A 72,089-nucleotide genomic window follows, 5' to 3' on the forward strand; every position below is an offset into this window, starting at 1 on the left:
CTATTAATTCGTTGACTTTCATATCCTTGTGTTGTGAAACAAAAGCATTATTAGGAAGCATATCAATTAAAGCATATTACTTGATCTATTTGTCCTTCCATACTGAAATTTCATTTCCATCTCCAATCAACCATCCACTCCATTCTTCTAAATCATTCATAACCCACTTTAATCCTGGCCAGATTGAATATTTTTTGTGATATGTTATCCATTCTCCATTTTTATCCTTAAACTTTGCATTCATAAAATTTGTCCATTCTACTTTTTCTGTTTTCATCTCCCAGAGAAGCTTCATGAGAAGTGCTTTATTCACTGTCTCAAATCTTCTAATGCCAAGTCCTCCTTCAGTTCTTGGGACACAAATTTCATCAAACTTCACTGTAATAAACTTCTTGACTGCAGGATCTCCAGAAAATATGAAGTTTCTGACAAAAGGTTTTCACATTCTTTGGCCATTTATACACATACATGTTGTATACAGGTATACTGCATAACACAGACTTCACCAGTGTTAATCTATCAGTAAAAGACAACATTTTTCCCATCTAGCCAGCTAACATTTTATTCATTGTCTCCACCAAACCCCAAACCTGATAACTCTTCACTCTCCTAGGACATAATATCACACCCAATTATTTGTCAGGGAATTTAGAAAGCTCCATTTGTAAGCTGTCAGCTATAGGCTTTTTTCTGCTTTCAGTTACACCTCCAACAAAACACTTACTTTTCATTTTGTTTATCACTTAACCTGATGCATTTTGATATTACATTAGAAGCTTCATTAGATTTTCCAGTGATTTCTTTTGTCCATTACAGAAAACAAAAATGTCATCTGCAAATAATAGGTGTGAAGGTTGACAACCATTTCTGCTAACCATTGGCACAATCCTCCCTTCTTGTACAAATTGAGAAATACTTCTATCACAAATAAAACTGGTGACAATGGATCACCTTGTCTAAGTCCTCTTCCCACATTAAAAAATCCAACAGGTCCTCCATTTACGAATACTGAGATTTTTGCAGACTCAAACAAGATTCTAAGCCATCTAATTCCAATTTCAGAGAAACCAAAGTGTTTTAAAGTATCAAAAAGGAAATCCCAACTCAATGAGTCATATGCTTGTGTAATTTCTAATTTCAAACCTACATTCCCTCCTCTTCTCTTTATATCCAATTCATTCACCATCTCTGAAGCTAACGCAATTTTTTCTTGAATATTTCTGCCTTTAATAAATGCTCCCTGCTGGCAAGATACTATTTTCTCAATCAAAAAACTAATTCTTGTAATAATCTTGAAACTGAAGTTATCCAGACCTAAAGGTCTAAATTTAATTTTTTTGAGAAATTGTAACTTGTACAATCTGTAGCTTTCATTACTCGACTAAGTGTTTCCAAAGTGATGCTTTGAGAGTATGTGGAAGTGTTTTAATGAGAATACATGTGATTGTGATTTATCATCAAGTTTATTCCATATTATGTTTGAACCTGAAATTGGTCAAAATGGTTATTGCCGGATAGTAGACAGGGACAGTGGGAATCTCGTTAATCCATTCTGCTTTCTTTGGACCTTGTACTTTAGGAAGTAGAAATAAAAAATTGGAATTCATACCTATTGGTATAAATCTGCACCTCCAACAGTGTTGAATGACATTAATTAAATCTTGGCCAACAATGTTCCAGGAAAATCTGTAAAAACTTCCAGGAAATCCATCAAGACTTGGAGAGCTATTTGCATCCATTCCAAAACAGCTTTTTTGATCTCTGCAAAAGAAGGATTTGAACCTAGAAAAAATTTTATCTTCCTCAGATATTACTTTAAGAATTACCTCAAAAATACTATCATCAAATTTCACGGATTGATACTTAATTTTTTTTTTGAAAATGACTGGCTAAAATATCAGCTATCTGAGACTGATTAGTCACCAGATTTCCAGTTTCATCCTCCAGTTCAGTTATGTTGTTATATGCTTTTCTAATCTTTATTGAAGTATGAAAAAAAGAAGTATTTGCTCCACCCTCCTTTACCCATTTGAGTCTAGCCTTAGCTCTCATAAGTTCATTATAATTATGAGAAATCACTTCTTTCTTCCCTCTAGCAGTAATTAGATGATTTAGTAACTCCATATTTTCAGGATTTGCATAAGAGATCATTGCTGTCTTTTCTACCTCTTCTTCAGCTAGTTTCATTTTTACTCTTAAATCTCCAAAAATCTCCCAATTCCACTTTTTAACAAACTCTTTGAATCTTTTTAATTTATCCATAAACACATATGTAGGATTACCACTTATATTTTCTTCCTAAGATTTTTGAAGCAGATTTAGAAAATCAGGATGAGAAGTCCATATAGATTGGTATATTAAAGGAATGTTCTTTGGTTTAGGAACTTCCACTGTATTTCCCATTATGGGACCATGATCATAAGTCCCTCTAGACCCCACTTTATACTGCCACCCATCAAATTTCTCCAGCCATTTGAAGTTAAAGAAAGCCTTATCCAAGTCACACAAAATTCTCTTCTTCCCAACTCTATTATTGCACCATGAATATTGTGTACCAGTTTTTGGAGCTTGTACTAGATCACAAATGTTGAAACAATATCTAAATTCTTGCATTGATATTCTTAAAGGTCTCCTACCTCCAATTTTTTCATCACTACTCAAAACTGCATTAAAATCACCAATGGAAAGCTAAGGCCCATTGCTTGTATCCTCTCCAACTCAGTCCATAATTCTCTGCTATCCACAGTTAAGCAAGCTGCATGAATTCCAGTTACAAGAACATCTCCAACCTTGACAGTAGTTGCTTGTTTTATGATTGATACAACTGTAGGAGCTGATATAGATGAATGCCAGAATAACCAAATATTTGCTTTACCACTATCATAGAATTATCATTTGATTCATACCAGGCAGTCTCGGATTCTTAACATAATTACTAGAAGTATGGAATTTAGGTTCATCTATCTAGAGTAAAGAATGATTAAATTGTTTCACTAAATTTCTGAGTTTATCTTTGGCTCTCATTCTGTTCAAGCCTCTGATATTCCAGAACATAACTCTCATTGATATAAGATAGTTTGAGAAGTTCTAGGACTTCTCACTCCTTTAATAGGCTTAACCAAAATTTCTTACAGGTTGATCTCTAGTTGGTAGTAGAGAAGCATTACCAGAATTCTTACCTTTGACTGGTTTGCTTACTTAAGTTGTGCCTTTTTCAGATTTATTCACACTTAACTGTTCTTCAACCATATCAACCAACACATTAAATTTACTTGGAGACCCAAGTGCTGTAAATTCACCAAATTGTACTTCAGTTCCACTGACATTTATTTGTGTAACTACATTATCACCATCTGTTCCACTCTTTGAAGTATTAGTACTTTTCAGATTAGGAGGAATACTGTTTGCTATATGAAGTAATTTTTCAACAGATAATTCAGGAAAATCCTTTTGAGAATTTATACCTCCAAAGAATTTGAAGATTCATTTTTACCACTATTAGATATAGGAGGAATAACAACATCAATATGCTCATTATCACTTGACAACCCCTCATTATCACTTAACAACCCCTCATGGATTGATGATTTATCCTTTGGAGTAATATTATTAACATGAACAGTACTTCTACCATTTCCATTTTCAGCTACATTTGATGCTTGAATTTTTGGTGTAGAACAGATATCAAAACCAATGTGTTGTTGTTGCTTCTTCTTTTGATATCAACAGCTTCAGTACGAACTGTCTCTTTTCTCATCACTCTACATTCATTAAATAAATGTCCTACCACTTTGCAATGACTGCAGAAACCTGGTAGTTTAAGAATTTATACTTTTTGTTCAAAATCACAATATTTTGATTTCACTAAGACATGATGAGGCACATTATTTGCTAAATCCACTTCAACAAGAACACTAGCATAATACCCAACTTCTCTTTTTAGAGTTGTTTCATCTACCTCAATAGCTCTTCCAATAGCATCACCTAATGACATAAGTATTTTTTTCTTTCCAATACTCAATTCCCAAGCCTGGAAAATTTACTCAAATAAATGCAGAAGTTGATTTCTGTGTGGCATAATTGAAATTACGCTCCCAGAGCCTCAATTTAAGTATCTGAGATTCCACTTTCCAAAACCCATTCCAAATATACTTCATATTTACTTCATTTGCAAGCTTAATAATGAAAAAACCTTTGCCAAGAGGGATTAGTTGATAGGTACCTGATGTTTTCCATTGTTTTTTCAGAGATTCTTCAGCAACAACAAACTTCATCTTGACAAAATCCAGTCTCCCAATTAAACTAAATTTCCAATCATTTAAACTTTCATCTATTTCCTCACCAGGGATATATAATAATGGAACCATTGAAGGAATTACATTCTCAACTATTTTTTCATTCGATCTAAAAGAAAAAAAAACTAAAATTATTATTGTTCATCATCGATCCAGATTCCATCGATTTCAATCAAAATAATAAAAAAAAACCAACAGAAAACCTTATTCAGACAAAGAATGTAAGAAAAATCATCACCAATCATTGAAATCAAACGTTGAATTCACCTGAATTAATGATGCAGGTGCTCAGAAAACGAAAAAAACTTGAAGAAAAATCTCTGATTCAGTCGCCGAGTCACAGAGAAAAACTCAGTCCGATTCCAAGTCTGGATTGGCTGCTAGAGATAATTTTAATCGATATAAGCCAACATAAGAAAATGTTACAGAGTGTATGATGTAGTAATAACACAAAAGTGTGATCACGAGTAGATCGATACTGCAATAAACTTTCTTAAAGAGTTTGTTCTGTTTTTAGTTCATAAAAACATAATAGATTTAACTTCTGAGCATATATGAAATATCAGCTCGATTCACGAAAACGCAAAGGCACATATACTTCACAAGACTTTTGCAATAATTAAACCAATAATGATTACGTATTGAAAGTTCATCTTCCAAAAACTCTAGAATTTAAATAAATAAATCTAAAAACATGCCAGATGAAAAACGTTGGAATATCTTGTGTAGTCACAATTTTTTGCTATACCAAACCTAGTTATCCTTCTCAAAAGTAAGAATAAATTCCCACAAAATTTTTCCTAGACAATAAAAAAACAAACTAAGAAAATAACATGAACTTCATAATCTTAGATTTCGTCTATTTCTTCATCACTTTCTGCAACTTCATCGAAGAAAGAATCACCAACATCTTTAACCCGTTGAATGGTTGATACGTTGTGTTCATGACTTAGTACACCAACCTTTAGATTTACAATACGAATATGTTGTGTAAGTTTTGTATATTCTGAGATTAGATTTTTATGGTTTCTGATCATGACCTTTGGCTTCTCAATCATCTTCATTTGTCCATCTATGAGTTGATTTAATTGCAACTGAAGGTTAGCAATTTTAACCTTATAGTCATTCTGAGCATGACTCAGATCCTTAAAAGATTTAACAATCCAGAAATTATGTTCTTTTATTAAAGCATTTCTTTTCAGCATTGTTTCATAAAAAAAGATTCCTTTCTTTAAGTCATCTTCATCGAGGTCGATGGTTTTATGAGGTCTTTTTGAGCTTTCCATTCAGAGATGAAAACTAAAACTCAACTATTTATTCTTTCAACCAAAGGTTTATGAACAATAGGAATTTTCTACCTCCTTTTGTAAGGAAACCCTAAGGTTTATCTCCTCTAAATTAGTATACGTGAACCGGTTAGGTAACGATCCGGAACAAGAGGAGGTTACCGGGTTGACAGCTAAAACACAAACAAGTTTCCTCTTCACATAACAACGGATTCTCAGCTCAATAAAACTAGTGTTCCACAAAGGAGACACTATAGATTAGAGTACTAGATGTGTACTGTTGTAGAAGGAATTATTAATACAAAAATGGATAATATTTGCTATTGTAAAATTTTAATCCTTCCAAAGAGATGCAACTAAATACAGTCAATCAAGAATCATACTTGAGCAATATCGATATCAGAGAAAACCTCTGATATATGTATGGTCCTTGTAACTCTCAAGTTAGTTTCAAGTACACAGCTATCGAGGTTAAGCAATAGAATGACACAGAGTCTCACCACTAGTATCAAATGGAGATACATCGAAATCGACTTTCTTGTGACATTGCCTATGTTTTCTTTCCTTTCTTCTATTACGTTTTTGATGAGGTTTTGATCTTATTTCCCTAGTTACAAGGAAGTTCGAATATCCTCCTTACTTAAACGTTTTTCTGAAGAAGGATTTACTCTAGGAAAAAGACTAGGACCTCTTGAGATCCGTTTCAGAGAGTCAGAATCACTTGGATTTCATTCTGTGAACTTGAATCTCCCAGAATTTGAAAAAGCGTGGGTCTAACAACCACACCCAATATTTCGATTAACAATCTGTATGGACTAACTCTAATATACTTTCTAGAGAATCAAATAGACAATCAGACTCAATCTAGAGAAAATTATATCGAGGAGTTAATATCTCTCTCACTTGATTTGATCTTTACTCAAGCAAATAGAAATCTGCGAGCCTTTATCAAATACAAGGATAATAACTTGGATGGTTCCAAAGACCAATATCCAAGTGTCAATCAATTTAAATCAACAACCAAAGGTTGGATATTTTAATTGATTGATCTTAACGCACAACCTGTGATATTTCAATTAGAGCTGGCAAACGGGGGGGACGGGTCTGGCTTGTGACCAACCCGCGGGTTACGGGTTAATACAAGCCTGAGCTCGCGGGTTGAAATTCTTCACGGGTGGTCATTTATCCCACCCGTGCCCGTCCCGGGTAAAGCTCGCGGGTTCACGGGTGCTCACGGGTTACCTGGTTTTTATTGAGTCAACTCGCCAGAAATCGATTTCTGGGCTATTTCCTTCCACATTCAGGGCATCTAAAGTTCCTTTCCTACAAGCTACAACCTAAGTATCTAACATTCATCCAATTCATTTGGTATATTAATTCAAAAACTCAAAATTGCAAAACTAAACAAATTAGTCTTCTTAAAGAAACACAGACACAGATACTATCATAGTATCATACATTCATACTAAACTTACTAGTCATTAGTAGTTTACTTTAGTACTTAAGTACTTTAGTTACAGTTACACAGCACTTCATCAGTTCATGATAATTGATAAATAATGAAAATAAACTTCCGAGACTGTAGATACCATTGTTTCTAATTTGTATCACCAAGTGCGACAATTTCACAATATTATTAACCACTTCCTGCACAAAATATATATTGTGTGGTTAATCAAAAAAAGTGTTAACTATCAAAAAAACATCTCCAATCTCTTTTCTATGCGATATTTGGAGATACTGGTAAGTGATAAAACATTCTCATATTCCATGTTTATCTTTGAGTTGCTCCAACTATTCAATATGAATCTGTAATTTCAAGAAAAAATAAACCAAACAAAAAAAAGATTCAAGTCAAAAACATGGAATTTGCATAATCACCCCGCTTTATATTGAAGAAGTACGCATACTAACTAGACGCATAAGAACTTACTTCCTCCACATCCTCCACTGCCCCATCCTCCACTGCGTCAGGTTCAAATCCTAATATATCTTCTTCAACGATCACATTGTCCTCATCCATATCTTCTTTTCCTATATGGATCATAATAGAACAACCAATGTTATAGATAAGATTTAGACACTCAACTAAATAAAATATTATTGATTTACTTACCAATTCCATATTCCCAATCACGAGTTGTTATTAACGCCTCAGCATTTTCAGGTAATAAGGAACTGCGAAATCGATCAATCACCCTTCCTCCAATGCTAAATGCAGACTCCGATGCGACGGTTGAAATAGGAATTGACAAAATATCCCCTGCCATTCTTGAAAGTACTGGATATTGTTGTTCATGGTTCTTCCAGTAGTTTAGGATGTCTAGTGAATTTAGACAACCTCTGTATGTCTCGCCAAGATATTCATCTAACTCTGACAAGTCAGTTAATACATTACCACCACGTTCTTGTGTTGCAACATATTCCTGTTGACAAGACACTAGATATCAAGACACAGAATCCCAAACAATCCAACAACCAATTCTTGGGTACATTCCTCATTCTATCATAAGTAATTACAATGACAAATAAACGATATATGGCATGCTCAGAGTTTACATTGACATATTAAATCTGGGTTCAAAGTTATCATCTTGTATTAAACATATATGGCATCATTGAAAGATCAAACCACATAAATACTTAACATAGATTCCAATTGTGAATTATCAAGAGAAACTAACAAAGTTATCATCTTTCTATCGTAGGAATTACAAAGTTATCATCTTGTATTAAAAAAAAAGAACATGTTTTGCAGACTTATACCAATCATGAAGAACTCAAATGAATTAAACTGAACATAAAAGTTGAAATTACCTGAAAAAATCACTCCCTTCTTGGGCAGCAAAATTCCCACCATTTTGAACACTCAAATTTTGAGCTGCACAACTGTTGGAAGCTCTTGAACTTGACAAGGTGTAATACTCATTAAAAAGTGCTTTTATATTACTATGTACTTTATTAACTTGACATTCTAATTCTCTCTCATCAGGATACAACTTGGAGTAAGTAAATTTCACAAAATTCATTTTCGATCTAGGATCTAACACAACTGCAATAGCCAGTATAGGACTCAACTCCTTCCAGTAACTATCAAATTTTGCTTGCATCTCTTTTACCATGTTCCTAATGAATTCAATATTACTTCTGCTCTCTTTCTTTAGTAACACCTGAACTTGACAAATTCTTTCAAAATACAGATTGGAAGTAGGATACTTACTACCAGAAAAAACCTTTGTGAGTTCATGAAACACCTTGAGAAACTTTGTGACTACTTCAATTTGTTCTCATTCTTCATTAGTTGGACAGTCTCCATAGTCTGAATCCACCAACTTCAAATGAGAGAAAACTGGCTTATACAAGATACAACTGTCTAACATAAGATAAGTTGAATTCCACCTGCATAAAACAAACATTCAGTGAGTATCTAAAAAAACATTAATACAAATTATACAATTCTCCAACTTTGTAATTTATAACAGAATAGAAGTGGAATCCCACCTTGTCTTTACGTCTTGCCGAATACCCTTTTTCAGACCAGACATTCCTAAAGTTTCAACAATGTCCAAGAACTTTTGTTTTCTTACTTGGGACTTTTTAAGGGACTTCACTGACGCTCGAATCTTAAGCACGGCTGGATCAATCTTCGTAAGTCCTTCTTTTACAATAAGAGCTAAGATATGAGCACAACAACGCACATGAAAGTATTTTCCATCGTTCAACAGGATCTTCTTTGCAACAAGTCTACTCTTCATAATTCCAGCACAAGCTCCGTTATTTGCAGCATTATCCAAGGTGATGTTGGATACCTTTTCTTCAATTCCCCAATCTTCTATCATTGCAAATAACTTAGAAGAAAGGTGTTCTCCTGTTTGAGGTAGTAGAAAGGGGAATAAGTTAACATGAAATTATATTTAAGATAATAAAGAAATAAAATTAAGTGATTTACCTGTATGAGGTGGTGGAAGGGGAGAGAAATTCAGAAGCTTCTTTTGCAATACCCAATCTTTATCAAGATAGTGCGCAGTTAAGCTTATATATCCAGTAGTTGTTACAGAAGTCCACATGTCTGATGTTAGACATATCCTACCTGTAAGGGTAAGTCATACACATTAGCTAGCACATCATATTAATCAATTACTCATACATAAAAGTATAAACAAGTCATATGGGTCATTAGGATTTGAAATTTTGAATCATACCTGGAGCAAGTTTCAATCTGTTGCGAATAACTTCTTTTTGTGCTTTATGTTTCTTTACCACATCGGCTTTCCCAGTATTCCTTGGTATTGGTTTAAAGTCATCATTTAAATAAGCACATATATCCCTAAACTCTTTCCACTCCACCAAAGCAAATGGAACATTTCTTGCAATGAGTAAAGCTGAGAACAAATCCCGTAATTTCATTTGATCAACCTTGCGTACACGGGTAGATAGCTGGCTATTTTGTGAAGCTAATATCATCTGCCCTACGTCCATAGACTGACGTTTAATGCACTTATGCCTTTTCATGGCTGAGGTTCCACCTCTTTGGCTTTCATATTTATATCCTACATTACAAGCCTTGCACACCCCCTTCGTTGTACCATCCTTATACTTAACGAGTTTAAAAAATTCCCAAACTTCGGATCTAAGTCTATTTTTCTTTCCACGTGCAACTTGTGCAGGTGCACAACCAACAGTTGGATCTTCATTCACAGAATCTAGCATCTCAACATCATCATCATCATCTTGACCGTCACCACTCATAACATCGTTGTAATGGTCTGGTTCTGGTAACTCTTGTTCTTGTACACTTGACATCCTGAAATGGATGGAGCCACAAAGAACAAGTCAAAGAGTCATTCAGAGAATCAGAAACGTGAAAAACTGGCAATGTAAAGAAAAGAAAAAAAAATCAACTGTCTATTGAAACCTAACCATATTTCAGAAATTCTAAATCTGTTGTAAGTATTTATACAATTCTTCTTCTAAGCATAATGCTCTGATGGTGGTGGTGCTATTTATGTTGCTGGCTGTGTTGGTGACTAAAAAGTATAGACTACCAATCTATTGAGAATTTGTCACTTGTATGAGTTTTTTGTGTAAAAGCTATCTTCATCAGGTGTATCATTGATTTCTAAGAGAAAGAGACATCACAGAACAAATTGACCTACCAGTCTCGTACCTAATAGTTCATCATATATAAACCTAATGTCAATGAAATTCAGACCTCAAATTCCACTACTGATATAGTCGAATATTCCAACCAAATCATACAGCTAAACACAACATTGAAGAATAACTTGAACTGAAAAAGATGCAGTAACTGATAGCAATAACAACACATGGAGGCAAAAGGACTCACTCTCTCCCCAGTACATTTAATCAAAGATGGTGCTTGATGTCCCCCCTGAGTTCCATGGAAAGGTTACATATGAGATTTTGTTCATCACTAAACAGTAATTAAGTTGCAGGACAGAGAGACAAGAGTATTCAGATAAATTGTGTGGGACAAATCGATAAACACAACCAAAATTACCAATTAAAGAATCTAAATATCCTATGTGCAAACTACAACAGAGATTACCAACAATAAAATTAGAATTGGGGAAAAAATGCTAGTATTTCATCTGCTGGTATGAGTATTCTCGGTAGACTGGATGAATAAAAAAAGTAAAGGGGTTAGATTTAAGAAATTAACAATTGATTACCAAAACCCATGTTTTATTTTGATGATATTTACGAGAAAAGAAAAGAAAACTTACTTTTGATTGTAACTGTAAGAAGATGAAATCCGAAATTCAAACACGAGATCTGAAGTTAACCTTTACAGTGAACCTTTAAATACATGAGATCGATCTTCTTCTGCTATTACACGAAAATTTCAGAGACAAAAAATGATATCTGGAAATAGTGAAGAGAAAAATCTTGGGTAAAACTTTGAAGTATGTTGTTGTTACCTGCTAGCCTTTAAACTTTGATCTTTAGATTTCAATTTGTTGTTCTGTGACTGTGATTCGTACCTGCCATCAGATTCAGAAGACTCAGCAGGGAAGAAGAAAAGAAGAGGAAGAATGAAGGCGGCAGTGGCTTAGGCTTAGGGAGTTAGGGTTTCTTTCTTCGTTTTTAACTTTTTATATGAGGGAAACAAGATATTGTGACACGTACGTAACAGGCTTACATTACTGTGACACGCGGCCTAGTGGTGGGGAATGAGCCGGGTTAACCCGCGGGTTTCACGGTACGGGCCGGGTTAACCCGTTTCTTCACAAGCCACTAATTATACAACCCGCGCCCGTCTTGTTTAGTTACGATCCGGGACGGGTGCGGGTTTTCACGGGACGGGACGGGCTAACCCGCGGGTTTTGGCTTGGTTTGCCAGCTCTAATTTCAATTATATAACAAAATATAATGCGGAATAGAAATAACACAGACACCAGAATTTTGTTAACGAGGAAACCGCATATACATAAAAACCTCGGGACCTAGTCTAGATTGAACACCACACTGTATTAAGCCACTACAGACACTAGCCTACTACAAACTAACTTCGGTATGGACTGCAGTTGAACCCTAATCAATATCACACTGATTAAAAGTACAGTTACGCTCCTTACGTCTCTGATCCCAACAGGATACTACACACTTGATTCCCTTAGCTGATCTCACACACAACCAAGAGTTGCTATGACCCAAAGTCAAAGACTTTAATAAACAAATCTGTATCACACAGAAAAGTCTATGATAGGTAAATATGTCTCCCACAGATATACCTAAGAGTTTTTGTTCCGTCTTTTGATAAATCAAGGTGAACAGGAACTAATTGATAATCCGTACTTATATTCCCGAAGAACAGCCTAGTATTATCAATCACCTCACAACAATATTAATCGTATGGTAGTGAAATAAGATGTTTCGGAATCACAAACGATGAGACGATGATGTTTGTGATTTCTTTTATCTTGCCCTATCGGAGATAAATCTCAAGCCAATTATTCAATTGAACTCGTACGATAGAAAATGGCAAGATCAGATCGCCCAACTACAAGAGAAGTAGTTTTGTCTGGCTTCACAATCCCAATGAAGTCTTTCAGTCGTTAACCTACAGAGTCTCGGGAAGAAACCTAAGGTTAAAGGAGAATAGACTCTAGAAAACTAACTAGTATCACACATGAGGTGTGGGGATTAGTTTTTCCAGTTTCTAGATGTCTCCTTTATATAGTTTTCAAATCAGGGTTTGCAATCTAAGTACCTTGGTAACAAAGCATTCAATATTCACGGTTAGATGAAAAACCTGATTTCTCCAAGCTAATATCTTTCAACCGTTAGATAGAAACTTAGATTGTCATACATAAATGAAATGTGTTTCATTTAGGTTTGAGTAACCGTACCTAAACGTGTACACTTGGTTGGTTCACAAGTAGTTAACCGAGGTTAGCCATATGAGTACTTTCATATCAACCATATTCATCTTCTTCACAACTAGTTCAAATGACTTCAAAAGAACTAGTTGAAGATTTGTTCAATTCCTTAGGTCTTTATTCATAGACACAATTGAAACAAAATCGGTTTGATTCACTTAAATCAATTCATGAACAATATAGCCATGGTTTGCAAATATTGCATTCCTTATTGATTTAAGTTCATGAACTTCCGATTTGAGAAATAACCAGCTTGGGTACGCGTATGGGTACGTGTACCTTAGCTACCGGATTTGAGTTTGGAAACTCCACAGAAATTTTCGGTTCGAAAAATTCCGTGAGTAAGCATACCTAAGGTGACTGGTTTTCCGGTTTGTAAACTACAAACTCCTGCAGAAATTTTCGGTTAGAAAACTTCCGCTAGTTCCTGTCTCCTTTACCAATGTCGCATGCACAAGTGTACACAATTGGTTTCCGTCACATGGGTTTATACACTAATGTGTGAACACACTATATGCTTATATCCATAGTTGGTTACATAAAATCAACTCTACATTTCAATCATTGAAACATTCTTCTATAATGTTATAACAGTCGTTATTCACAACTATCGTCATCAAAGCTATTTTCAAGATTGAAACGTCATCATGACTTTCGTCACGGATAAATATGAAAAGTGGTTAAAGCGAAAGCTTACCAACACGTATTTCGAGAAAAAGATAGGCGGGTAAACTCGGGTCGAAATAACAAATGTGGATGTATGAAAACTATCATACTTATACGACTTTGTCTCAAGAGTAGGAGATAGAGAGATAGACTTTTGAGTGATAGATAAGTTCAAGTCTCCACATACCTTTTAGTCGGATGAAGTTCCGCTGGTTCCTTGAGTAGTTCTTCGTCTTCGTAAGATGATCGCCATGGAGTCTGGAGCTCAATTACACTAAACTGTCCTAAACCGAGACTTAGCTATAAGTAGTCTTGAAATCAAGTAATATAGTTTTGACAACTAAACTTGAAAAACATGCTTGAGATAGCAACACATGCGAGTTCGACCGAGCAATGCTCGAACAAAATTAATTTCACTATTAGTAGAAAAACTGATATTCATAGTGTTGTTAGATACTACATTATGAAAGTTATTATACTTATGGAATTTTCATAAGGAATCACCCAGATTATTTCTCCCATAGGTTTTTTGGCTTTCTGCTAAGTTTAAATCCCATTGCAGCCAGATTATTTCTCCCATAGGTTTTTTGGCTTTTTACTTCTTTTATTGCAAGGTTAAGCAATTTTTGAAGATCAGAAATCTGTTTCATTATAGAATAACAATTCAGAGCAATGTGATTCATTTTTCCACCGTGTGAAAAAATTCGTGGACTAGAAACCTTTGTTGGTACGTTGTCTATATTAATAACTTCTTTAGATGCTGACCGTTTACGTAAACGTTTCTTACCGAACATTTTTTTGGAAGTAATTTTCTCAGTGCTAGGTAATGCCATAGGGACAATAACATCAGGCAATGAGGTAATTTTACTTTTTAACACAGATTTTTCCTCTTTCAAAGAGATATATTGTTCCTGAGCTAGTAGAAGATCTGTATCTAGTTTATCTTTTTCAACACGAAGGAAGTCCAATTTTGATGAGTGAGTCTTGAGTAATCGTCCTTCTCTTATTTCACTTTCTCTAACATTATCTTCAAGCATACTAATCTTTTTATGCTGAATAGTAGTTTCTTGAACAATTTTTTGGATATCGTTAGAAAAGTTTTTAATATAATCAGAGTTCACGTTCCCTATCAAGGATCTTGTCCAGCTCATCAAACCACCGAGCACACTTTTTTTCACTAATTTTAGAGGCTTGAAAATCAATAATCTCAGTAGATTTTTTTAAACTTATGATAAGCTCCAACTAAAATTCTGATATTGAACCATTAGTAATTTTAGGAAACATATTATAAGAGATTGACAACATGAGTTCCTTTCCTCTGGATTCGGAACAATCAACTAAGATGTTATCCTTTGAGGTAAGTCCCTAACACCTGGTATAATCAAAATCTTTAGTGGACGTAATCTTTGTGCGAATATACGGGTTACTTCAAACGTATCAAACATAGACTTATGAGGTCTTAACGTGTTTTCCTGCTCTGATACCAATTGAAAACGCGGGGGTACCAAAATACACCACCAACTTTTTCTTAGGCAACCTATATGGAAAAACTCAAATTCAATCCCAAGAGTTCAATTTAATGAATCTTAATCAAGAAAGAATATCCAGAGTTATATCTCTTTCTCTCACAATCAGAACGTTTACATAGTCGAGTCTGAGAACCTGATTTACGTGTGAGAGTAATTGGGTGATTCCAAAGATCAATTTTCCAAGTAATCAATCAAGTCGTACCCGACAAACAAGGATGGATGTATCTACTTTGATTGATTAACGCACAACATATGATATTTCAATTATAAAGATAAACAATATAATGCGGAAAAGAAATAACATAGATACCATAAGTTTTGTTAACGAGGAAACCGCAAATGCAGAAAAACCCCTGGACCTATTTCAGATTGAACACCAAACTGTATTAAGACGTTACAGACACTAGCCTACTACCAATTAACTTCGGACTAGAATGAAGCTGAGACTGAATTAAACCCTCCCAGCCATTCAGTTACAGTCGCGTTCCTTACGGCTCTTGAACCCATAAGGACTCCGCGCAATTGATTCCCTAGCTGATGTCACACCAACTAAGAGTTGCTTCAACTTAATTGAAGACTTTAAACCAATCTTCCTCCCACTGAAAATCCTATATATGATTTTCTTTGCGATCAAAAAGTTTGATCAAGGTGATGGAAATGGATAGCAATATACAAACTCTAGCTAACTTCAAAATCCGAACTTATGCAACCCGAGGTGCAGCCTAGATTATTACTCACCTCAAAAGTATAAACATTGTGGAATCAACAAAGTCTAAGATGAAGACAACTTTAATGATTTCTATCTATCTTGCTCAAGTGGGAAGCTCAAAAATTGAACAAGATCAGGATACTCGAGCTATCAAGATAAACAATAGTTGGACATGGATTTACGAATCTCTATGAAGTCTTTGTAGTCGTTAAACCCTAAAAGGGTTTTATGAAGAGGACGACTATAGTTACAATTAGGACACACCAAGCAAAGTAGTGTCGGGATTCAAATATCCTAGTTGCTTTAAATTCCTCTTTTATAGACATTCAAAGCAAAGGTCGCTTTAGGTTTAAGCTTAGATATCTTTGGAACCAAGCAAACAATATCCACCGTTAGATGAATATTTGAATCTTATTTACATAATCAAGATATACACTCTGGATAGGATGAACTATAACCGAACCGTGTATAAGACCACACTCATGAATGGTTAGCCGAAGCTATCCAACTGAACTATAAGCTTGAGCATTTTCATAAACACTTAAGACTTAACTCGAAACACAATCAAGTGATCAAATATGTAAATGGTGTTTTTAGAGATTATTCAGATGAAAATTATCCAGAAGAAATAATTTATGTGCATAAGAATTTAATCGACATGGTAAGTAGGTGTACAAAGTACAAACACTTAACCTGTTCGTGAACAGTTAGGTCACGGTACGTGTACCGGTATGTAAACCTTAAGACATAACCGAGTTCCGGAGTCCACGTTACTTTTTCGGTATGCGTACTGGTATGGATACCATTTAAGCATACCCGAGTTCCGGAGTCCACAATACTTTTGTGGTATACGTACTGGTATGGATACCATTTTAACATAGCCAGGTTACAGAGTCAACATAACTTTTCTGGTACGTGTACCGCTATAAATACCAAACCGGTTTCGTAACTCACGGTTCTTTTCCAGTACGTGCACTGGTTTGCGTACCTATCTGGATTCACGAGTTCCCATACTTTTAAAGGTGAACATACAAATATGCGTACCAAAAATCTGTCGATCGACATATATCTACTCCATCCCGTGTACTGAGTACATTCATTAAGGCTTCGGACTTATAACAGTTTTCTTAGTTTATAAGACTGGTATGTATGGTGTCTTATATCCGAATCTACAGTAGTTCTATATTTCTCTAAATTGACCCGAAACATTCCCGAATAACATCTGAAAACACCGGGGGTACCAAAATACACCACCAACTTTTTCTTGGGCAATCTGTATGGAAAAAATCAACACAAATCCGAGAGTAAAAACTAAATCAAGGAAAGTGCCTACAGTTATCTCTCTATCTCTCTCTTGTTGTTAGAACGTTTACAGAATTGAATCCGTGAACCTAATTACAAAGAGAGTTATCGGGTACCAGTCAGAGGTCAGGTTTTGAAGCCTATCATCTTTCTCTGAGGAATATCCTTCAAATACGGTTTCTAAGATATCCCAAGCATCTTTAGACTTAGTGCACGAACATGGTTCTGAAGATTTGGGCTTATAGCGTGTATAATAACGTTTAACCCGTTAGAATTACGCTTTGCAGCACTAATATCTGTTGAACTATATTCAATCAACGGCTTCACAACAGTAGTTCCGTGTACAACAATTGTTGGTGCATTATATCCAATAACTACAATTTTTCATGTCTCAAAGTCACAGGCTTGTAGACACGAATACATATCGATTTTCCACCATAAGTAATATGAGCCATCAAATGCTGGCGGTACTTTTATAGATATTGCACTCATGTAATCAGAATATTTCAAACACAAACTTATCAGGTCTTAATATTTCTTCCTGCTCTGATACCAACTGAAAACGCTAGGGGTACCAAAATACACCACCAACTTTTTCTTAGGCAATCTGTATGGAAAAACTCACTCCGAGAGTAAAAACTCAATCAAGGAAAGTACATAGAGTTATATGTCTCTCTCTTGTTGTTAGAATATTTACAGAATTGAATCTGTGAAACTAACTACAACGAAAGTTCTCGGACGGTACCAAAGACCAATGTCCAAAGATCAATCAAGTCTTATCCAACTAACAAGGTTGAACCTAGCTACTGTGATTGGTCAACATACTTTACAGAATTGAACCTGTGATATTTAAATTATAAAGATAAACAATATAATGCGGAAAAAGAAATAATACATACACAAGAAGTTTTGTTAACGAGGAAACCACAAATGCAGAAAAACCCCGGGACCTAGTCCAGATTGAAAACCAAACTGTATTAAGCCGCTACAGACACTAGCCTACTACCAATTAACTTCGGTATGGAATGTAGTAGAGCCCGAATTCAGCCTCCCAATGATTCAGGTACAGTCGCGCTCCTTACGCCTCTTGAATCCCAGCAGGACTCTGCGCAATTCATTCCCTTAAACCGTATCACACCAACTAAGAGTTTCTTCAGCTCAATTGAAGACTTTAAACCAAATCTTCCTCCCACAGATTAAGCTTATATATTGATTTCCTTATTTACGATCTAAACGGATGATCATATCAAACGATAGATCCAGGTGATGGAAATTGATAGCAACTTAGACAAATGCTTGGATATCCTCAAAATTCGGACTTATGCAACCCGAAGTGCAGCCTAGATTATTATTCTCCTCACAAGTATAAGACTTGCGGAATCAACAAAGTACGAGACGAAGAAACTTTTTTGATTACTATCTATCTTGATTAATGGAGCAAGGTTCTACAAACAATCAAGATCAGGATACTCAAGTTATCATGATAAAATATAAGTGGACCTGGCTTCACGACTCCAGATACAACTAGACATACCAAAAAGTAGTGTCAGGATTCAAAGATCCCAGTTGCCAGGAGTTCCCCTTATATAGGTTTAAGCTAAGATATCTTTGGAACCAAGCAATCAATATTCACTGTTAGATGAAAGCTTTAAATCTTATTCACATATACAAGATATACACTATGGTTAGGTAAACCGTAACCGAACCGTGTATAAAGGCTATGTTCAATATGGTTAGCCAAAACTAGCCTATTTGAACTTAAAAGCTTAACACTCATTTTCATGTTCACAAGACATTAATATTGAGTCACAATTATGCGATCAACGAAATTACTTTAAGGAAATAATTTAATCGCAATTGAATCACAATCGACATAATTTGTAAATATACAAAGTACAAGTACTTGAAATGTTCGTGAATCGGCTGAGTCATAATATATGGACCGGTTTGCAAACTTACATGCAATGACCGAGTTCCGGAGTCAACAAAACTACTCAGTTCATAAACCGGTTTGCGCACTTATGCAATTACCGAGTTCCGGACTCTTGCAGAACTTTTCAATTCACGTACCGGTTTGTAAACTTTGAACTAATTCAAAGTTTCGGAGTCTACAGAACTTTTTAGTTCACGTGCCGGTTTGCAAACTTTGGACCTTTGTCGATTCCGGAGTTCAAAAAACGTTCAGTTTACATAACGGTTTGGGTAATAAACTGGTTCTAGAAAATATAACTATTTTGGCTCGCATACCGGTTTGATTAGTTTAATCCGGTTCCCTTACCACAGTTCCACAGGGGTTTGTATACGAATATACATATATATCTGGATCACGAAACAAACCGATTTTCCCATGATGTACGTACGAGTATGCATATCACATAAATCTGAAAGTCGATATATAGCTACTCCACTACGTGTACGAATACATGTAATATGTCTTTAGACAAATTTCGAATATAATAGTTCTATATTTCTCTAAATCGATTCGAAACATTCCTGAATAACATCAATGACACATATCATTGTTCCAGGCTATTTTTGAATGATAAAATTGAATCATGATTTGGTTCCGAACAATAAATTGTTCTCCAACGAATTTGATCAAGTATGAATATATTTTCATTAAGCTTAGTCATTATATTTCGAGAAATTCGTAAAGTAAATAATTAGTTCTAGACTCAAAATTCTTGTTTATGCAAGCTATTCTAATTAGCTATGCGACAATCATCTCAAGATAGAAAAGTGAATATAACTTGAGAAATAGGTGGTACAGTCTTCACTTACCTTTTGTTGATGAAGTTCTCCAAAATCTTCGGTTGATCTTCGCCTTAAAACGGTAGAACGCAAATGGTGACTGGTTCGTTTCTCAATTCCACAAGGCGAGTCTTTGTACTTTAAGACTTCATTCTTCTCACTGCGCTTGGTGACAAATAATCATGTATGTCGCATAGGATTTACACCTGGTTGGTTAACACTACCATACTGCAATTACTTGTATATTTATCAAAGAACCAAGTTCTACCTGGATTGTGTAGTCCAAATATGCTCTTTGTTGACATTTAAACAATAAGAAGCATGGTTCGATCTAATCGTGCTCTATTTCCTTGAGCAATTGTATAAGAAAATAATAATCATTAATATGCTCGCATGGTCTTTCCATTGAATCGTGTGTGTTCTCATGATCTTTTAGGATTTCATTATTCTCTGGAATCATTTAGCTTCGGAGCGTCCTCCAGTTTGATTCTTGTCACTTTAGCGATATCAGTGCACATTCTGGAAAATCGATAATTCTTTTTTCACTTCACAGTTACATTTTTGGAGCACAAGAGTCAATTTAAGACAAAAAGTGAACACACCACGAAAATTCATGTCATTCCCTTGGAAAATCATTTTCTATATCTCCCCCTACCGATGGATAAGCAAGAACTTTTTCTCAATGGAGTTGAGCAGTACACAAGAATAATCATGAGGATCATGTATCACAATCATCTTATCTAAGATACAATCTTATAAAGAACATACAAGATTTGATTCACTCTTAGAAGAAAGAATCAATTTCCGCAAGGATTTATACCATGAATGGTTACCAAAAACGTATAAAAATCTTTTCTTGATATATAAGAAGATGCACACACACACACACACACACGCACACACACACGCACATACACACACACACACACACATATTTATATATAAATATATAACCCATTAAGAATCGTGCATCATATGTTCACATATAGACCAAGAAGGTTGAACATTCAAGCAATAACGGTGTTCAATAATAGACTTATACTATGAATCATGATCAAAAGAGATTTAATGATCAAAGTTGTCTTAGAAGTGTTTGAGAGTGTTTTTATAATGCCAAACATATTATAGAAATAGTTCGAATGCATCTGAAAAATATTTGACATGGATGGTATGCATACCGAGAATGTGTACCAACCCTATTCGTGAACTAGTTTTGTCATGGTAAGTGTACCCTTAAGAAAAAAACAGTTCATGAACTTTTGGTATGCGTACTGGTACGTGTACCTTTCGGAGTTCACGAGTCAACATAACTTTTTGGTATCCATACCTGATATGTGTACCAAAAGTCGTTGCGGAACTATAGCTACGCCGGTACGTGTACTGTGGCTCCGGAACTATAAAAGTTACGCTAGTACATATACTGGTACATGTGTTGTCCCTATATCCAGATTTTAGTAGTTCTATTTTCTCTTTTAATCAATTCGAAACATTCCCAAATGACATCAATGATGAATACCATCCCTCGGGTTATTTTCAAATGATTAACTTGACTCAAAACTTAGTTCATAAACAATAAATTGTTCTTCACTAAAATTTTCAAGAATATGAACAACCATTGCTTGAAGTATATTTCGATAGTTTAAGCAAGATCAGTTTGAACTCAAAATTTCTTCTTTGAAATTCACCAAAAACAACAAGTCATTGCCACTGTTTGTTTCTTCAAACCTGAACATTTAAGAATCTTAAACACAAATCAAGTTAACAAGATACATGGATCATTATCCGGATTGGTTTGTCTATATTAAGTACTTCACTTATGATTCATTATCTCTTAGCTAATAGTGAATGATGTACCCGCAATCAGTATGATTATAATGTCTTGAGAGTTCTACCGAGAACTTAAGTTTAAATATCAACATCTTCCCCTTTTAATGGCCACAACAGAAACTCCAAATCGCTAACCATTTTTGGTACCCGCACGTATTTTTCGTGTACCGCCCAATGTTTCGTACACCACACGTATTTTTCGTCCAATCCATTTTTTTTGAGTATCCGTCGTTGGATTGTGTCCATCTTGAACCAAAACCGTGCAGTACAACTAATCTCTTAAAATTACAAATTTCACATCGACATTTCTCTTCTGACTTTTCTTCCATCATCTTCTCCTCTTTTTTTCCTCATCGATCTTCCCCGACTCATCTTTCTTCTCCTAACAACAAATTAGTTATTCAACTAGAATTTTATTTGATTTCAATTCTTCCCCAAATCAAGTTTCGATGGATTTCATTTTCTCCCCCAAACTTATTCTGGGACAACACCAAATCAATTGATGATTTTCATATCCACCCAAATCCAGTTTCAATTTCACTTCACTAATTCGTCACCATTATATTCCGGTTAGTGTTCGATATTTAAAAAAGTTAAATTGGTTCATTTTTTTTACTCTTTTAGTGAGGACATGTTTTTCTATGTAGATAGAGTTGTTTCGTGATAATGTCACAAGGTTTTGTGCATAAAACATGTTTGATGAAATTCCTCTGAAAGTTTTCTTTATTTTCATGCCTATATTCGGTAATAGTTTTGTTAATTCATGCTAACTTTATTAGAAAGGATTCACACTTAATTATGTTCTCATTTTATTAGAAGGCTTGGCATTTATTTATTTATTTTCTCATAAATTGTAATCAATGACAGTGAGAGATGCATGATTTGCTGATAGTGCAGTTATTAAAACAAGAGACTTTGTAATTTTGTGTACAAAATTCGGGTGATTGAGATTGATACTTTACTTCCCATTTGTAATGGCGAACTTTAGCTTCAAGTGATGATGTTATTGAACGAATGAGATCATTCTTGGAGAATTTCTTCATTCTAAGAACAAACTCATATGGTTCAAAATTGAGATGGGTTGTTCAAGAACAATACAGTGGTTTGAATTAAGAGGTTATCTGTGTATTGAGAGGTTCTCTGTGTTGTTATACATGATAGAGATCCTGAATTGAGACAATGGTTTGAATTGAGAGATTCTGTATTGCCATTATTATTCTTAATATTTGCTTTTGCACTGATTTGGCGGTTTGTCCCTGTTGTATAGGGCGAATTCAGAACAACAGATATGGTTACATACCAAATTCGGTATGCGGCGAGATGACTGAAGAAGAGCGAGCTACTGAAAGAGAAGGTGTCGTTTTTGTAATATCAATTGTCGAGAAAGCATGACAGATGAAAAGAGATTTCTACAAATTTATCGAGGAAGCAAAATGTTGAATGCGAAGCAACAGATGTGGATACATATGGTTACATACCAAATTCGGTATGCGGCGAGATGACTGAAGAAGAGCGAGCTACTGAAAGAGAAGGTGTCGTTTTTGTAATATCAATTGTCGAGAAAGCATGACAGATGAAAAGAGATTTCTACAACTTTATCGAGGAAGCAAAATGTTGAATGCGAAGCAACAGATGTGGATACATTCCTAAGTATGTTTCACCGCCTGAAGCAACATGATGACCAAAGAACAACGATCTACTAAAAGAGAAAGGTATATATACGGAGAACTACACTTACACCATGTTTGTTTACTCCTGACTCATCTGAGTCGTCTGGATCTGAATCATCTGGATCTGAGTGAAATCACCTGACTCATCTGGATTGAAATCACCTGACTCATCTGGATCTGAGTCGATATGTTTGTTTTGAGTCAGATCTGACTCATTTGACTCGGAAATAAGTGAGTCAGTGGTTTGGTCCCATGAGTCAGGGGTATTTTGTTACCTGACTCAGATGAGTCCGAGTCAGGGATTATGTCTGAGTCAGAGGTCGAGTCAGATCTGACTCAAAATGGAAAACAAACGGTCTGACTGCTGACTCGGTCCGAGTCAGGGGTTGACTCAGATTCAGACGCCGAGTCAGCTGCAAACAAACAAGTTCTTAGTTAAGAGTAGGGTACTGTTAAGTGCATACTTTGCATATATTTAGTATCGAATCCATGCTAGTAATTGCTTAGTTTCTTACAAATTATTGTATATTACTCTTGTTTTCTTTTATTTATGTTTTGCTAGGTGAATCATCCAAAAGAAGTGAATTTGCACTTAATTGTCCAATAAAAGAAATTGGCTACAAACGGAGAATGACCAAAGACCAAGTGGAACTCGTTCAAACCTAGGAGTTCTTGCCATCACTTTAAAGAGGACGAAAATAAGAAGCCAATGACGAAAGAATGGGGTCTATCAGATATCATACGAAGAAGTTATGCGCGAAACAAGAATGATGCAGAAAATTACACTGTCAGTCTTCTAAGACTGACGGTTAAAGCAATTACTAAAGGCACCAGGGAATTCGATAAGGGGCTGCCACTTTCTTCCAACATAGTCGTCTTCCTCTTCTCACCGGTTCACGACAACTTTCTCCGGTTGAGTTGTGGGATGTTAAACTTGCAGGTATATGGGTTGGCAGCGATGGATAAAGTAGTCTGTGGTGTTGATGGATGCTGCCAATATGGTCACGATGGTGTTGCTATACATCATTGTCATGGGTTTTGAAGCTGGCAGTGTTGGTGATTGATCAGTAGGAGTTCAGGGATGGAGGACTAGCGGAGTTGGTGGTCTGTGGTTGTTTGGGTTGATACGAACTCGAGTTCGGATGGGAAGCTTTGGGTGTACGTAATTTCGGCTTGGATTCTGTGAGATAATGGGACCGAGGAAATGATGAGAGTAGCTGGCTGTGGTTCGTGGAGCAGAGCAGGGAAGAAGATCATGGTGGAGTGAGTAACAGCAGGAGATACTCAATTCTGTGTTGGCAGTTAAATGGTTGATCGAAGGAGCTCGAGATGGCAGAGAATATTGAAGAGAATGGGATGCTTCTAGTTAAACTCGAGTTGAACTGGGAACTGTGGTTGCTGGAGTTGTAAGAAATCCGGAGTTGGAGCTTGGGAGTAACGAGACTGAACGATGATCAACTGAGTTCGAGAATGGAGAGAACAGGGAAGTGTTGGATCGGTGATGGTGGAGCTGTAGGGAGAGATGCTGCTGCCATTATCGGCAATGAGGAAGATGAATTGGTTAAGATGGTGGAATTCGCTGTGTATTGATGGACCACTGATGGTTCGATGAACGAGCAGAGATGGAGGAGATGCCCGAGTTTTGACATGAAAGTATTTACTTTGTTATATGAGTTCATATGGAAGCTGGGAAGTAATGATGGGGGACGAAATTGTTGCAGCTGCCAGTAACAGGGACCGAGCAGTTCAGGGAATGGTCGTGCTGTACTAACCAATGATGCAGATAACTAATGGTGATGGCAGTGCTGAGTATGGCAGGAAACCAGTTTGCTGTAAAGATGGAGAAGGTCTGGCAGTGTTGATTATCGGTGAAGGGACAAAGATGAACGGAGGGCAATGGTTGATGGCAGTGATGGAGATGGATCGAGTTTCTCGTCTTGCTTCCATCACTGATGAGGAATGACGAGATAAAATAGGAGCTAGGAAATCACGAGGTCAAGGAAGCCAAATCCAGAAGAAATAAAATGTCACAGAGAGGGGAGTATCCGTGAGAGGAATGCCGGAAACACAAAATTCAGGGAGTTTAAAAACTCACGGCGACCAATCTGTCCGTGAGTGACGGAGAAAAGAATTGAAAATCGAGATGATTTTATTTCTCACGGAGGGATATATATCCGAGGAAATTACCGGAAAACTAAAAATCCCGCAACTATTATTTTTCACGGAGCATTGTGTATCCAAGGGAACATGGGAAGCAATTGAAATATGACTGTCAGTTTGGGTCGGCTGACAGTTGAATGATGTTAATGGGCTGGATTGTTACAGCAGGTGTGCATGGCCCAATTGTTTGATTTAATCTCTCACGACCAAGACATGGCAGTGACCGGATTATGGAATGTGGACTAGTTTTGGCAACCTACTTCTACTGAGATTTGGAGCAAAGGCACTCTACAATTTGAAGGCTATATAAGAAATACTTCTTAACCTAATTGAAAGAACCTAATCATATCTACATCTCATATTATACTTTGTTGTTCATTCATATTCTAGGGTTTACACCTTTAAGGGAAAATCGGGTAACAGTGTAATCATGAGCAACTAAATTCTTGTTGGGTAGGATGAATTCAAAGTTCCGGGTGTGAAGCTTAATTATTATACAAAAATTATTTGAAGTATTTATCATATTATCATTTGTCTTTTCTATACCTACGGTTTTTGATTGATTTCTAGATTATTCAAGTGTACAATTGGATTAATCTTTTGATCATTCTATTGCTAGTATTGAGTTAGGAGATAAGTAATCGTCGAATAATTCATACACAAGTAGAAATCGCGAGACCTTGCAGAAGGATTCTGTGGAGCAATTGCGAGTGAAGACAACATCAGCAAGTGAACCTTGAGCTAAGAGTTTAACTACTGGGATCAACCTAACTCACAAAGCCTAAGCATTCGATTGGATTACACCTTGAGTGAGCTACTACTTGGTGGTTCGGTTGAATAGAATCTGATATTGGAGAGCTTCCGTATTCGTGGTAAAAGGAGTTTTGGGGATAGCACTGAGCTAGCTGCTATTCTACGGTTGGTGAAGATTGGTTCTAATGAAGATAAATAAGTATACTAATCCAGTTATCGTTTGGTAACGGAGAATGATTCTTAATCATCTTTTCATATTATTATTTGTTATTCTTTTTGTTTCACTTTAAAACAATCCCCCTTTGTGTTTTATCTTGTTTAGCTAAGATAAATAACCTATCAATTACACAGCTCTCTGTGGGAACGATCCTTACTACCGCTATATTACCAGTTAATTAGTGGGAAATATCTTAATTAATTTGTTGTGGTTACGACACACATCAAGTACTAGGGTTCTTTCGGATATTCTCTGGAACGTGTACCAGAAATGTTATTTTTCAAGATGTCCTAAGATCATCTGATATTGTTGTATGATATATCATTGATAGGCAGGGAGAACTCTACAAATAGCATAAGAAGTGTTAATACCCGCATCGAGTCATTACAATTTGGACTCACACGTGACGTGGTACACCTTGAGTAGTATTGTTGATGGTGGTTTTTAGCTTAGGGCGAAAACCGTAAAAGTCTGTCTACCTGACCCGACATCAGAAGTAGTAAACCTTGATATATCTATATTTCGCAAGGAATTTGGAGAATATATCAGAATCTGATGAGCGCCTATGTCTCTCTTTACATTTATATTGAAACTCAATCTCCTAGATGAATTGTTCACTAGTATAGAGCCTAATGAGTATTTAAGCTCCTAGTTGCATTACTCACTAATGCCGGAGCCTTCCTAGTGTTTTCCTATGCTATGTTCTCAGATGAACTCTCAATATTGACATGATGTGACGATTAATGTTCACTCGTAATGGAGTAGCATAAATCTCCCGAAGTGTCAATATTGAGACCTGCATGAAAACACTCACATAGGCTACATCACCCTCTGACAAAGAGATCAGCGTGTTCACACACATTTTAATTGAAAGTTAGCGCAATCGAACGCGTTTAAATTCCCTAAGGAAATCTAGACTGTCCATATCAGTCTTAAAAAACGATCAAGGCCGCACGATTTGGCCACACAATTCAATAGGCCTAATCTACTCCTAGCGGAACTAGGCGATCACCATGATGACCACCGGCAGGCCCACTAATACCCTGGCTGGTCGGACTCCACCTAGCACACTATAACATCGTCGAACACCAACCCCAATGCGGATGATCGCGCTGTTGGTAAAACATTCTCAAACGAGCTAGACCGACCATGACGGTCTTAAAAGCATCACGACCGTCCAACTTAGCCAGCCAAGTTGGACGGCGTAGATCGTGTTTCGGACGATCAAAGAGGCGTCATTGTGTTCACCGGTAACTCACCTTCATCTTTAGCCGACCGAACCTCACACGACAATTCATAGGCGCATCGAAACGATTTCCCAAAGTAGAGTGATCACGCTGTTGAAAAATAGCTCAAACGAGTTAAGGTCGGCCAAAGCGATCTCAAAACATCACGACCGTCCAACTTAGCTAGATCTTCCCTCGAATGCTCAAAAGGGTACTAGCGTGATCACCAACGACCCAACTACATTATTGGTCGATCGACCTGCCCGCGACAAACCAGAAACGCGTTGAATCGCGCGCCCAAAGAAGGGTGATCGCGCAGCCCTTGAAACCCTAAATTCAATAAGCGCCATTATTGATAGACACATTTTTGTGTCCGATTTGTCTCGATTCTATATATTTTTAGGGCTCATTTTTGTACTTATTATGGTGTTTTATTTATTTGTAGGTATTTTTGGCCAATAAACATTTTTGGAAAAAAAATTGGCTCGAAAAGTTGTAGGAAAGCACCCGGAGGACATTTGCTATTCAGACTCTCACTTTGGATAAGGGGTAACCTAATTACTAAGGGGCATCCCATTTATAGGCAGTTGCTAATCGCACCCCTACCCTGGATAAGGGGAAACCATCTTCAACATTTCAAAAACCAGGTTTTGGCGGGAAAATAAGTGCAGTGAAGAACAGATTTTGGTAATCGTGATTTGGAGGAGTTTGAGGTCGATTAAACCTCTGATTTTCATAGGATAGACTCCTTATGCGTCTAGGAATCTAATATGGGTGTTTAAATCGATTAGACTGGGCTCAATTGACGGATTTTTATCACAACAGAAAATATGGAAAGTCGCGTGTGTGACCTTTTTAGGGAATTTTAGAGAGATTAAAGTGCTGTAAACTTTCCCAAAGATTTGTATCTATCTAAGGAAGAGTTTAAAATAAAAAGGAAAGCTCAGAAACATGTAGAAATGCTAAAACAAGAAATTGCCGCAACTTGGCCGTGAAGAGAAGGAAAGAGATTTTGGAAGATTTGGGAGAGATTTAATCGGCATTTTTGATATAAATAGATGTCTTGGGTCATATAGAAGAGGTGTCGAGAGTTTGGGAACCTAAGGAGATCCAGAGAAGAAGAAATCATAGCTTTACCAAACTCTATTTATGGTGCTGCTGCTGCTGAAGAGGAAGAACGCGAAGAACATTGACGCACGAGAAACAGTCGCAGAACAATGTCGTTGTTTAACAGCTGAAGAACATTAAGCCGTGCAGGACAGTCGTATTCCAGGGTCTGAAAATCAGCGACAATGCAACAGTACTTACAACAGTTTTCTGTAACAGTTCCATTGTAACAGCTGTTTTGCAACACCAATACACTGTTGCAAACAGTCTGTGTTATTACTTTTCACTCTTTTAATCATCTTTTGAGCAACAAAGACATATTTTGAGATCATGATTAATATGAGGAGCTAAACCCCATTGCTGAGGCGATAGAGGAAGCTATTTTTCCAACAAAAAGTGGTATATTCTATTTTATCTTTTTATTTGCAATAATTATATGATTATTTGCCTTGAACTATTATTGAATATGATTTTTATTTGAGTGATTGTGATCTATTTTGATGGAGTATGCTTAGTTTTAAGACTTTTGATGCTTCATACTTGGTATTTACAATTACTACTTTTGAAAATCTACTTGTTGCAGTATTTTAGAATCAAATTAAACGAGAAAATTGCATAAATATAATTATTGGTTTAATCGCTTTGAACTTGGAAAATAGTGGAATCTTAGCCTCATTGTTTCTTTTAATACTGATATCATCTTTGATTGAGTTTGATAAAAAAATTTAGTGAGTTTTCTATTTTAATATTAGAATTTAAATCTAATTAATATCCTTCACAAGTCTGAGAATCGAACCACTTTTACCACTATCTACAAATCACATCAATTTTTGGCGCCGCCGACGCGGACTTCCTTTTAGGGTTTTAGATTTATTTTATTTTTTTATTATTGTTGTCCTTTGTTATGTTTTTGGGTATTTATTTTGTGTCCACAGGTTCTGGATCATAAAGAAAATTGAGCCAAAGAGTTTGGCGATTTCATAAAGACTTGGAGCTAAAGATTAAAGAAAAAAGAACAGAAAAGAAGACAATTTTATTTTAGACAATTTTAGTTTAGGGTTTGTTTATTTTATTTAAAAAAAAAAAACTGTATTAGAGTTTATTATTTTTGTAATTTTTCTTTATTTTTTTGGATTTTTGGACTTTTGGACTTTGGGACATTATTTTTTTTATTACCCTACGGCAGGGTACTTTAAATATAAATTGTTTGCAGAGAAGGAGGACAATTACGATATTGTCTCTGCACCTTGGGTTCGTACACTAGACATTGGAGTCAGTGGCCCGATTCGAGTACAACCGATTCATCCCCCGTCTGGAACGGGAGGTAATATTCTAAACACTCGCGAATCCCCTGTCAGCGAGTTACTGGACTCCTTCGTATGCATATATGTTGAGGACTGAATACGGATATTTATTTTTCTAGTAAAGGGCAAGGCCTGGCCATACAAGATAAGGGTTCGGATTTCATCACCGTTCTCTTCTTGCCCGCTTTAGGAACACGTAACCTACGCGAACCTAAGCCTAAAATTTTGACTAGAACGAGACCAATAGGGTAACGAGCTTAACAGGAAAGTCATTCGAAAAATATTGGTTACTCTTTTAAGCATACTTCGAAGTTCTTGACGGTTTCTGTAAGTTGAATGCGTGACTGCGCCACCTTGTAATACCGGTGAGGCCTTGGGTAACAAAGCTCCACCGAGCTTCCCTCGCCTTTATTCAACTTACGTTAACTCGAATTGATTCCAGAGGGGTTTGCTTAAATTGTAACGAATTCCCGTTCGAAGGATTAGAAGCTGGTCTAGAAACAATCTAAGTGGAGATATCATGCTTTTTGTTTGCTAGAAATCAATATGTTTGATTTGGTTGAGTCAGCCTTGATCTGTGTTTGCTTACCCTTCCAATTTAGAAAATTCTATTGTATGCCTAAACGTAAAAGAGATGACTAAGTAGATTTGTTAAAGAGAAACCTAGTAGTTTGAAGCGTCTCGATTACCTTAATATAGAAAGTCCGACTTTTGAAGAGTCTGTTATTCAACGCCCTTTGACTGAGGAGAGAATCCCTGTTGATCCGATAGTGCCAGAAATGGCAACTTTGAAAGCTTTGTTGAATCCAACTAGGACTACCCGTCCTTCGTGTATTAAGTTAGCTGAAATGGAGGCACCCTATGAACTGAAACCTGGGACCTTACAGATGCTCCCAATCTTTTTAGGGAAAGAAAATGAAAACCCTTATTACCATGTTAGGGATTTTGAGGAAATTTGTAGTACTGTAAGAATTAGAGGCTTAGATGATGATGCTTTGAAACTTTGGTTATTCCCATTTTCCCCTAAAGATAAGGCCAAGTCGCGGCTGTATAGTTTGGACTCCGAGTCAATTGAGACATATGAACAACTTACATCTGCCTTTTTCAATAAGTTTTTCCCTAGGCACAAAACATCGTCTATTAGGACGCAAATATGCACATTTTCACAATAAGAGGGAGAATCTTTATATAGTTATTTGGAAAGGTTCAATGATTTATTATCCTAGTGTCCTCATCATGGTTTAGAAAAAGTTAGGCTAGTTCAGATCCTTTATGAGGGTTTAGATTATTCCACAACGACCATGGTTGAGTCTCTATGCACTGGTGGATTTGAAAACCAAACTGTTGATGCGGCGATGGAATTTTTTAATGAAATCGCCGAAAAAACCCAGCAATGGGAAAATAGTAGGGAACCCCAGAAAACAATTCTTTTAAGTAGAGGAAACGTTAATAGGGTAGAAGGAGGCTATGAATCAGATGCCAAAATTGCTGCTATAGCAAAAAGGTTAGAAGCCTTAGAAGTGGGCCAGACTAGTGGTAGAGTGGAGCCTTTTTGGGAAGGCCAAAATATTGAAGAGCAGGCCAATGCTCTTTATAATAATACTAGATTTGATAACCGTCAAAAGATTGACCCATATTCAGAAACCTATAATCCTGGTTGTAGAAACCATCTGAACCTTTCATGGTCTATGAGCCAAAGTCAAGGTCAATTTAGTAATTCTAATGCTCCCCCAGGTTTTGGCTATACTTAGAATCCTTCAGGACTAACTGAGTTTCAGAATCAGTCAGATAAGAAAATCCTAAGTTTAGAGGAATCTCTCGCTTTGTTAACTCAGCAAACTGCAAAATTCCAGTTATCCGTAGAACAAAGTCTACAAGCTAGTAACAGGATAGGACAAGAAAATAGTCAGGATATTTCCGAGTTAAAAACCCAGGTTGGTCTGATAAGTGATTCTTTGAGAGAAAAAGGTAAGTTTCCTAGTCAAAGACAACTCAACCCTAGAGGAGTTTATGAATTAGGTGCAAAACCATCGAATCAATTGAATGCTGTTAGAACCCTTAGAAGTGGTAGAGTTGTAGACAATAAGGTAACCATGCCCGATATTGAACATACTGTAGTTCACCCCTCAGGATCTCACCTCTCAGGACCAGTAGCTGAAGAGACTGATAAAATTTCCGATGATGTGAATTCGGTTCCTGAAAGGTCTGATTTTAGGCCTAGAGCCCCATTTCCCCAGCTATTAGTACCAACAAAGAAGGAATCGAACTTTAATGACATAGTGGAGGTTTTTAAGCAAGTTACCATAAACCTTCCCTTATTAGATGCAATTAGGCAATTCCTGCTTATGCCAAGTTCCTTAAGGATATGTGTACGCGAAAGCGAAAACTTAGCGTCCATAAGAAAGCCTTTTTAGCTAGTCACGTAAGTTCAATCATTCAGAACACCACAACTCCAAAGTACAAAGACCCAGGTTCTCCTACCATTTCTTGCACAATAGGTAACTTCCGGGTAGAAAAAGCTTTACTTGACTTAGGAGCCAGTGTGAACTTACTGCCATTCCATGTATACTTACAGATAGGACTTGGTGAAATGAAACCTACTCAGATAACACTACAGTTAGCTGATAGGTCTGTTAAAATCCCTCGAGGTGTTATCGAGGATGTTCTTATTGAGGTCGACAAGTTTATTTATCCAGTGGATTTCGTGGTCCTAGATACCCAACCTATCCCTGACCCAGAGAACCAGATACCTGTTATTTTAGGTCACCCATTTTTAGCTACGTCTAATGCGATCATTAACTGTCGAAATGGTGTGATGAGTTTATCTTTTGGTAATATGACTATGGAGATGAACATTTTTAATGTCAGTAAGCAACCTCATGAGCTAGATGACACATGTGTTGAGGAGGTGAACATGATAGGAGCCTTAGTTCAGGAGTCTTTACCAAACATCTTGTCTGAAAACCCATTAGAAAGTTGTCTATCCCATTTTGGTTTAGATTTTGACGACGATAGCACTATTGAACATGTGAATGCTATATTAGATTCTACCCCTGTGTTAGACACTGATAGATGGAAAGCTAGGTTCGAACCGTTACCAGTTTCTGAGACTACCCTAATTCCTTATTTAGAAGAGCCCCCAAAGTTGGACCTTAAACCACTACCCGATACTCTAAAGTATGTGTTTTTAGGCCCATCTGAGACTTTACCTGTGATTGTAGCTTCCAATTTGGATAGTCATCAGGAAAATAGGCTAGTAAATGTACTTCAAGACAATAAGGAAGCTTTAGGGTGGACTATAACAGACATTAAGGGTATAAGTCCTACTGTGTGTATGCATCAGATTCATTTAGAGGAAGACTCCAAACCTTCTAGGGAGATGCAACGTCGACTGAACCCTAACATGAAAGAGGTAGTTCGAAAATAAGTGCTTAAGTTGTTAGATGCGGGTATTATTTACCCAATTTCAGACAGTAAGTGGGTCAGCCCTGTTCAGGTTGTCCCCAAGAAATCAGGTATCAGTGTAGTCCAGAATGATAATAATGAATTAATCCCAACCCGAGTGACCACGGGATGGCATGTGTGTATTGACTATAGGAAACTGAACAAGGTCACAAGGAAGGATCACTTTCCCCTTCCTTTTATCGACCAAATGCTAGAGCGATTAGCTGGATATAGTCACTATTGCTTCTTAGATGGCTACTCCGGTTATAATCAGATCGTTATTTCCCCAGAAGACCAAGAGAAAACCACTTTTACTTGTCCCTTTGGTACTTTTGCATATAGACGCATGCCTTTCGGGCTATGTAATGCCCCAACAACTTTTCAGCGTTGTATGATGAGCATATTTTCTGATATGGTGGAACGGTTCTTAGAGGTCTTTATGGATGATTTTTCAGTGTTTGGTTCATCTTTCGATGAGTTCTTGCATCATTTGACATTAGTGTTGACTAGGTGTAAGGAAAAAAATTTAGTGCTTAATTGGAAAAAGTACCATTTCATGGTTAAATCAGGAATTATGTTAGGGAACATCGTCTCTTCAAAGGGTATAGAGGTAGACAAAGCCAAAGTTGACCTTATTAAGACTTTACAGGTCCCAAAAACCGTAAAAGATATTAGGTCATTCCTAGGGCATGCAGGTTTTTACCGTCGATTCATTAGGGATTTTAGCTTGATTTCTAGACCTCTTTGCAATTTGCTTGCAAAAGATGTTAAGTTTGTCTTTGATGATGCTTGTTTAGAGGCTTTTGAGAAGCTTAAAACTTTATTCACTATTGCCCCGATAGTCCAGGCACCTAACTGGAACCTACCCTTTGAGATTATGTGTGATTCTTCATATTATGTTATAGGCGTCGTTTTAGGACAATGAGAAAACAAATTACTTCATGTGATTTATTATGCTAGAAAAACTCTGAATGATGCCCAAATGAACTACACAACTACCGAGAAGGAACTTTTAGCCATCGTGTTTGCCTTGGATAAGTTTAGGTCCTACCTATTAGGTTCTAAGATCATAATCTATACAGATCATGCTGCTTTGAAATACCTTTTATCTAAGAAGGATACCAAACCTAGATTGATTAGATGGATCCTATTGTTACAGGAATTTTCCCCAGACATTAGAGACAAAAAGGGTGCAGAAAACGTAGTAGCAGACCACTTGTCTAGGCTAGTTGTTAGTTCCCCTAGTCATTCCCTTCATATAAGGGATAGCTTTCCTGATGAACAATTGTTCTCTGTTTCCCAATCACCTTGGTATGCAAATATAGTGAATTATCTTGTTACTGGTCGAACCCCTCAACATTGGGGTAAGCAAGATCGTTCTAGGTTTTTAGCCGAGGTTAAGCATTTCTTTTGGGACGATCCTTATCTGTTTAAGTATTTTCCGAACCAGATTATTAGGAGATGTGTATCTGAGAGTGACCAGTCTAGTATCATCTCCTTTTGTCATGAACATGCATGTGGGGGTCATTTTAGTGCTAAGAAGGCTGCTGCTAATATTTTGCAGTGTGGATTTTACTGGCCTTCGTTGTTTAAAGATTACCATAGTCATTGTGTTTCTTGTGAGCGTTGCCAGAAGTTAGGAACCATTTCCCGTAGAAATATGATGCCTTTGAACCCTATTTAGTGATTGAGGTCTTTGATGTGTGGGGCATTGATTTTATGGGTCCATTTCCTATTTCGTTTGGTTATATTTAGATACTTGTCATTGTAGACTATGTGTCTAAGTGGGTTGAGGCGGTTCCGTGTAAAACGAATGACCACAGGGTCGTAGTCCAGTTTTTGAAAGAGAATATACTTACACGTTTTGGTATGCCGCGAGCTACAATTAGTGATGGAGGTTCACACTTTTGTAATAGACCATTTGCTCTTTTAATAAAATAATACGGTATTACCCATAAAGTAGCAACCCCATATCACCCTCAGACTAGTGGTCAGGTAGAGGTTTACAATAGGGAAATTAAACGTATTCTAGAGAAAACAGTTAATCCAAATAGGAAAGACTGGTCGTCGAGGCTTACTGATGCCTTATGGGCTTACCGTACTGCGTTTAAGACACCCATTGGAATGTCACCTTATCGTTTAGTGTTTGGCAAGGCATGTCACCTGCATGTTGAGTTAGAGCATCGAGCCTATTGGGCTATTAATAACTTAAACTTTTCACTTGACAAGGAAGGAGCTCAAAGAAAGATCCAGCTCAATGAGTTGGACAGATTTGTAGAGATGCATACGGTAGTGCTAAGGAGTATAAGAACAAAATTAAACTTGTGCATGATAGGAATATTTTACGAAAGTCATTTTCTCCAGGTCAAAAAGTTATTCTGTATGACACTCGTTTGCATCTATTCCCCGGGAAGTTGCGCTCTCGGTGGACTGGTCCTTTTGTGGTCCGTACTGTTTTTCCTCATGGCGCTGTTGAGATTGATACACCAGATGGTAATAGTTCTTCGAAGGTTAACGGTCAGCGATTGAAGCCCTTTTTAGAGCCTTTTCCTACAGGTGATGTTGAGGAGGTCCCTCTGGAGGACCCTGTTTACCTTGATTAACCATCGAAGCGATTTTGTATGTTGTATAATATTTTTGTAGGTTTTTGGTTACACTTCACCCAGGTACTATCTTTCCGACTTCTCTCTTTACTATTTCCTCATGTTACTTATATTTTTGGTACTGTTCTTTGATTAGAAACATTGAGGACAATGCTAGATTTAAGTTTGGGGGTGGGGTTGAACTTTTTGTTGCCTTTTCGTTGCAATAAATAAACTCCAGAGCCTAGAAATTTATCCCTATTAAGGATGACACTAACCAATCTAAGTGGATGGAAGCATTTTGGTTGTAGGAGTTGAGGAACCAATCTGACTAGATGGCAACATCTAAAGAATCTATTCATAAAAGCACAGAGCTCAGGTGTTAGAAATAACATGATAGTTTCACCATATCTCGTCGAGTCCTTTTCACTTCTGTTTTTATTTGTTTTGTTTTTAAACAATGTTTCTCTAAGTGATTAGGTGGGGCTCACGATTCAAGTTGTTACCAATGCTAGGGTGAATTAGAGTGATTGAGATACAAAAAAAAAAAAAAAAAAAAAAAAAAAGAAGAAAAAGAAAAAGATACCAGACCATCAGACCAACCGAAATAAATTCAATAAAGTCGACCACTAGAACCCTTGTATATGCCAGTTGTGTTGACCTAGAGTTAGGATTATCGACCACTGGTACCCTTGTATATGCCAGTGCGTTGATATTAGTCAGACCGGTATCTCAATCCATTAGGATAGGTTCATTTTGGTGGAGGCCTTCAGACAGATATGAGAAACACCGTTCACCTAGTAAACATCAAAACCATCTATGTTTTTCTATATCCATCTTCTTGATATATCCATGTGATTAGTTTTGACTCCGGATATTGATGTCCATAGTGCGACTATCTGAGTAGAGCTCTGTCACTTCATATGAATTTTAGTATGCTTGAGTGCGAACTCGTGTACATCAATTGGAATTTCGCATCAGGGTACTTCCTCCTGTAGTCAATAAGTATACCAACCAAGGAGATTCTTTAGTGCCTTCCAAGGTTCTGTGTAGATAGCTAGGGTCTGGAGTATAAAGGTTTTGTGGGTATACCTCTGGTAAGCCCTCCGGAGACAACACTCCGCCACTAGGGACACCTAGGGGTTTAAAGGCTTATTGCATACGCTAAATGCAGTCGACGATGCCTGCGACAGTGAGTTAGGATTTTATTTCTATTTTATTTTTGCTCTAGGACTAGCAAATAATAGGTTTGGGGGTATTTGATAGACACATTTTTGTGTCTGATTTGTCTCGATTCTATATATTGTTAGGGCTCATTTTTGTACTTATTATGATGTTTTACTTATTTGTAGGTATTTTTGGCCAATAAACATTTTTGGAAAAAATTGGCTCGAAAAGTTGTCGGAAAGCACCCGGAGGAAATTTGCTATTCGGACTACTTTGGATAAGGGTTAACCTAATTACTAAGGGGCATCCCATTTCCAGGCAGTTGCTAATCGCACCCCTACCCTGGATAAGGGGCAACCATCTTCAACATTTCAAAACCAGGTTTTGGCGGGAAAATAGGTGCAGTGAAGAACAAATTTTGGCAATCGTGATTTGGAGGAGTTTGAGGTCGATTAAACCTCTGATTTTCATAGGATAGACTCCTTATGGGTCTAGGAATCTGATATGGGTGTTTAAATCGATTAGAATGGGCTCAATCGACGGATTTTTCTCACAACAAGAAAATATGGAAAGTCACGTGTGTGACCTGTTTTAGGGAATTTTAGAGAGATTAAAGCGCTGTAAACCTTCTCAAAGATTTGTATCTATCTAAGGAAGAGTTTAGAATAAAAAGGAAAGCTCAGAAACGCGTAGAAATCCTAAAAGAAGAAATTGTCGCAACTTGGCCGTGAAGAGAAGGAAAGAGATTTGGGAGAGATTTAATCGATATTTTTGATATAAATAGATGTCTTGGGTCATATAGAAGAGGTGTCGAGAGTTTGGGAACCTAAGGAGAGCCAGAGAAGAAGAAATCAGAGTTTTACCAAACTCTGTTTCTGCTGCTGCTGAAGAAGAAGAACGCGAAGAACATTGACGCTCGGTAAACAGTCGCATAACAGTGTCGTTGTTTAACAGCTGAAGAACATTAAGTTGTTCAGGGCAGTCTTATTTTAGGGTCTTAAAATCAGCGACAAAGCAACAGTTTTTCTGTAACAGTTCCATTGTAACAGCTGTTTTGCAACACCAATACACTGTTGCAAACAGTCTGTGTTATTACTTTTCACTCTTTTAATCATCTTTTGAGCAACAAACACATATTTTGAGATCATGATTAATATGAGGAGCTAAACCCCATTGCTGAGGCAATAGAGGAAGCTATTTTTCCAATAAAAAGTGGTATATTCTATTTTATCTTTTTATATGCAATAATTATATGATTATTTTCCTTGAACTATTATTGAATATGATTCTAATATGGGTGTTTAAATCGATTAGACTGGGCTCAATTGACGGATTTTTATCACAACAGAAAATATGGAAAGTCACGTGTGTGACCTGTTTTAGGGAATTTTATAGAGATTAAAGTGCTGTAAACTTTCCCAAAGATTTGTATCTATCTAAGGAAGAGTTCAGAATAAAAAGAAAAGCTCAGAAACGCGTAGAAATTCTAAAACAAGAAATTGCCGCAACTTGGCCGTGAAGAGAAGGAAAGATATTTTGGAAGATTTGGTAGAGATTTAATCGGGATTTTTGATATAAATAGATTTCTTGGGTCATATAGAAGAGGTGTCGAGAGTTTGGGAACCTAAGGAGAGCCAGAGAAGAAGAAATCAGAGCTTTACCAAACTCTGTTTTTGCTGTTGCTGTTGCTGAAGAGGAAGAACGCGAAGAACATTGACGCACGGGAAACAGTCACAGAACAGTGTCGTTGTTTAACAGTTGAAGAACATTAAGCTGTGTAGGACAGTCATATTCCAGGGTCTTAAAATCAGCGACAATGCAACAGTACTTACAACAGTTTTCTGTAACAGTTCCATTGTAACAGCTGTTTTGCAACACCAATACACTGTTGCAAACAGTCTGTGTTATTACTTTTCACTCTTTTAATCATCTTTTGAGCAACAAAGACATATTTTTAGATCGTGATTAATATGAGGAGCAAAACCCCATTGCTGAGGCGATAGAGGAAGCTATTTTTCCAACAAAAAGTGGTATATTCTATTTTATCTTTTTATTTGCAATAATTATATGATTATTTGCCTTGAACTATTATTGAATATGATTTTTATTTGAGTGATTGTGATCTATTTTGATGGAGTATGCTTAGTTTTAAGACTTTTGATGCTTCATACTTGGTATTTACAATTACTACTTTTGAAAATCTACTTGTTGCAGTATTTTAGAATCAAATTAAACGAGAAAATTGCATAAATATAATTATTGGTTTAATCGCTTTGAACTTGGAAAATAGTGGAATCTTAGCCTCAGTGTTTCTTTTAATACTGATATCATCTTTGATTGAGTTTGCTAAAATTTTTAGTGAGTTTTATATTTTAATATTAGAATTTAAGTCTAATTAATATCTTTCACAAGTCTGAGAATCGAACCACTTTTACCAATATCTACAAATCACATCAGTTATAAAATTTCCGCAAATCAATCGTGTCCATCCAACTTCGCCAACCTAATTGGATGGCGTAGATCGCATATCGAATGATCAAGAAGGTTCCAATGTGTTCTTCGGCGGCCCAACTTTCTTCCCAGTCGATCGACTTGCTCATGGAAAGTTAATGACACATCAAACCATTCGATCGAACTAGGGAGGACGCAGCTGCTTTGAAACCCTAATTGGTGTTTGCGGCAATATGTTACTGTCGCAAATCGATCATGACCGTCCGTCTTCGCCAGCTAAATCGAATGGCTTAGATCTAATTTTAGATGGCCCAAAAGATGTCAACGTACACACCTACAACTTGTCTTTACACGTGGCCGACCGACCTGCTCGAACTAGCGCTCGATGCTTTGAATCGCTCGCCCAAAGGAGGTTGGCCGCGCGGCCCCTAAACCCTAAATAACATCAACGACAGTATGTTACTGTCATAAATCATCTCATCCATCCAACTTTGCTAGCCTAATTGGATGGTGTAGATTTATTTTCAGAAAACCAACAAAGTAGTATTGTGATCACCGACCACCCCTCCTCCACAGGAAGTGGTCAACAAAGTGATAGTTCGCCCACAGGATCCTCAAACGATCACCCAAAGACGGCTGGTCGTGCTACTTTTAAGACGCTCAATCGTGACTAATTCAATCGAACTCTAAAATAACGATGCTTCTAGCGCATCGATTATTTTTCAGTTGATTATTCAAAATCAATGCTTTATATACATCGATTATAAGAAACCTATACAAATATTGATTTCACGATTAACTTAACATTCAACCTAAAAGGACTATGTGCTGATTTTAGCGTCAAGTCACATGACTTGACCCATTCACTCGAGACGTCAAACATGTCACAAACTGGGGGATGCTCACTAGGGTATTAGTCTGGCGGTTTACAGTGTGCGGCGTGCAACGCGCCCATTACGAGAAAGTGTTAGGAAAGACGGACGGTTAACAGTAATGAGAGTAGTGGGTGAAAGTGTGACCAGTCTTTCCTCATAATGGAAACTCGATGATCACCACTTTCTACACAATTCCACTTCTCCACTACTCAACTTCCTTAACTTCCTATGAGATCAGGGTGCGCTCAAATGACTTGTATAAATAGGTTTTCAATCTATTTCGACAACGACAACGAAAGTGTTATCAACCCAAGTAGCCAGAAACCATATTTTGATACAAGTCATAAAACAACCACACTTTCATAATTCAACATTCTGATCTTAAACACCTTCTTCGCTTCCCTCCCTAAGATCAACCCTTCTCCTTCACCTTGTGATCGAATTGAATCTGGAACGACCATTTCTTGGTTTAGGCCAGAGTCTTACAGATTGATCTCTCGAATCTAAAAGTACTCCCGTGCAATGCATTTTTTTAGGGTTTGAATTCGTTTCTCATCAACACACCCAAATTTACCAAAAACAGCAGAATCAATTTTTACCCTCAAACAAGTATATAACTATATTGACTCTTATATGGGTGCATAGAATACAAAAATGACAACCACTACGGATTATTTTTATAAACCATTTAGACAAAAGATTATAAACCTCTTGACATGGAATCGTCTCTTTGGAGCATTGGGTCAACAAGATATAGATAAAAATTCTTGTCTCCAGAAATATTGGGTATTTAACTTCAATTAAATTTTTAGACAACCAATCATGACGATACTCGGGTTTCCACCAAATCACTTAGCGAAAAAAAATAAGAGTACAAAAACAAAGACGTTTTTTATATCAATAAAAAATAGCAAAGTATATAATAATGAAATCATAAAAATTGCTCAAGTTTGTAGACATACCTTTTAGAAGAATCCAATCATGAATCATATGGCTTTACCAAATATTCAATATCTTACCCAACATGATATTTGCGCCCCAATTTTTGTGCCTTCCTCACAATCCTTCTTATAGGGTATTTATTGGTGAGGGTACACTTCCAACACAATCAAGTTGTGTCGAGGTGAAAAAAGTCTTGCTCACCATATGCGACTGAAACACACTTTTCCACATCTATGGATTTTTCACCATCTATAGCTTTTGACTTATTTTGTTTCTTCTTCCACCAATCTTGTGTTTCACTTTTGGATTATCATGAAAATGATCACTTTTAGACCTCATTCATATTTAAATCCATCTTTCCCAAGAAATTTTGAACTTCCAACATCATGGATTCTGTTTTTCCATAGTCATGGAATTTTTTGGAAGATCGTTCCTTTTTGTACTCAATGCATTATTGACTTTCTTTGGTATCCACTTCTGAGTGCATTTAGGAACAGCCGGAACCTTTTTCCCATTATTCTCTTCAAGATTTCTCGAAAGAGAGTTAGGTTGACTATTCTTTTACAAGTTAGTATCTCTCCAATTGGGAGCATCGTATCTTGTCTTCGTCTTTACAAAGTTATCCTTTTGATAATCATTAAAATTGTGAAAAGGCTTTGTATCACATTTATAGGCAAATCTTGGTTCATCAAAGTACTGATTCCTTTTCCTAAAGGTTGGATGTTGACAACCCATAATGTCAAGGGTGTTAGACTTAATATATGATCTAGGTTTGATCACTTCTTGTGATGCCCAAACAAGAACATCGTGAAGCTTTTCATTCCTTATATGAAAACGACATCTCCTTTGCAAGTGACCTTTATTTCCGCAATAATAGAAAACATAAGGAATATTATTACCTGTATTCGTGTGTGCTGGCTTTGGAAGTTGATATAATTTTCTCTTTCGAACTTTAACTGTCGGTGTAGGTATTTCACTTTTCCCATCAGTGGAAACCTTTGGTTGAGAAGAAACACTAGCCTTGAAATTTTTTACCTCTTTGCTAATACTTGGAGCATATATTCCCTTATAGCCCAATCCTCGTGTATCACAATGAATTTTACTTGCTCCTAGCATAATGGTTAATGGTTAAATCATCTTCAAGGTTTCTCGAGCGAGATTGGCACTTTCTTTCTCTTCGAAACTACTTTTTTGAGAGCTAATCCTTGCTTCAGATCTGCGAGTTTTTATTTCAACAAAAAGAAATTTTGAAAAATATTATCACAATCATGTGACTTTGTATTTAGGTCTTCCTCAGAATCTTTGAGGATCGATTCGTTAGAGCGATTCAAAATATAAATACCTCCATAAATTCTTCTAAATTTCTTGTTTTCTCGACAGAGAGGAGTCAGAAAACAAGTAAGGCAAGCAAGGTAGTCAATATCGGTTGTACTGGCCGATATTATAGGTTTTATCGTGTATCGGAAAAAACCTTTATGATATCTAAAATATCAAGGATACAAGTAGTGAACGATAAAAACACTTATATCGGCCGGCACAGACCGATATATCGGGTTCACCAATCCACTGATAATATTGATAAAGGTAATTTGGCTGAATAAATTATTTAGATCTAAAAATATGCAAACAAAAACCTTCATCCTAATAATCTTCTTCTTTTGTACCCTTGAAAACTCAATCCATTCAGTAAAGAAATTTCCAAGTAATTCATTTTTTTAATGAGTTTCTTATCCTTGAGAAAACTATGAGTTTTTATTGTTCATTCTCTTTCTACTCAATATTTATCAAATGAGAATTCGTTATCGTTGATGCTTTTATTTTCAACATGATTGATTCAGGTTAGTACCAAAGACAGGGTCACCTGAAATAGGATTAGTAAACATGGGATGAAAGTGGAATGAGATTGGATTTGTACTTTGAAGCTTTTGATCTTGAAAAATAATGCATCAGATGGCACCACTTTTTTTTAAATTGAAACACTTATAAATATTTACAATTTTAGTCTTAATGATGTATCATCGATAAAAACCGATATATTCTTTTGTATAAGTGTATCGGTCCCAGCCGATACGATACCGATAAAATATATTAACTACTTTGGAGGAAAGAAGTCGTCACTTTTTCCTTTTCAAGAGGTTTCAACGTCTCGACATATTTTGAGATATCCTCATCTACATCTCTATTAATATATGTCACCTTCATCGGAAATTTCATCCAACTGTTTTTCTAGGTGTGTTCCCCAGTTATCCACGGTTTCTTCATCACTCGTAGTGATTTCATGAAGGTTTTCAGATAATGATTCAGATGCGAAATTTTCCTCAAGTGGCAAATCCTAACTTTGAACAAAATCATCTTCTGTGTGTTCCATATTCAATAATATGTCTATAGGTCAGATCGCTACAAACACAGATTTATTATGTCTAAAGGTGTTTTCCTAATATGATGCTAACTGAAAACGTGGGGGGTACTGTAGATGATGGATTTTCGACAAGGGGAAAATCACAAAACCATTATTATACATACTCCGGATCCGGCAATCGGATGAGTATTGAGAATCATGTCTCTCAATAAAGCGTGAAAGCTCTTGCCATAAAAACTCTAACTGAGAAGGTCGTCTCTCAGAGTATATGTAGATGTGTAGTCTCCCAGCTGAGGCCACGGCACATCTCATGAATACTGAGCAATTTCAGTAATTATTTCTGTATAGAATCGAAAGATTGGATGGCTCCTAGACAGCATGCCTGCTAGTATAGAGCAACAACATCAGATTTTCCCTGACTATACAGGAGAAATATGACACTCCAGCAAGTTCATACTACTCAACTCTCAGATAATTAATGCTCCTAGATAGGAAGCCCTGCTAGTATAGAGCCCTCAATTAATTATCTCTAATCATAGCTGAATATTCAACTATATTCTACGATTCTTCGACTGTTTCGTTAGTTCAATTTATGGTTTTCCCAGCAGAATTCCATGGTTTAGTAATAGATATTCAACGTACAGGCATCTGAGCAACGAATAAGCCCTGACAAAAATGGTGCAAGTGTGCTTAGCAATAATGCACAGACCAGCATCTGAATGCGCGAACGAGCATTTCAGAACAAGAAGGAATGATGAACCTATGCAAAATAAGAAGAAAAAAATAATAATAAAATATTTGGAAAGGCGCCAGGGGACTGGGCTTACCAGCCGGCCAGTCATGTCGTGACCAGTCCCGTGCCCAATTTTATATTTTATCATATTTTATTATTTTTCTCTGATCTCATGAAAATCCTTTCATTTGAGCAAATCTCCTTCGTTTCAAAGAAATTCGCTAATTTCATGATATTTTCTTACGTCAAAGAAATAATAAAATTAGGAAAGGTGTCGCGGGACCAAGCCCACTAGCTGGCCGGCCTTGCCCTGGCCGTGGCCGGTCCCACACCTCACGGTTCCTTATTATTTTATTATTTCCCTCATCTCATGAAAATTCCCTGATTTCATGAATTTTCCCTAAACCCGTGAAAATTATTGTAAAACTAGGGAAACCGTAGGACCGGGCTCTAGCCGGCCGGTCATGCCCTAGCCGGTCCCACACGTGCCTTATTTTATTATTATTACTTGTTTTGTTCTCATTCCATGAAAATTCCCTGATTTCAACAAAATACCTTGGTTTCAACAAATCTCTTTGATTTTATGAAAATTCCCTGAAATCATGAAAATTACATAAAATTGGGAAGAGTTCCCTGGGACCGTGCCCGTTGGCCGGCCGGCCATGCCCTTGGCCATTGCCTGTCCCACACTCCATCATTCCCTATTTTATTATTATTTTATTTCTCTCATCTCATGGAAGTTCCCTAATTTCATAAAACTATCTAGTTTCATGGAATTTCCCTCAATTCAGAGAAAAGACATAAAATTACATAAAACTGGGAAAAATGTGTGGGACCGTTCTTGTCAGCCGGACATGCCCAAGCTGTGGCCGGTCCCACGCCTTGCAATTCCCTGTTTTATTTATTATTTTTCATCATCTCATGTATTTTTCCTAGTTTCAGCAAAACCCTGGATTCTGCATATTTTCTCAAAATGTTGCTCAAACGCACATCGGAAAATATTGAAACTCTCAGTACTGAGACACGGACACTATGGTGACACATGCACATCCACTTGACCGACCAAGGGTGGCCCTAAAGCTTGCAAACAGCCGGTCCCACACGTTTTAATGATTTTAACCTAATTTGCTCAATTGCTCATATTAGGTTCAAACTCTTTTCAAACAATTGCGGGTTTGTCCAAACGACCATCAATTGGTCCCAAGGCCACCAAGAGCCGGTCTCATGACCTCTTGGTCGGTCCCTCATCTTTTCATGACTAGGTTTTATTATTTGACGCTCACACCAGCATTATTTTAATAAATGATTAAACCAGCATTTACTCATTCTTTCACCAACTGGTCTTCAAGAGACTTTGGTATTTTGCTCATTCGAGCATCTGGACGTTACATGGTCGACTCATCGTCCCCTGCAGCCGGTCCCTGCAATCCATTCTTTCGCTGATTTTCAATAAATCATTAATTCATTAAAATTAGGGTTTTGAATCCAGAGCTCTGTGAAAACATATTTCTGAGCAGAGTCAAATGCTGATAATTTTATGTTGATCCTACGATCAACACTTTGTTTATTATACTCGACCCAGCAGTCAGTATCTTAAATTAATATTTTATTTGGTCCTGTTACCAACAATTCATTAAACGAGTAATATTTGCTCAAACCGACAATATTTGCTCAGACTAGCAATATCTGCTCAAACCAGCAATATTTGCTCAGATTAAAGAATATTGGTTCAACTATCAATATTCAATGATTCAGCAACACGGTTTGCTCGTCTTAGGTTATCAACATAATAATACCTCATTTCAGCAGATATTTAATTCATGAGTTTCAGAACATTTGCAAATCATGTTCAACTCAGCAATACATGGACTCATCGTCCCATAAAGTCAGCAACTGATTCCACAATCACGAGACATCAATCATGTCACATGGGGGGATAATAACTAGGGTTTTGGTCTAGCAGTCTACAACACGCGTGTTCATACACACGACGAGAATGTGAGCAAGTCGTGCAATCAGTTGGAAGAGTCAGCAAAGTAGTGGGTGGAAAGTTAACCAAGTCTCCGCACGATGAGCAACTGGTTTTGACATGATTTCCCACTTCCCTATTCTCTGATTCCAGTAACTGTCACACTTCATGGGATCATGGTGTTTTCAACTTAGCAATATAAAAGACCTTTGAATCATGATTGAAAAGACAAGGGAATTTCTCGGCAAGTTCATACAGTTAATCTTTCGTCTACACGAACTCATCGTCTGAGCAATCACTCTCAATTGAGTAAAATCCAATCATTCAGAGCGTTCTTACGCTGAATTCACAATACACCTACAATCTCAGATCACCATTGATCTCACACATTTCTCAGCTTCCCTCCTACAGATCAACCCATCCTCTCTTGTGACCGAATGGACTCTGGAACGGCCATTGTTCTTGGTTTAGGCCGGAGTCCTACAGGTTGATCTCTCGAACTTAAGGCACTCCCTTTTTGCGGTGCATCTGTGTGAGGTTCAACATTTCGCTCGGTTCAAGGAGTCTCCACACGGACGTCTCTTTAATTCTGTAAAAACCAGCAAATCGTTTTTCCCCATCTACAGATTGGCGACCACAGTGGGAAATTAATCTATCGGTTGCAATCTCAACTTTCACAAAACGGTTGATCTTAGGTCTGGTTGAGTTACGAATACAATAAACGCTAGAACTAGCAACAATGACAACAATGGTATCCCAGAACCATTCCTGCTTCCAATAATGGTGGTGACATTACGCGTCCCCAGCCCAACACTGAAAGTCATCCTCTCTTCGTACGGCATACCAAAGAAGTCTAAGAAAATCCACCTACCATAGGCGATCTCATGAAGGTGCAAGAGACTCTTGCCAAAAATCAGACGGACATGGCTGCAACACAGAAGGAGCTGTGAAATTATCTCAAAACGCTCAATGACAATCAGAGAAAACTCAAGAAAAGGGAAAAAGAAAAGAAACATCTTCGGATGCTGATCCTGAAGTTGTTCCAGTTCATACAATGGATGACAATGAAGTTCGCAAAGCTGCAGACGATCCATCAGCGAAAGAATCACCAAATTTCATTACTCGGGAAGATTTGGAACGCCTCTTGGAGGACCGTGGAAAAAACAAAACACCACATGTCCATCGTCACCAGCCTCCATACTCTGTTTCTACGCAAAAAATTCCTCTTCCAAAAGGTTATACCTCTCCAACCTTCACTTTGTATGATGGAACAGGCAATTCTCGAGAGCATGTCTCTCAGATTCTGGAAGCATTGGGCGAACATGAGCATAATCATGTCGTCCGTCTGAAGGAATTTTCAAAATCCCTGAAAGGCAGGGCATATACCTGGTACAACAACATCGCGCCAGGAAGCATCACTAGTTGGGGAGAAATGATTAACACCTTCTACAGAAAGTACTTCTTCGTTTCAGAGAAAATTACTCTCTGATCTGGGAAGAATGTTTCAGAGGATCAATGAACATCCCAATGACTATGTGAAAAGATTCAGAGTTCAAGCCTTGGATTGCCACAACCCAGATGTCACAGAGAAGCAACTTGTAGACTTATGCATCAATTGAACGATCCCGGTCTACAGAGCTTTACTAGAAAATCTCCGGTTCCAGAATTTTTCAGAACTTCATGAAGCAGCTAAGCGATCAGCAACTACCGCACTTGATTTACTGGAAATATCAATCTATAAAAACTGAGGAACCACGTGAAAGTCGAGGTAACATACATTTGATCAACAAACAGTATAACCTCCAACCTTCCACAAATGTTGTTGAAGAAGAAAGCAAATTGAAAGCTGAGTCACAAAGCAAGAACTCTTCTCCAGCTCCTCTGAAAGCACCAAAGAAAGATAACTAATCTTGAAATGCACAAACCTTGACCCGACATCAACGAACGGGGAAATGATAGGACAAACTCAAACTTATCTCTTATCATGAAGGAGTGATCGAGTTACTAGAAGTCTGGGTTCAAGATGGTGCAATCAAAAAAAATTTCATCAGGAGAGAGCCAACTGAAGAAAAAATGGAGAATTCCAGGTACCGTCACCTTCATAGATTCATCAATCATCCAACAAGCAACTGCAATATTTTGAAGCACATTTTCAAAGAGAAGGTTGATCCACAATAGATTCAACTTGGGACTGAAGGAGTACACAAGAATCCTCTCCCAATCAGAAACTTTACACTCTCTGAACAACCTATCAAAGAGGTATTTCAATCCTTCGCCGAACGTAAATTGCTCTATCTGTCGAAGGCACAAAGGAGAGACATGTTGACAGCACAGAACCACATCGTGTCAAGAAGTCCATTCCGGAAATACCTATTGAGACTCCAGCCACAAACCAAGAGATGTACGACTGGGGACTGCTTACCACAGTCAATCTCAGAATAAACGAATTTGGAAGAACATGCTGGCACCGCCATCATCAACATTCCACTGAAAACCATCGGATCCACAGGCATCACTCGACAAGAAGCTACTCATGCTCCCATCTCAATCAGAGACCTTGAAGGAACGCTCGGAAATACTTATGCCTACATCACTCTCAAAGTGAACATCAGTCAACCTGGACAGAAACCAAGTTTCACATAATCAGGAAGATCTAGGATATGACATGTCCTTCAGACGAGCGTAGATCCACGCTTAAAAGATGGGTACTGACGAAGCCCCTTTGGTTGCACATATCTCCAACGAAGAAAGTTTTGATCTAGAAGATTTGACATACATTCCATCATCAGAGTACTTGAAAGATTTCAAACTTTGACGAGGTTGAAGAAAGAACCTTCAAAATATGCATATACATTCATCAAGAGGTTCCACACTCAGGCAAGTCTCATTCCATGTCTATGTCATTTGTTTCCTCACATGTTATCCTAGCATGGGGACTCAATTCTACTATCAACTCCGCAAGACATTATGAATGATAGCTTCACCGCATTAGTACTTTACCAAGTGGTTGAATCTGACGTTTCTCTGAATCAAGCACTGGAACATTCATTACTGAGATGATGTCCAAACATGGCAAAGAACACTTTGGGCGTTTCTTCTACAAGTCCATGTATTCCACAAAATCAGAAAGCTCCGATGTCTGCACAAGTGTCGAATCCCACTACCGCAGCGGAAGGGATGCTGAATCAACAGAAGATACTCCAAGGCCGAGATGATCAAACCCCTAAGGCATTTGATGCTTAAGGAATGTACGCTTCAATGCTCAAGCATCTAAGAAGCCTTCAAATTGTATTCCCAATCAAATAGTACACCTTCGATAATGGCGCATCTGGCTTCAGCATAAATATCTCGACGATGACACACTGATTCAACAATAGCACGATTAAAGTACAACTGAACTACAATCAATAAGTCTTCATTATCCCATGATAAGACTTCTGAAACAGATGCAACATCATTCATCCATCGATGGCACAAACTCCTTCAACATACATCGGGGACTTGATCTTATTGGAGAAATCAATTCTATTTCAATAAATATTATCCACATAACAAGTTATTGCGACCTGACGTGATTCCATGAAACTTCATCAACGGGTATCTCTACATCGCAAGCCCCTGCACGACTGAGGAACTTTCTCTCTTCACCGATCACATCCAAAATGGAAACTGCCGCTGCTATCTACCGCAACAACATCGATTCCCTGACAAGGCACTTCACAATAAAAGTTCGGGAGAATTTGGGTTAAACCCTACACCCTCATCTTAGGGACGCTCAACTCATCAATTAGTTCGTGAATGTAAAGGCTCACTGGATGAAAGAGTAAAGACTATGTCAATAATCATGGATCTAGCCTTTTCGGTCTCTGGAGCAACTCCGACCATAGTATCGGCATCAACAAGCATTTCTGGAGAAAATTCTATCGTGATCCAGCATCAACAACGGTCTCAAGAGCAACATCCTCATGACATGGCTTCATCAATTAACCATTCTCTAAAGTATTGCTTGATGAAGCGGACTTCTCCAAGCACTAATGATTCATGTCAAGGTGTGTAATGAAATACGTTCACATGAAAGTCTTTCCGAAGCTTGCACAACGGGCGGGCACAATTCCAAGTCTTCTACAATATGTTCTCATCAGCTCTATAAATGAGATACAACATACTTCAGCCCATGGGTTTACAAAAACGTACCAATGGGTTAGGAATGGCACAATACTTCCTCAATGAAATATGTTCGTATATGTCTCTTCTACAACATACCAAAAGGGTGCATCAATCAGACATATGAGCTGAAAGAAAAGATATGGCCTTTACTGTCAGGTCTATGATATCTGAAAAGTCTGTACGGGATTACAAGTTACAAATGTGCACGCTTCGTTGGATGACCTCTACAACTCCAAATTGAGTGATTCTTTTCTCATGTGATACCTCCGTCTTTTAGCTTCGAAATTTGGGGTCAATCACCAAATTCCAACGTCGTACGAGGTTCCTACATCTTCCATAGCATACAACATGCAAGAAGAAATTGAGTGTTTGACAATAAGCTCGCCTGAGATGATTTTACACTGTCACGCACAAAGCAGCGAGCATGGAGAAATTGGTGAAGAATATAGCTTGGATCATATACCATTCTCTTCGTATGGATGTCCTCTACAACATATCCAAAATTCATAGCAATTGGAGAAACTAGCAAAAAGATGTGGCCAAAACATTGGACTACATAATAGTTGAAAATTTTCTGGAAGTCTCCTGGAAGTTTACTGTTTCGTCAATTTCGGCCCTTAAACGTGCTCAAAAGCCGAAAATATCCCATTTTAAATCTTGTAAATTTTCTGAGGATGAAGAAACATGGGTAGATCACGAAAATCCGACATCAGACGAAGATTCTACAACATTTTCACTGAAGACATGACTTCTGAATTTTCTGATGACGAATTATGACGAAATTCTTCATTCATCTACATCTGAATCAGAAGCTATGCCTTCTGCACGAGATCAGACTTCATCTTAGGCCGCTGGTCTCATTTGCTGAAGCCGGTGGTGTTTTGATGATAAGCTGAAATCCTTTCATCTTCAGCTTTCCTTCTCAGTAATAACTCATATCGTCCCTGCTTCTCTTCTGCATCCGCTAAGGCTAAGAAAGCATTGATTCCACCACGGACGACTCCCAGATGATCGATAGACATACAATGCATCATCTTTCCAGCGTCTCTGAAAGGTTGATTCACCTCGGAATGAACATTGTAGATGGGGAAAAACGAGCCTCCGGGTTTTTGGGAAAGTGGAGAGTCGAGCGTGCTGTCGAGACTCCTCAACTGGGCAAAATGTTAATCCTCACACAGATGCACCGCTGCAGAGGGGGTGCTTAGATTCGGGAAATCAATCTGTATGACTCCGGCCTAAATCAAGACAATGGCCGTTCCAGAGTCAATTCGATCGCAAAGAGGGAGATGGGTTGATCTGTAGGAGGGAAGCTTAGAGTTGTGTGGGATCAGTGATGATCAAGGATTGTGCGTGTGTTGAAGGTTTCTGCAATATTGCTGAACTGCTGACGTTGAGTTCTGTGAATAAGTTTATATCGAGTTGTTGACGGATAATGTTGATAATCGATGATTGATGTTCGATTGATCCTCTCTGATGTCCTAGATTTAGACTTATTTATATTGCAAGAATGATGTACCACTGATCCCTGTAAGTGTGATTGTTTCTTGAGTGAAAGAGTGGGATAATGGGAGATCGTGGTAAAGTCAGTTCCATGTCGTGCGGAGACTTGACTGATCGTGCACCCACTACTTTGTTAACTCCTTCCACCGTTTAAACGACTTACGCACATTTCTCATTGTGGATGAATTCACGTGTCGTAGACCGCCAGACCAAAACCCTGAGTGATATCCCCCATTTGTGATGTGATTGAGATTTCACGAATCGTGGAGTCTGCAAGGAAGTCGTGTATTAGTTGGTCAGTTGTTGACTGATTTAGACTGTGAGTCTAATTTTGTTGAATCGAGCATAAGTGGTGAATGCTCGGCGATTCATGGATTGAACATGTAATTCTCTGAGATGTCAATGAATTACTGACTAGAGACTGAGCAAGTATTGCTCAACTCGACGAATTGCCAAATATTGAGAGTTTTTCGAGCAACTGAGAAGGTATTTCTCAATTCGAAGAATTTGATAATTTTGATGTGTAACTGAGCAAGTGTTGCTCAATTCACCAAAATACTGAATATTGATAATTTGACGTGCAATTGAGCAAGTGTTGCTCAATTCGACAAACTACTGATGAATTATCGATATTGATGGTTGGATCAATATTCTCGAGCAACTGAGCAAGTATTGCTCAATTCAAGGAATTATTTACTGGTGTCGTGACAGATAAACATGTAAATTCTACATTTTATACCCATATTTATATCAGCTAGGATTCAATATTTTAGTTACTAATACTATTTTAGTGCTTTTGTATAAAGTACAAGTGAATTCGATCATCCAACGAATAAACAGCAAAATGTGAGACTTAATGGTGTTTGCGACGAAAATGGAAAATATGCTGGCCTGGTATTTCTATATATCAGCAGCATTTATTATGCTGGCCTGGTATTTCTATATATCAGAAACACTTATTATGCTGGCCTGGTATTTCCATGTATCAGCAGCCGGGTTGGCCTGGTATCTCCATGTATCAGCAACCACAATGATCAAATATGCTGGCCTGGTATTTCTATATATCAGCAGCACAATGATAAATGAGGTTGGCCTGGTATCTCCATGTATCAGCAACCACCATGATGAAATGGGGTTGGCCTGGTATCTCCATGTATCAACAACCACCATGATGAAACGGGGTTGGCATGGTATTTCCATATATCAGCAACCAGTCTAGTTACCATGACAACAGAAGGGAGTCGAAATGGTGAATATGAAACTAAAACGATGTTGGCTTAAATTTACGTATGGCATGAACAAAATTGAGTTTCCAAAGGTAGCCGCATTAATTCTTGAAGCACCTGCTACACTTCCAAATTCAATATCCAAGATTGTTTCCTTAGTGGCACACCTCCATCGGGTAATGACATGAAGAAGAAAAATATATGGGGATAATTAATTGGTGTTAATTTATTAATGAGAGAATATTGTGGTTGTCAAGAGGGAATTAGTATTAAATGTGAAAAGATTTTGCAAGATGGTATATGGCATGAAAATATATTCATGAAGTATTATGGGATCCACATACATGTAATTCTCACTCGGAAAAGGAAAGAAAATAAAGAAATGAAGTGGTATTATGGAAAATGGAAGAAAATAAAGTAATGAAGTAATATTATTTTACTTACCATTATTAGTGGGAGTGAATTATATTAAACATGGGCACGAGATTGTGAACATGCATTTTGGTTGGTGGTCAAAGATACATGCAAGGGAAATTAATTGTGATTGGAGAAAGAATTATACTTCTTACTTTAATTATTCACATGCAAAAATTTGATAAGGAAAGAATATATTATTCTCATGTACATTTTAATATGTTTGAAGTGGAGGAACCATAAAAAGGGTGGAGTGACGTCTGTGTTGTGGGGGGGCGGCTGCAGAGCCGTGAAGCGGAGAAACAAGGGTTTGCAGTTTTGATTTCATTTTTCTCCATGGTTTGCTAAATTGTTTGTTAGGGTTGAGATGGAAACCAATTTAATAATATAGACTCAACAATGATATTTCTAATAATAATTCATTGATTAGTAATTTCTCATCATATAGCTTGGTATTTAATTGCTCATGTGATTTTCTAGATTATTTATGCTTTTGAATTGATATTTCGTGATTCGGTTAAATCCCTAGACGTGGTATACAAGGATAGATAGGTAATGCTTTAGAATCACTACCCTTGAAGCGAAGGAGATTACAACGGAGAAACTATATTTGAGAATTTAACATACAATCTTCCGAGACATGAGATTGGTTTCAAAATTGTCTTGAGTAATAAATAGAGATTAGTAGAGTTTTATATGATTGAATTGGTGAAAATCGAAAACCCTAACAACCCTTTCCCATTATTATTTGAATTATTATTATTTCATTTTTGTCCCTAATTTCTAAAAAATCGTTAAAACATTATCTATTTGATTATTTTTTTTTTGGTATTAGTTGGTAGAGTATTTCACACTCCCTGTGGGAACGAACCGCATTTGCTATCTATATTATTATTGACCTGTGCGCTTGCGGATATAACTGGGTTTCATTTAATCATTAATTTCGGTTATCTAAAATCTACATCAAGTTTTTGGCGCCGCTGCTGGGGAGTGGTTGCATAATACACTCTAATTGATATCAATTTTTGTATATAATTTATTTTTATTTATTTTTGTATATAATTTCTTTTAATTCTTTTTACGCAGTTTGTTTGAATATTTTCCTGGTACACCTTAGTTTGAAGTGCTACAGGCGAAAAGATGCACTCGCAAAGCTTTGGCAAGGACCACTTGGAAGATCCACTATAGGTTTTCTTAGCTCATTTTGGGTATGATTTTGATGATGATAGTGTTATTTGTGAAGTCAACGATTTGTTAGACTCCACACCGCTGCTAGACACTAATAGATGGAAGCCCAAACTAGAACCTCTAGTTTTGCCCATGCCTAGTTCCGTCAGTCGAGAAAGCTCCGACTTTGACCCTTAATCTATCAAGTTATGATTGTTTTCATCTTGGTAATATTAATAATGAAACCATCGTGGATGAGAATGGGTCTATTAGTCAAGATATTATTGCTCCTTTGATCCCTTGTTCAGCAGGTGAATTTGAACCAATATCTGCGGTGCAAGTTATTTCGTCGGACTTAGAACCAGATTTAGGGAGTACAAAAACTGTTCAATTCATTAAACAATCTTTACTAATTATTTGCAAACCTGATTTACTTCATATTCAAGGTTCGAATTATGTTTTAAATAAGATTGAATTCAATTTTATCTCTCTGGGTACTAATATTTCGTACTGCAGGTTCATGTTTATGACTAATCATATTAGTTGGGTTGATCCCCAACTCTTCAGGCTTTACATATATGATTTGCAGCTTCACCATGGGGTACCAACCCCACATTGTTTGAGAACGTGCTACTGGCAAGTCGGGAAACAAATAACTTTCGCTTCATGGGAGTCAACCCATAGATTTGTTCCCTCTACTCTATCTCTTATTTTATTTTTGTTTATTTTTACATTTCCCATCTTAATTTCTACCTTGGATGACTCAATTACATTGAGGACAATGTAATGTTTAAGTGTGGGGGAGTGGGTAATTACCTATATTTTTGCAGATTTTCACTTTTCTTATGAATTAAAAAAAGAAAGAAATCATTTGCATAATATCTCTGTTTTGCTCGAGGACTAGCAAAATATAAGTGTGGGGGTGTTGATAAGCATGTAAATTCTACATTTTATACCCATATTTATATTAGCTAGGATTAAATATTTTAGTTACTAATACTATTTTAGTGCTTTTGTAGAAAGTACAAGTGAATTCGATCATCCAACAAATAAACAACAAAATGTGAGACTTAATGGTGTTTGCGACGAAAATGGAAAATATGCTGGCCTGGTATTTCTATATATCAGCATCACTTATTATGCTGCCCTGGTATTTCTATATATCAGCAACACTTATTATGCTGGCCTGGTATTTCCATGTATCAGCAGCCGGGTTGGCCTGGTATCTCCATGTATCAGCAACCACAATGATCAAATATGCTGGCCTGGTATTTCTATATATCAGCAGCACAATGATAAATGAGGTTGGCCTGGTATCTCCATGTATCAGCAACCACCATGATGAAATGGGGTTGGCCTGGTATCTCCATGTATCAACAACCACCATGATGAAACGGGGTTGGCATGGTATTTCCATATATCAGCAACCAGTCTAGTTACCATGAAAACAGAAGGGAGTCAAAATGGTGAATATGAAACTAAAACGATGTTGGCGTAAATTTACGTATGGCATGAACAAAATTGAGTTTCCAAAGGTAGCCGCATTAATTCTTGAAGCACCTGCTACACTTCCAAATTCAATATCCAAGATTGTTTCCTTAGTGGCACACCTCCATCGGGTAATGACATGCAGAAGAAAAATATATGGGGATAATTAATTGGTGTTAATTTATTAATGAGAGAATATTGTGGTTTTCAAGAGGGAATCAGTATTCAATGTGAAAAGATTTTGCAAGATGGTATATGGCATGAAAATATATTCATGAAGTATTATGGGATCCACATACATGTAACTCTCACTCGGAAAAGGAAAGAAAATAAAGAAATGAAGTGGTATTATGGAAAATGGAAGAAAATAAAGTAATGAAGTAATATTATTTTACTTACCATTATTAGTGGGAGTGAATTATATTAAACATGGGCACGAGATTGTGAACATGCATTTTGGTTGGTGGTCAAAGATACATGCAAGGGAAATTAATTGTGATTGGAGAAAGAATTATACTTCTTACTTTAATTATTCACATGCAAAAATTTGATAAGGAAAGAATATATTATTCTCATGTACATTTTAATATGTTTGAAGTGGAGGAACCATAAAAATGGTGGAGTGACGTCTGTGTTGTGGGGGGGCGGCTGCAGAGCCGTGAAGCGGAGAAACAAGGGTTTGCAGTTTTGATTTCATTTTTCTCCATGGTTTGATAAATTGTTTGTTAGGTTTGAGATGAAAACCAATTTAATAATATAGACTCAACAATGATATTTCTAATAATAATTCATTGATTAGTAATTTCTCTTCATATAGCTTGGTATTTAATTGCTCATGTGATTTTCTAGATTATTTATGCTTTTGAATTGATATTTCGTGCTTCGGTTAAATCCCTAGACGTGGTATGCAAGGATAGATAGGTAATGCTTTAGAATCACTACCCTTGAAGCGAAGGAGATTACAACGGAGAAACTATATTTGAGAATTTAACATACAATCTTCCGAGACATGAGATTGGTTTCAAAATTGTCTTGAGTAATAAATAGAGATTAGTAGAGTTTTATATGATTGAATTGGTGAAAATCGAAAACCCTAACAACCCTTTCCCATTATTGTTTGAATTATTATTATTTCATTTTTGTCCCTAATTTCTGAAAAATCGTTAAAACATTATCTATTTGATTATTTTTTTTTGGTATTAGTTGGTAGAGTATTTCACACTCCCTGTGGGAACGAACCGCATTTGCTATCTATATTACTATTGACCTGTGCGCTTGCGGATATAACTGGGTTTCATTTAATCATTAATTTTGGTTATCTAAAATCTACATCAGTGACTCAATAAAATATGAATCAAAAATATTGGTGAATTAACGAATATTATTAATTTGGATGTTGATTGCTGAATCAACATAATTTTGTGTTTGAATTTGCTCAGAATGGTGATTCGTGGAGCGTTTGTTCGAAACCCTAATTTTTTGATCTATCCTTCAACAATTGGTAAATTGCTGAAAATTGGTCATGAGTGAAGAGGGACCGACCACATGGGATGATGAGCGTCCATGTGATACTCAGTGCTCGAGTGAGCACGCACCAGGGTTCTCAGTTTGAGAGTTGGTGAAAGAACGATGATTAAATGCAGGTTTCATTATTTATTGAAATATTGCTGGATTCAGCGTCAGGTGACAAACCTAGGTATGAGAGATGAGGACCGACCAAGAGAGCATGGGACCGGCTCTTGGTGGTCACGGGACCAGTTGTTGGTCATTTGAAGGGTTCTCCAGTTGGTTGGAGAGAGTTCGGGCCCAGTATGAGCAATTGAACAAATTAGGTCAGAATTATGAAAACATGTGGGACAGGATTTGTGCAAGCCCTAGGAATGACTCTGGTCGGTCATGGAGGCATGCACGTGTTTCTGTGGTGTCCGTGTTTCCATACTGAGAGTTTCAGTATTTTCTGATGCGCGTTCGAGCAACACAGTGAATTTTCAGAAGAGTTTCATCTTGACTGAGAATTCTCGATTTTTGTTGGAATGAGCATGTTTGCTCAATTCATCAATATTTTGAAAATATTAAAATAAAAGTTTTTTAATATTTAAAATTTCCATGAGAGGCTAGCCAGTCGTGCGACTATTGTTGGCTTTTGGTTTTTTGTGATTTGAGCAATATTTGAGAAAATATGGAGAAATCATGAATTTTGCTCAAACCCAGGGGTTTCATGAATTGAGGAAAATAATAATAATTATGCAAGATTAGGGATTTCAAGGTGTGGGACCGACCATGGCTAGGGCATGGCCGGCCAGCTAGGTTGCCCGGTCCCGCATACCTTTCCCTATTTTATTATTTTTCATGAATCCTTGAAGTTATGGAGAATCCACGAGTTTTTGTTGAAACGGAGGAGTTTCGTGAGATTAGGGAATAATAATTATAAAAGGCTAAGGATTGTGAGGTGTGGGACCGGCCACGGCTTAGGCATGGCCATCCGGTTAGGTTGCCCGGTCCCGCACACCTCTCCTTATTTTATAATAATATTATTTCTTGAATCCACCAAGTTATGGAGAATTCACGAGTTTTGCAAAAACAAGGAAAGTTGCTAAAACCAAGGAGTTTTCGTTAGTTCACGAAATAACAAAAAATAAGGAAAATAATGGAAGAGGCACGGGCCGACCATGGCTAGGGAACGACCGGCCGGCTGGTAGGCCCGGCCTTGGGCGCCTCTTATTTTTTTATTAATATTAATTGTTTTCTCTTGTTTTGCGAAGGATTCCTCATTATTTTATATTTTTTGGACACTCGTTCGTGCATCCGGGTGCTCAGTCGTGCATCATTGTCGAGTACACTCGCACCATTTTTGTGGGGCTTACTCAGTGATGGTCCAGATGCCCGGTTGTTGGGTATTTATTACTGATTTATGAAATTCAGTGGAGAATAATTCATGAAACTGAGTAATAAGATGAGTACTTATTTTATTATCAATCCATAAAATCAGCAGCAGATTGGACTATGGGTTCAGAATAATAAAATGATAATTTCATCACCATCTCATGGAATCGCAGATTTGACCATGAAATCGGAGTAATAAAATAAGTGGTGATATTACCATTTCATGAGATCAGCTATGGATTCGACCATGAAATCGGAGTAACATCTATTACCATTTCATGAGATCTGATGTGGATTCGATCATGAAATCGGAGTAATACATTTATCTATTACCATTTCGATCATGAAATAGGAGTAATGAGATAAGATAGATTATCTTCTAGGAATTCAGTGGTGAATATGACCTAGAATTTAATCTCTTGCGTATAGTCAGTAAATCAACGAGTGTCGCTAATGTCCCGAAGACGTTTTGCCCTCTCAACATTTCATGTATGGAGGACCGCCGGAGTCTATACACGGGTCTCTCTATATAGTCAGGAACAGTGAGTATCACCGTCCTGAAGATGTTATTGCTCTCAATCTTACGGAGAACCACCCAATTAATCTTCTATGTAGAGGAAAATTCCTCTATGTAGTCAGGGAACAATGAGTGTCACCGGTATCCTGAAAGAGTTAAGCTCTCAATCTTACGGAGAACCGCCCAATTACGTTATTCTACATAGAGGCTATGATGAAATGCCCGGTGTCGAACGCTCCGGAGAGGCCTTTCGAGCGACATATGCACCATACTTCATAAAACACGAATCGTCACATGGATCTCTGAAGCCGTGTCAGAAACATACAGTATCATGATTTTACGGTATTGACCTTTGTTGATAATCCACCATCTACATTAAGTCCCCTTCTTAGTAAGGAACAGTCATGTTCCGCAGTAAGCATTAAATGGTGATTTTTAGTCGACGAGATCAGTGGTTGAACTCAGTCTACAAAGCCATATTCAGAATCCTCGATTTACCCCAATGATGTCATGTACGAGAAAATGCACAGATGAGAACCCTGATAGTAAGATAGAGTGTCATCCCGTGAGCGTGGAGAGATGAGGCACTGCTGATTTGAGTGTCGAGAAGCCTAGTTATGGTCGGTTTAGGACATATGGGCCCAAGCCCAAAAAAAGGAAACCCATGTTTTTATTAGGTTTTGGAAATAAATTTGATATAAAAGGGGAGAAGCCCTAAAATTCTTTATTTTGGTCGATCAAGCACCTCCCTCTCTTCACCATTCTCACGCGAGTTGCAGCAGGGAAGAAAAAAGTTTTCTGCCGGATTTTAGTCGCCGCCGATCATCGCCGTTTGCCGTCCATCCAAGCTCCGACCGGCGCCGACCAGGTAAGTCCAATTTTTTTTTTTTTTTTTTGCTGTAGGTTTTATGATTGATGAGTTGTTCACAAAACCAAAAACCCCATGGTTGCATGCATGCGTAGGATTTGTGAAGGATTTTTAGAAAACGTATGTATATGCCCGTTTGTTCATTAGTTGAAGGAACGAGCAAAAATCCCTAACATGAAATATATTCATAAACTTTTGAATAGACATGGTCTAGTTGCAGTAGTAAAATTTTTGTTTATTAGGTTTCATGAAAACCCAAGTTTGTTTTTCGAAGCATGAGCTTTGCAAATACTTTTAGGAACGTAGGTTTGTTCGTAAAAATAATAAATAACGATCCTTAGGGTTAAAGGAATTTCGAAAAGACCTGGAGTTCATGATGAAAATTTGTTTGAGAACTTTCGAAATTTTGTTTGAAATATGTAGACTTTTGCAAAAATAGAAAAGACTCTCGTTTCATAGACGGATGCTCGATTGAGCAAAAAGTTTTTTTTATATATATTTACGTGAGTTATTAACTCACGAATTTTTTTTAAGGTACGTGACCTGTTCACGTTTTATTGAATATAAATCAATTTTTGATTTATAAAAATTGTTGAAAGCAAATAATTCATGAGTTGATGAATTCGTAGTGTATGTGTGAGTTTAGTGATTTTATAGTGTATTTACACGTAAAAACCAGCGAATGTTCACATGGAAAGTTATGTGAATTATTCATAGTTTCTCGAAAATTCAGTGTTGACTCTTGAATAATATGTTTTATGCTCGACTTTGAAGGTTTGAAAGAACGAGCAGGTTTTGGGGTTTTACGCTGTTATCACTAAGTTCGTGAAATCGTAAATAGGTAAGAGTTGAGGATTACCATTTTTGTAGACGTCAATATGAGCATATATTTGTCTTGTTGCTTCAATTCTGTTGATGAAATTTGTGTATGGACATCACAGAAACTTTGCGAAAATGGCTCAGTCCCGTAGCGCTTCTGAAGATGATGCTTCTTCGAGAGAGGATGTTTCCACATACACCTCTTCCAAAGGTGATGGTTCCTCCATAAATGATGATTCTGAGATTTCCAAGGAGAAAGAGGGAAGTCCCAATACTAAGAACATTCCAAATGCTGAGGATAAGTTCTTTACGTATCTATATAGACCTGAAAAAGCGTCCCTTAGGCTCCTTGTTTTGGTTTTTAATAAATCCCAGGAGCACTACTCAGCATAAATTGGTATCTCCTCAAGCAGTAATCCGGTTTTGTTTGCAAGGAAAACACTTTTCGGCTTCTCATGTGGAGTTCAAGCTTTCACGAAATCCCATGATGCATTTCTCTGGATGGGAAAGACACATGCTGGGTCATAGCCGTGTTAGGACCATATTGGATAGTGCCCAGGTAACACGAGCCATTCAAGTTGCTAGAGATTTAATCATCAACCATGATATACCAGGTATGGTAGCCTTGCTCGCCCGTCGCTGTGTTCCTACTCACACGTTTATATGCAGATGGGGAGAATTCACCATTACTTTAGAAGATGTAGTTGCTTTGTTGCACCTTCCAATTACTGGTAATTCTCCTGAAGAGCTTTCGTCAGAGGAGTAGGAGATATCTAACATATTAGAGGCCAATATGCACGAGTTCAATGAGTCACCCGCATCCTTCTATGCTCAATGGTTATCACATTGGTGGCCGAGATATAGAATTCCTGAAAAACCGGTTGATAGCGCTTTAACAATTGCTGCTTTCGGATGCATGTGGCTTTTCAGGGATATCTTTGAAGATTGTGGACACTTGCTGAAGCCGTTTTTGATTCGCTTTGCCATAAAGATGGTAAAAGGTGAGAAAATTCCCAGTGGCAGTCTATTCTTGGGTTCGTTGTTCGCCAATTTAGACTCTCTAGTTATAGACTCCAATATTTATGATGGCTTCATGAAATTCGTGACGTATGCCAATACCATGTTCCTCCAAGCCTTGATGTGGGAGCATCTCGAGAGTTACGCCTCAATTCCCCGCAGCATTTTACAAGGCCCTAAGGTCGACACTCGTCACTCCTTTCTTGAGAAGAATAACGCCAGGATCATGCGCTGGTCTAGAAAGAAACCACAATACAAGATATGCATTACTGACGTTTTGGACATAGAGTCCGAGTTCAATTTTCGCCCCTGGGTGTCGGTTCCTTCTCTTTTCTCACAGTTGATCACTTTCAATGCTACTGACGAGAACATCACGTTGAGTACTTGTGCTGGTCTGAGTAAAGGAGAGAGATCTTTTGTCTTGAGTTGTACTCCTGGTTTCTTGATATCAGTAATGAATGGAGAATTCCGGGTAGAAGATTACAATATTGATAGAGCGGCTCGACAGATGGGTGCTAATCAGTGTATTCCGGGTCACCGAATGGACAAACCATCAATTGAGTATTTGAAGACTAATGTGGACTGCACTCATGTAGAGGTAAGTGAGTATTTATTCCCATACTCTGATCGTGCTAATTTCGTGACTCCGGGTTACATAGATTTCTGGCGTCAGCAACTTGAGTGTGTGTATGAGTTTGCAATGGACGTCAAGTCCCCAGTTCGAGAGTTCCCTTCCTATGACATGATCTCTGATCGACCCAGGCTGAGATATCTTTCCAGTGGCGACAAATGGAAGGCGTCTCCAAATGCGACACATGTGAGTACCTTTTTCATGATTTTAGCCAAAGTACGCCAATCACGCTTCTTAATTGTATTGTAGACTCCATGGAAGGTCGGCCGTGCTGTGAGATTTCGAGTTGATGTAAACTCTTCAAACCTTCAAGAAAGTCCTAAAGGAGGAGAAGGCAGGATCAAGACATCTCATAGGATGATCCCGAACGATATACAGTCTCCTGCCGCTTCTTTGGTGAGTTGTTAATACTTTTCTTTATTGTTGCGACTTTCTCGTCCCTGTGATCAGGATCTTAAAAGAATATTGTTAATTCATTTCAGAATTTTGCTCCATCTGTTATTGATGGTCTTCGTTTTGCTCCTGGTCGAATAATTCAGGGATACAACACTGACGAGGAAGTTGACGTAAGTATTCCCTCCTCAAGCTAATCAGTGTAACACGCCTTTGGATGAATTAATGATGATCGTTGTTGATGTATCCAGGAGGAAATAATTGTAGATGTGCCGCATGTTGATGAACCACACTCTTCTTTGAGCCATGGAGATATGGAGAGTTCCCGAAATCTCGAACCGAATGAAGATAACGGAGTTGCCAACGGAGATTCCAACACTGTCGAGCCTTCAAATGGTTTAGAAACTCCCCTAGTAAGTATACCTCCTGTGACCTCTTCATAGATATATGATATTGCTGATTTATGAATCAATGAGTGAAAGTCCATGCGATTATACGAGTAATTTTTCCGAAATACGCCACCAGGAAATTTCAGACTTCAGCTTTTAGTAAAAACACCGTAGAATCCTCGTTTGGATTCGGATTTTCGATGTCTGCATATGTATCTTCAATCCCAGGAAATTTCCAAGCTTTAACATAGAAGATTTTTTATTTTTGAGCATGTTTAGGGCCTGAAAAAGGCGAAACCGTAAACTTCCAAGAGATTTTCGGAACTTTTCCGGATTGCATGTCGTCCAATGTTTTGGCAACATCTCCTTGCTCGTTCATATGATCGTTATGAAATTTTGACATGTTGTAGAGGACTTCCATATGAAATGGAATATGACCCAACCTCAAATTCTTTACCAATTGCTCCCAGTTAGTCGTTTAATACAGGGAAGTGTAGAATCTCTTCAGATGAGCTTGTTTGAAACCGCGTTTCATGGATTCTACACCATTTGCTCATGTTTTGGGTGAAAAATAAGGAACTTAGATGACGTTAGTTCACTTACATTATGAATTTTATGGTTGCCTTTGATTTTCCTGCTCTAATCTCATGTAATCTTCGTATTGGGCACCAAATACCGAAGTTGAGAATAACGGAACCAATGTTGAAGATTCGAGCAATATGGTGAATCAAAGAAGTAACATCACCAACTCTCCACCTCCAGGTTATGAGAATATCATTGTTGAAGCCGTAGAGGAAACTGAGACTCCAGTTGCTATTGAAACTGAGCAAAGAACAGAAGAGACTGTCCCATAAGAAGATGTTGTAATGACAATGGAGGATGCTCTAGTAGTTGAGAATCGTGTAGTAATACACGAATATCCCAATGCAAGGATTGTTTGTGAGCCTCCATTTGGTGCTCAACTCCCGTATCATGTGTACGTTGGTGGATTCATCGTTCCTACTGGGTATGCCAACATGTATGAGAAGTTGTGGAAAATGTATGGTCATATCGTTGTTGCCAGGGATCCTGATCGTATCTACTTCTTGACAATGCAATTGGGAAATATATTGCGTGTTATAGATGACATACGAACCAGGGCCAGAAATACTGTTACTCGAGATGTACTCTTTGATTGGGAGTACAACTTGGAGAATCTGAGATACTTGGCATTAAATTGAAGTGGATTCTTCAGAAGATCAACATTATCAAGGATGCAGTAGTGAAGAACATCCCTTTTACTAGTAATGCTGTGATGGAGAAAATGACCAAGATTGTTGGGCTGACCAAAAAGATGGAGTTGGAGAGAGCGGCTTTGCAAGTCTTGGAGGATGCTGAGAAGCATAAATCATACTTCGATGGCCTCCTTTAATTTCCTTTCCATAATCTCATGAACATTGAACTTCCAAGATATGTGAGGCTTCTAGATTTCGGTTTTGGTTTTTGATTGGTTTTGGATAGGTAAATTATTGAGGATTTTCTTTTGTACTTGATAGGGATTTTTTTTTAAAGTAAAAAAACTTCGATAAATTGCTGAATTCAAATACTGAATGCAAGTATTGCAAATGTTTTAGAGGGATTGAAAATACAATGAAAGAAAATCCTAAATGCCAAATCCAGATGTTTTGGACGTTCACGTCTTGAACTCCAATACCTCAAATGTCCATGTCTTAGGCTTCAAAAGCTTTGAGCCATTTCTCACGAATTACTGGTACAATGGCTTTATCATCCATGTCGATCAACTTGTAGTACCCGCCGACCACGGATTTGGTGATCATGAAAGGCCCTTCCCAGTTAGGCTTCCTTCTTGAACGCTCTTTGATTTTGACTGCTTTGAGAACTAAATCTCCTTCATGAAATTTGTTAGGCTTGGTTGTACGTGCTTTGAATATCTTCTGCTAGTTTAGAATTCCTCGTGGATTCCACGTTGGTGGAGATTTCCAATTTTGCGGCACATGTGGACATTCACGTAGAGGAGAGTATGTTGGATAATACTTGTGGAACAGAGCCAGATCTTCAGCGATGAACCTTCCAATGGGGTCCTCAGTTCGGAGAGATTCCATCCATTTAGTGTAGAACTGTTGAGGCGAGACTACCCACTCATAGCATTTGATGGTAGCTTGGTCATGAGTATGATTGAGTCCCCGGATAAAGGTAGCATATTTGAAAGTTTCTAATATGGAATTATGAGGGGGAACAAAACTTGCCTGCGTGTGGAATCTCCTGATAAATTCATGTGCGCTTTCCTCGGGCTTTTGTGTGAGTCCTGTTAAGGTTTGGACCTTCTCTAAATGATAGAAAGGTTGATCATCTTCCGAGTCTGAACTTTCTTCGACGGAGAATTGTACAAATGTGTATGAAGATACCGCAACAATTCTTCCATCATGAATCCATGCTCGCCCAAGAATCATGTCATATCCCGGATCCTTCTTAATTATGAAAAATTTAGTTTCTGTCCAGGTTGAATCGTTTCTTATGTTGAGAATAATGTAACCGTAAGCCTCCCTGGAGATTCCTTCGTGGTCTCTGACTGAAATAGGAGCATGAGTCGCTTCTTGTCGAGTAATGCCAGCAACTCTGAGGGTTTTCAAAGGGATGATGTTAACAGCAGTGCCAACGTCAACTAATGCTCGTTTGAATTCATTTACCTTGAGATGCACCATGGTGAGAAGTCCCCACTCGTACATCTTGTTGTCTGTTACTGGAGGTTCAGGGAGCGTCTGCTGGATTGCTAGCCGCTTTCCAGACACAATATGGTTCAGCGCAGCAAACATATCATCTCTCTGGGCCTTTGACAGGTACAACAACTCGAAGACGTTCTCAATTAAGGATTGAACCGCTTCCTTGATCGGCTGCTCGGAGGGTGCGAATGTTCTGATTGGGAGAGGATTTCTATGCACTCCTTCAGTCCTCAGTTCTCTTGAATCGGCCTTATCTTTAAATATGCGTTTCAAATTTCTACTATCACTTGTTGGATGACTGACGTACCTATGGAAATGGCAGTAACGTGTGTTTTCCATTTGTTCCGCAGTTGGCTCCCTCTTGACATGAGGTAGTTTGATTGCACCATCTTGGACCCAGACTTCTAGTAGTTCGATCACTTCTTTAACGGGAAAAGGGAAATCAGGTACTTCCTGATCATCCTGTTGATTCGGTGGTCGTGCATTTCTAGTCTGGTTGTCCTTCCTTGGAGCTTTCGGAAAGTGAGACGTTGAAGAAGCATTCTTATGTTGTTGTGCCTCGGCTTTTCTCTTGCTCCCTTGAACAACATTCATGGAGTCTTCAACATTGTACTGTTTATTGATCAGACGTCAGGCATTGCTGCTTCGATTGTCTTTTTGATTCCTCTACTTTGACAGTTTTCGTTCTTACTAGCAAGGCGGAAGCAGTAGTCGTTGATCGCTTGGCTGCTTCATGAAGTTCTGAAAAGGTCTGAAAGAGAAGATTCTCCAGCAAAGCCCTATAAACTGGGATCATGCCATTGATGCACAAGTCCACCAGTTGTTGTTCAGTAACGTTTGGATCATGACAGTCCAAAGCTTGAATCTTGAACCTCTTCACATAATCATTCGGATTTTCGGCAGCCTTCTGAGCATCCTTCCCAAGTCAGAAAGAGTAATTTGCTCAGAGACAAAGAAGTACTTCTGGTAGAAAGCATTGATCATTTCTCCCCAATTAGCTATGCTCCCTGGTGCAATGTTGTTGTACCAAGTATACGCTCGACCCGTCAAGGATTTTGAAAACTCTTTCAAGCGGACAACATGGTTGTGTTCATGCTTTCCTAATGCTTTCAAGAATCGAGAGATGTGTTCTAGGGCATTCGGCGTTCCGTTGTAGAGTGTGAACGTTGGAGAAGTGTAACCTTTTGGAAGATAAATTTTTTGTGTAGCAGCGGGATATGGAGGTTGGTGATGGTGCACAGACGGTGCATGGCCTTTTCCTCGATTCTCCATAAAACGTTCCAGGTCTTCACGGGTGATGAAACTGGCAGGTTCAGGTTCTGCAGCTTTGCGGGTTTCATCATTGTCAGGGACTGGAATAACTTTGGGATCCGTGCTTGGAGATGTTTCCTTTTCTTTCCCTTTCTCCTGAGTTTTGTCTGACATCTTGTCAGTGATAGTTTTGAGATAATTGCATAGCTCTTTCTGTGTTGCAGCCATGTCAATCTGATTTTTGGCAAGAGTCTCTTGCACCTTCATAAGATCACCTATGGTAGGCGGATTTTATCTGATTTCCTCGGGAGACCGGCCGAAGAGAGTATGGTTTTCCATGTTGATTCGAGAAGGAGTAGTGTCACCACCATTGTTGGAAGCATGAATGGTTTCTATAATACCACCGTTGTTGCTAGTGCTAGCGATGTTCGCGTTAGGATTTGTAACTGAGCCTGACCTAAGATCAACTATTTTGTGAAAATGTCAAATTGCAACCGAGAGATTAATCTCCCACTATGGCCGCCAATCTGTAGATGGGGAAAAACGAGCCGCCGATTTTTTGGGAAAATGGAGAGTCGAGCGTGCTGTCGAGACTCCTCAGTCGGGCAAAATGTTAATCCTCACACAGATGCACCGCTGCAAAGGGGGTGCTTAGATTCGGGAAATCAATCTGTATGACTCCGGCCTAAACCAAGACAATGGACGTTCCAGAGTCAATTCGGTCGCAAAGAGGGTGATGGGTTGATCTGTAGGAGGGAAGAAGAGAGTTGTGTGGGATCAGTGATGATCAAGGACTGTGGGTGTGTTGAAGGTTTCTGCAATATTGCTGAACTGCTGAAGTTGAGTTCTGTGAATAAGTTTATATCGAGTTGTTGACGGATAATGATGATAATCGATGATTATTAATATTCGATTGATCCTCTCTGATGTCCTCGATTTAAACTTATTTATATTGCAAGAATGATGTACCACTGATCCCTGTAAGTGTGACGGTTTCTTGAATGAAAGAGTAGGAAAGTGGGAGATCGTGGTAAAGTCAATTTCATGTCGTGCGGACTGATCGTGCACCCACTACTTTGCTAAATCCTTCCAATGTTTACACGACTTACGCACATTTCTCATTGTGGATTAATCCACGTGCCGTAGACTGCCAGACCAAAATCCTGAGTGATATCCCCCATTTGTGACGTGATTGAGATATCACGAATCGTGGAGTCTGCAAGGCAGACATATATTAGTTGGTCAGTTGTTGACTGATTTAGACTGTGAGTCTAATTTTGTTGAATCGAGCATAAGTGGTGAATGCTCGGCGATTCATGGATTGAACATGTAGTTCTCTGAGATGTCAATGAATTACTGACTAGAGACTGAGCAAGTATTGCTCAACTCGACGAATTGCCGAATATTGAGAGTTTGTCGAGCAAGTATTGCTCACGAATTTGATAATTTTGGTGTGCAACTGAGAAAGTGTTGCTCAATTCACCAAAACACTGAATTTTGATAATTTGACGTGTAATTGAGCAAGTGTTGCTCAATTCGACAAACTACTGATGAATTACCGAATATTGATGGTTGGATCAATATTCGAGCAACTGAGCAAGTATTGCTCAATTCAAAGAATTATTTACTGGTGCCCTGATCCTATAACATATTAATCAAAAATATTGGTGAATTACCGAATATTATTAATTTGGATGTTGATTGTTGAATCAACATAATTTTGTGTTTGAATTTTCTCAGAATGGTGATTCGTGGAGCGTTTGTTCGAAACCCTAATTTTTTGATCTATCCTTCAACAATTGGTGAATTGCTGAAAAATTGGTCATGAGTGAAGAAGGACCGACCACATGGGATGATGAGCGTCCATGTGATACTCAGTGCTCGAGTGAGCACGCACCAGGGTTCTCAGTTTGGGAGTTGGTGAAAGAACGATGATTAAATGCAGGTTTCATCATTTATTGAAATATTGCTGGATTCAGCGTCAAGTGAAAAACCTAGGTATGAGAGATGAGGACCAACCAAGAGAGCATGGGACCGGCTTTTGGTGGTCACGGGACCAGTTGTTGGTCATTTGAAGGGTTCTCCAGTTGGTTGGAGAGAGTTCGGGCCCAGTATGAGCAATTGAACAAATTAGGTCAGAATTATGAAAACATGTGGGACCGACTTTGTGAAAACCCTAGGAATGACTCTGGTCGGTCATGGAGGCATGCACGTGTTTCCGTGGTGTCCATGTTTCCATACTGAGAGTTTCAGTGTTTTCTGATGTGCGTTCGAGCAACATAGTGAATTTTCAGAAGAGTTTCATCTTGACTGAGAATTCTCGATTTTTGTTGGAATGAGCATGTTTGCTCAATTCATCAATATTTTGAAAATATTAAAATAAAAATATTTTAATATTTAAAATTGCCGTCAGAGGCTAGCCAGTCGTGCGACTATTGTTGGCTTTTGGTTTTTCGTGATTTGAGCAATATTTGAGAAAATATGGAGAAATCATGAATTTTGCTCAAACCCAGGAGTTTCATGAATTGAGGAAAATAATAATAATTATGCAAGATTAGGGATTGCAAGGTGTGGGACCGACCATGGATAGGGAATGGCCGACCGACTAGGTTGCCCTGTCCCGCACACCTTTCCCTATTTTATTATTTTTCATGAATCCTTGAAGTTATGGAGAATCCACGAGTTTTTGTTGAAACGGAGGAGTTTCGTGAGATTAGGGAATAATAATTATAAAAGGCTAAGGATTGTGAGGTGTGGGAACGGCCACGACTTAGGCATGGCTGGCCGGTTAGGTTGCCCGGTCCCACACACCTCTCCTTATTTTATAATAATATTATTTCGTGAATCCACCAAGTTATGGTGAATTCACGAGTTTTGCAAAAACAAGGAAAGTTGCTAAAACCAAGGAGTTTTCGTGAGTTCACGAAATAACAAAAAATAAGGAAAATAATGGGAGAGGCATGGGCCGACCATGGATAGGGAATGGTCGGCCGGCCGGCTGGTGGGCCCGTCCTTGGGCGCCTCTTATTATTTTATTAATATTCATTGTTTTATCTTGTTTTGCGAAAGATTACTCATTATTTAATATTTTTTGGACACTCGTTCGTGCATCAGGGTGCTCAGTCGTGCATCATTGTCGAGTACACTCGCACCATTTTTGTGGGGCTTACTCAGTGATGGTCCAGATACACGGTTGTTGGGTATTTATTACTGATTCATGAAATTCAGTGGAGAATAATTCATGAAACTGAGTAATAAGATGAGTAGTTATTTTATTATCAATCCATAAAATCAGCAGCAGATTGGACTATGGATTCAGAATAATAAAATGATAATTTCATCACCATCTCATGGAATCGCAGATTTGACCATGAAATCGGAGTAATAAAATAAGTGGTGATATTACCATTTCATGAGATCAGCCGTGGATTCGACCATGAAATCGGAGTAACATGTATTACCATTTCATGAGATCAGCCGTGGATTCGATCATGAAATCGGAGTAATACATTTATCTATTACCATTTCGATCATGAAATAGTAGTAATGAGATAATATAGATTATCTTCTAGGAATTCAGTGGTGAATATGACATATAATTTAATCTATTGCGTATAGTCAGTAAATCAGCGAGTGTTGCTAATGTTCCGAAGACGTTTTGCCCTCTCAACATTTCATGTATGGAGGACCGCCTGAGTCTATACACGGGTCTCTCTACATAGTTAGGAACAGTGAGTATCACCGTCCTGAAGACGTTATTTCTCTCAATCTTACGGAGAACCGCCCAATTGTTCTTCTATGTAGAGGCAAATTCCTCTATGTAGTCAGGGAACAGTGAGTTTCACCGGTATCCTGAAGGCGTTAAGCTCTTAATCTTACGGAGAACCACCCAATACGTTATTCTACATAGAG

The 72,089-nt window shown here is 37.8% G+C and overlaps 2 long non-coding RNA genes and 1 pseudogene across 3 annotated transcripts; 1 reads left to right on the forward strand and 2 right to left on the reverse strand.

Moving 5' to 3' along the window:
* Positions 1-10,287: 10,287 nt before the first annotated feature.
* Positions 10,288-11,631, reverse strand: LOC113334453. 2 transcript variants are annotated; one of them, XR_003352809.1, is made up of 4 exons: positions 11,524-11,631; positions 11,329-11,428; positions 10,929-10,973; positions 10,288-10,385 (listed from the first exon to the last, which is right to left on the reverse strand). It is a non-coding gene; the product is annotated as an uncharacterized LOC113334453 (long non-coding RNA). The 2 variants fall into 2 exon arrangements; XR_003352808.1 differs by having other exon boundaries at positions 11,329-11,431.
* Positions 11,632-22,071: 10,440 nt separating this feature from the next.
* Positions 22,072-26,141, forward strand: LOC113334843. The gene is made up of 3 exons (XR_003352989.1): positions 22,072-22,337; positions 23,036-23,480; positions 24,001-26,141. It is a non-coding gene; the product is annotated as an uncharacterized LOC113334843 (long non-coding RNA).
* A 5,207-nt stretch (positions 26,142-31,348) lies between these two features.
* On the reverse strand, positions 31,349-31,448 carry LOC113335080 (annotated as a pseudogene).
* Between the last annotated feature and the right edge of the window lie 40,641 nt (positions 31,449-72,089).

This window comes from Papaver somniferum, unplaced genomic scaffold (genome assembly GCF_003573695.1).
Source record: "Papaver somniferum cultivar HN1 unplaced genomic scaffold, ASM357369v1 unplaced-scaffold_137, whole genome shotgun sequence".
Classification (NCBI taxonomy): domain Eukaryota; kingdom Viridiplantae; phylum Streptophyta; class Magnoliopsida; order Ranunculales; family Papaveraceae; genus Papaver; species Papaver somniferum.